The 72,089-nt window shown below is 41.5% G+C and overlaps 2 protein-coding genes across 3 annotated transcripts; both read left to right on the top strand.

Moving 5' to 3' along the window:
- Positions 1-47,290: 47,290 nt before the first annotated feature.
- On the top strand, positions 47,291-49,260 carry LOC121984172 (myb family transcription factor IPN2-like). The gene is made up of 6 exons (XM_042536990.1): positions 47,291-47,752; positions 47,835-47,911; positions 47,981-48,038; positions 48,119-48,179; positions 48,260-48,329; positions 48,409-49,260. The coding sequence occupies exons 1-6, from the start codon at positions 47,563-47,565 to the stop codon at positions 49,018-49,020; spliced, it is 1,068 nt and encodes a 355-aa protein (XP_042392924.1). The 5' UTR covers positions 47,291-47,562; the 3' UTR covers positions 49,021-49,260.
- Positions 49,261-53,807: 4,547 nt separating this feature from the next.
- On the top strand, positions 53,808-58,364 carry LOC121984171 (probable indole-3-acetic acid-amido synthetase GH3.6). Of its 2 annotated transcripts, none has more exons than XM_042536988.1 (3): positions 53,808-54,259; positions 56,467-56,574; positions 56,657-58,364. In XM_042536988.1, the coding sequence occupies exons 1-3, from the start codon at positions 53,949-53,951 to the stop codon at positions 58,005-58,007; spliced, it is 1,770 nt and encodes a 589-aa protein (XP_042392922.1). In that variant the 5' UTR covers positions 53,808-53,948; the 3' UTR covers positions 58,008-58,364. The 2 variants fall into 2 exon arrangements, with proteins under 2 accessions (XP_042392922.1, XP_042392923.1); XM_042536989.1 differs by having other exon boundaries at positions 53,812-54,259; positions 56,660-58,364.
- The last annotated feature ends 13,725 nt before the right edge of the window (positions 58,365-72,089 follow it).

Here is a 72,089-nt window from a genome sequence, read left to right as displayed (position 1 = left end):
GGCAGACCGATCCATCGTCTGATTTCCTGATACGAAATCAGAAATGTTGATCTCGACACCTTGTCGTGCCAAAACCACCTGCAACCACTCTAACATATACTAATAACTATTCTACCATACATTGGCAACATTCAAGACATAATATAATGCATGTTCACTAGTTCATACCATTAACCATACTAGAATGCGAAGCATAAGGGAAAAGAGAACAAGACTTTAATAACTAGGCTTGCTACAAGTTCTAATGCGTAGTAAAATAAAACTAGATCCCTAGGATCTTTATTCCAGTTCCTGCCACACACATCCTCATCTGCACTGACCTCGAGCCTCCACTGCTAGTCCATTTTATTGGTGCAGGAAGCATCCGACGATCGAACCTAAGTTTTGATAATGGCAAAGGGATTCAAAGTTAAGATTCTCTGTTATCTAATATGTTGAATGAGTGTTTCAGGAAAGTCCTAACTGCGGTTAGGCATGTGAAAACCCTAGGGGGTGGTAACCCTAGGTCCTAGGGGGTGGTAACCCTAGGTCCTAGGGGGTGGTAACCCTAGGTGGAGAAAAGTCCTAGCTGCGGTTAGGCAAAGGGAAAACCCTAGGGGGCGGTAACCCTAGGTCATAGGGGGTGGTAACCCTATGCGGAAAGTCTTGGTAGGTCGATGGCTTCAGGCAAAAGTCCTAGGGGGTGATAACCCTAGGTGAAAAGTCCTGGTGTCGCGAACCAGGTGAAAGACTGGACTAGCCGGGGAAGCGGATGTCCAGCAGAAAGTCCGGAAGCATCGAGTGCTGAGCAAAAGTCCAGTCGATCTGGAGGATCGACTGGCAACAGGTAAATCTCCTGAGTGGAGTAGGTGAGGACGCGTTCCTCGCAGAGGGAACAGTAGGCGTCGGGTCGACCTAGGGCTTCCGGCTGGAAATTCAAAGTCAGACTCGGACAGTCCGAAGACTGTCAATTATTACTTACTGTGTTTTATCAGATTCTAACACTATCTTGCAGGGTATTTTGCTCGGACTAACCTTTGTTTGCAGGTGAGGAGCCTGCTGGAAAAAGGCTGTCCGGGCGCCCGGGATGGATCCGGGCGCCCGGAGGTCCGGGCGCCCAAGACCAAACTTTATCCCTGCCGCGACTTCGCCACTTGGAGCATCCTGGTTGGTTGGCCACGTCACACTCCAGGCACCCGGAAGGGATCTAGGCGCCCGGAACCGCATATAAAAGGAGGGTTGAGGTGCAGCTTCAAAGGACAACAATCATCTAAGCAATCTCCTTGCGACAAGCTGCTAACGACTCAATCCAGAAGTGCTGCAACAACACCCCGACAACCCGGAGCTTCGGATTTAATCTTTTTGTTGTCGGTATAATCTTTTTACAGCTTTGAATTGTAATTAGTTTGTAATACTCTTAACAAACTTATAGTTGTTGCCCACCGAAAACGATCAAGGATCGCGGGCCTTCGAGTAGGAGTCGTCACAGGCTCCGAACGAAGTAAATCCACTGTGTTCATCTGCTTGTGTTTCTTTCATTTCCGCTGCGTTTTTACTCGAGTGTTTTACGATTTCGATAATCGAACGAAATAGCCACGAGCGCTATTCACCCCCCCCCCCCTCTAGCGCTTCTCGATCCAACAATTGGTATCAGAGCGGGGTCGCTTCGAATAGGTGAAACCACCATTCAAGCATTTCTTTTGTGGCTTTTTCGTCTTTATAGGGTAAAAATAAAACCTTACGCCTTTCGTTTTTTCCCTCCAAAATTATTTTTGAAAAATTCATTTTCATCCTTTCACGGTTTATTAGTATTGATAAAATATTGAATTTAGCAAAATTTGAAATAATATTTTTTAAAATATTTTTTTAATAATATTTTAATAATATTTTATTATTTTTTCTCGAAACTGGTGAACTTCTATTTCTATCCTTCCATACCGCACTACTAATCCAGGATCAAGTCCTGGTACATTTTTTTTGCTATTTTTTTTGTGTGCAAGGATCTTTTAAAATGGCATACCAAGAAGGATTCTGCACCGTCCGACCGCCGCTCTTTTCTGGCGAGGACTTTGGATACTGGAAGAACCGGATGGAATACCACCTCAAGACGCAAGTCGAGATGTGGATCATCATCCAGACCGGACTCGAACTTCCACGTGATGACACCGGAGAACTTATCTCATGCATCAACTGGGATTCTAGCACAATGAAAAAAGTTGAAGCCGATGCCAAAGCAACCTGCATGCTACAATGTGGCCTAACCAATGAAGAATTGAACCGCATCGGCCCCTTCGCAAGTGCAAAAGAGTTATGGCAAAAGTTGATGGAACTACACGAGGGCACTTCCGACGCTCAAGTAAGTAAGCATAATTTAATAAATGATTTATTTGAATTAGATGAGCATAATAATACTACTTCGGCCGAGGAAGGTATTACGATGGCTGCAGGTACAAGTAAGACAAGCATATGGCCATCTTGAGATAGAATCCGGCGAAGGGCATAGACCATCTGAGCTTAGATTACTGCTAAGGGCGTAAAGCGAGTGAGTCAAAACCGAGTGAATCGATGAGTGATCGAGCCACGAGTAGCATTCGTTTCCGAAGGACCAAAATCCACTGTAAGTTCACTACTCGCAGAATTTCAATTAGATAAGTTGCATGATTTATTACCTTACTTAATAAAAAAGTTGGCTAAATCCAACGTCAGGGTTAAGTCGCTCCAAAAGGAGGTAACAGCCCTTAAGGAAGCGACTGATTTGAGCTCTTTAACTGAGTCAGTTCAAATTGGAAGTTCAACTCAAGTCCAACAACTTGAGGAAGAAAATTCCAATTTGAAAGCTCAAATTAAAGAACTCAAGGACATGTTGGAGCGGTTCACCTTGGGCTCTAAGAATCTGGATCTGATTCTTGGAAAACAGCGAGCCGTTTACAACAAAACTGGACTTGGATTTAAAACTAAAATAAAATACAAATCATATTTATCGCTAGTTAATAGAAATAATAGAAAAATTGTCCAAGCATGGGTGCCAAAATCCAACTTGGTTAATCAAGTTGGAACTGGTCACTATTGGGTCCCCAAGGATCAAATCTATTACCTTGATACACCATATCGAGGCTATGATCCAGGGGGAGCTAATAGAAAAATAATATTAAGAACATAATTCAAATTAATATTCAAATTAAATTTGAAGTTAAATTCAATATTAAAAATTCAATTAGAAATTCAAAATTAAATTCAATATTCAAAATTCAATTAAAAATTTGAAATTAAAAGTAAATTTCAACTTATATTAAATAAAAATAGATGGAGGATCCAGACTCGCCGGCACCCCCAACTGAACTACCCGATAGGGTAACTGAACTTAATCTACCCGAAATGGGTAAAACAAGAGTAGATTACCCGGCAGGGTAATTAAGGTTAGATCAAAACGGGTTAGGTTTAACTTGACCCACAGTACTAGTGAAGTTTTTGGATGATAGTACGTTAGGGAAGCTTGGGCATCGCATGTCTAGGAAGATATGGCTTCGACCTGGTGCATTTGGCCAAGTGGAACTGACCGAAGCTACCCTTAAATGAATCCTAACTAGTTAGACCAAGGTTTAGTATTAAGCTCAATGGGTAGGACTATTTGGGAAACCTCTAAGGCATGGTTACTTTAATGAGTACCTTGTGACTCACCATAGCCCAGAAGTTTATCCAAAGAATGCTTACTTGTTGAACCCAAAGCTAAACCTGAATCTAACACAAAGTTAAATCAAACCCTTAAAGTGAACCTCAATTCATCTCACAACAAATATAGGGTTCCCTGATTGACAATTTTAGATCGAGTGAGATGACTAGGAAATTAAATTATTAAAATTGACTTAACTTAAATCAAGTTAATTAACAATTAAATTATTTTAACTTGAATTATTTTCAAATCTAAATTATTTTAAAACTCAGTTTCTAAATCATTCAAAATTGTCTAAAATTATTTTTCAAATTTAATTAACTTTAAAATTATTTTTCAAAATTATTTTAAACTCAATCCTTTGAAAAATCTTTTAAAAATCATTTTAAAATCTTTTTAAACTTCATTTCAAAATTATTTGAAAAATCTTTTTAAACTTCATTTCAAAATTATTTGAAAAAACTTTTAAAAAACATTTTAAAATCTTTTTAAACTTCATTTCAAAATTATTTGAAAAATCTTTTTAAACTTCATTTCAAAATAATTTGAAAAATCTTTTAAAACCTTAATTTCAAAATTATTTGAAAAAAACTTTTAAAAAAAACATTTTAAAATCTTTTTAAATTTCATTTCAAAATTATTTGAAAAATCTTTTAAAACCTTAATTTCAAAATTATTTGAAAAAACTTTTAAAAATCATTTTAAAATCTTTTTAAACTTAATTTCAAAATTATTTGAAAAATCTTTTAAAACCTTAATTTCAAAATTATTTGAAAAATCTTTTTAAACCTTAATTTCAAAATTATTTGAAAAATCTTTTAAAACCTTAATTTCAAAAATCTTTGAAAAATCTTTCAAAATCATTTTAAAAATCTTTCAAAATCATTTTAAAAATCTTTCAAAATCATTTTAAAATCTTTTTAAACGTAATTTCAAAATTATTTGAAAAATCTTTTAAAACCTTCATTTCAAAATTATTTGAAAAATCTTTTAAAACCTTAATTTCAAAAATCTTTGAAAAATCTTTCAAAATTATTTTAAAAATCTTTCAAAATCATTTTAAAAATCTTTCAAAATCATTTTAAAATCTTTTTAAACTTAATTTCAAAATTATTTGAAAAATCTTTTAAAACCTTAATTTCAAAATTATTTGAAAAATCTTTTTAAACCTTCATTTCAAAATTATTTGAAAAATCTTTTAAAACTTTAATTTCAAAAATCTTTGAAAAATCTTTCAAAATCATTTAAAAATCTTTCAAAATCATTTTAAAATCTTTTTAAACTTAATTTCAAAATTATTTGAAAAATATTTTAAAAAACATTTTAAAATCTTTTTAAACTTCATTTCAAAATTATATGAAAAATCTTTTAAAACCTTAATTTCAAAATTATTTGAAAAATCTTTTAAAAAACATTTTAAAATCTTTTTAAACTTCATTTCAAAATTATTTGAAAAATCTTTTAAAACCTTAATTTCAAAAATCTTTGAAAAATCTTTCAAAATCATTTTAAAAATCTTTTAAAACTTCATTTCAAAATTATTTGAAAAATCTTTTAAAACCTTAATTTCAAAATTATTTGAAAAATCTTTTTAAACCTTCATTTAAAAATTATTTGAAAAATCTTTTAAAACCTTAATTTCAAAATTATTTGAAAAATCTTTTTAAACTTTATTTCAAAATCCTTTGAAAAATACTTGAAAAACTTATTTCAAAATCCTTTGAAAAATACTTGAAAAACTAGTTTCAAAATCCTTTAAAAAAAACTTGAAAAACTTGTTTCAAAATCCTTTAAAAAAAACTTGAAAAACTTATTTCAAAATCCTTTGAAAAATACTTGAAAAACTAGTTTCAAAATCCTTTGAAAAATACTTGATAAACTTATTTCAAAATCCTTTGAAAAATACTTGTTTCAAAATCCTTTGAAAAATACTTGTTTCAAAATCCTTTGAAAAATACTTGAAAAACTAACTTGAAAATCTTGCTCCCCTAAATTTACTAGACTTACAAGAATATGGAATTAGCCCTGAAGGAAATGGAGATTTGAAGTTTGAGCATGCTCATACTTTAGGGCTCTGATACCTAAACAAAACAATCTGGATAACTTAAAATCTATTTAACATCATGCTTGGAATTAAAGACCAACTAAAATAAATAACCTAAATTAAACATTTAGTCACTCCCTCTTTATCAAAAAAAAAAAAATCTAGCTAAGTTTTTCTAACTTTAGTTAAGTATGTCTGTCTAAAAACAACCAAGTCTCAAAAGTGGCTAAAGGCATCACTCGAAATCATCCATATATTAGCCTTCTTCTACCTTCTCTCAAAAAGATTGTTTTCTTAAAATCTTAAAACTTGCTTTCAACTGATTTTTGATATATGGCAAAGGGGGAGAGTAGAAGAAAATTCAAAGAATTAAAGAATTAAGGAATTCAAAGAATTCAAAGAATTAAAGAAAATTGAAAGAAATTCAAATTTTAAAAAGTGAATTTTTATTAAGGGGGAGTCTTTATATTAAGGGGGAGCTCTGCACTTAATTTAGCTCTGCACTTAACTGTCATTACGCTTGTATTTTCATGCTTATCTTTTAATGGCATTATTTTCTTAACTTTGAATTTTTGTTGCCATAATCAAAAAGGGGGAGATTGTTGGTGCAGGAAGCATCCGACGATCGAACCTAAGTTTTGATAATGGCAAAGGGATTCAAAGTTAAGATTCTCTGTTATCTAATATGTTGAATGAGTGTTTCAGGAAAGTCCTAACTGCGGTTAGGCATGTGAAAACCCTAGGGGGTGGTAACCCTAGGTCCTAGGGGGTGGTAACCCTAGGTGGAGAAAAGTCCTAGCTGCGGTTAGGCAAAGGGAAAACCCTAGGGGGTGGTAACCCTAGGTCATAGGGGGTGGTAACCCTATGCGGAAAGTCTTGGCAGATCGATGGCTTCAGGCAAAAGTCCTAGGGGGTGGCAACCCTAGGTGAAAAGTCCTGGTGTAACCAGGTGAAAGACGCACTAGCGGGGAAGCGGATGTCCAGCAGAAAGTCGGAAGCATCGAGTCTTGAGCAAAAGTCGGTCGATCTGGAGGATCGGCTAGCAATAAATCTCCGAGTGGAGTAGGTGAGGCGCTTCCTCGCAGAGGGAACAGATGGCGTCGGGTCGACCTAGGGCTTCCATTTGAAAATCCAAAGTCAGACTCGAGTCAGAAGACATCAATTATTACTTACTGTGTTTTATCATATTCTAACATTGTTGCAGGGTATTTTGCTCGGACTAACCTTTGTTTGCGGTGAGGGCTCTGGAAAAACTGTCGGGCGCCGAGATGGATCGGGCGCCGGAGGTCGGCGCCGGGACCAAACTTTATCCCTACCGCGACTTCGCCACGTGGAACATCCTGGTTGGTTGGCCACGTCACACTCCAGGCGCCCGGAAGGGATCCAGGCGCCCGGAACCGCATATAAAAGGAGGGTTGAGGTGCAGCTTCAAAGGACAACAATCATCTAAGCAATCTCCTTGCGACAAGCTGCTAACGACTCAATCCAGAAGTGCTGCAACGACACCCCGACAACCCGGAGCTTCGGATTTAATCTTTTTGTTGTCGGTATAATCTTTTTACAGCTTTGAATTGTAATTAGTTTGTAATACTCTTAACGAACTTATAGTTGTTGCCCACCGAAAGCGATCGAGGATCGCGGGCCTTCGAGTAGGAGTCGTCACAGGCTCCGAACGAAGTAAATCCACTGTGTTCATCTGCTTGTGTTTCTTTCATTTCCGCTGCGTTTTTACTCGAGTGTTTTATGATTTCGATAATCGAACGAAATAGCCACGAGCGCTATTCACCCCCCCCCCCCCTCTAGCGCTTCTCGATCCAACACATTTTCCTTTTACCTGTATCTGCAGTATAAGGAAAATAGTATCTGTAAGCTAAAAAGCTTAGTAAGAAACCATCTACCTCACTAAATCATGCATACGATGCAAATATGCTTTTGAATCATGCTGTTTGAAAAACATACTGAATATGCAAGCATGGCATGGCATGGTATCATACAAGGCATGGCATAACATAAGCTGAACATAAAATAAAACTGATCATAACATGTCTATAACTGTATATGAAGCTATCGTATTTAACAACTGAAATAAGCTGAGTTGATACAAAAGTGAGCTAAGCTGAGACTGAGCTAATACTGAATTCCATTATGTTTTAAAACTGATTTGGAAAACTATTATAAATAATAGATGAAAATACTAAACATGCTGCTGTAGGGCCCTGGCAACTGTACTTGTTGTGCGCGCATCCCTAACTAAACCCGGGATTGCAAGTTCCGAATCTAGTAGGGTTTACTAGGTTAGCTAAACCTAGGGACGACTATGGGAGTCCAGCCCAGTGGATATCTAATCCAGTACAGTGCCGCTGCTGAAAGTAAAATACTGAAATGCTAATTAGATGAATCCAGGTTTTCTGAACCCAAAACTAGGTTGTCTGAACCTAGAGGCGACTGTGGGAGCCCACCCATTGGACATCTAGTCCCATAAAGCTGGAATAAAACTGATATGCTGTTTTAAATATTTCTATACATTTAACTATACTGTTAAAACTGTCTAATGTTGCGCTAAACATTTTTTTATCGAACACCTAGTGTGCTCCAACTCTCCTCTCTAATAGGGAGACCACCTCTAGGCACCCGACGACGTCTAGAACCTCTATCTGAAGAGGAAGAACGCGTCCGGCCCATCCAGAGGTACTCAACTAACCCCTAAATCTGCGAAGAGAATTAAATACACTCTAGATGTCGATAAAAATCTACATATAACTAAATTATAAGCATGTAATCAAACGAGAGCTACTTATACTACAGGTGAGGGGTTTCTTACCTTGTGTGCTAGATTTCTTACAAACTAATCGCTAGGAATTCCGGTGGAGACGACTTCTCGACGATCCGCTCGCGTCCACGTGCTCTACTCGCGGAGGGGAACGTCCTCGTGCTGAAATCGTCGCCGGAAAGTGACCTTGGGACCCTAGGGAGAGAACCCTAGGTTGTTTGGGTGTTGGCACCGAGAGAAGGAGAGGAAGGAGGGGTTGGCGTCGGTGAGGGTTTGGAGAAAAAAATTGGCGTGAGGTTTTGTGAGGAGAGGGCTGCCGAACCAAATTAAAACCAAACCCACACTTAAGTTTTTCCTATTTATATTAAGCGGATAACTATGCCCAACTTAAATATAAATATATTTGATTCTCCTTTCCTTTCAGCACGGCCCTACTGGGTTCACTGGTTACTAAGGCTAACTAAAGGTTTAGCGGACCCGAGAGGTCCCGGGTTCGATTCCCGCTTAAGCCTTTTTATTCTTCTAATTATTTTTACTACTTCCGCTACTCAGAAAATTCTGGAAAAATATCTAAAAATTCCAGAAAAATCATAGAATAATTCTAATGCAAGTTTGAGAATTTTCGGGTGTTACAATCCCCCATACCTTATAAAAAGTTCATCCTCGAACTTAGAACAATTCTGGGTACTTCTGTCTCACGCTGGCTTCTGTCTCCCAAGTTGCCTCTTCTGCTATGTGACTGTGCCAAATAACTTTGACTAATGGTACTTCCTTGTTCCGCAATTTCTTAACTGCTCGGTCTATTATCTGAATAGGCCGACTATCATAGCTGAGGTCTTCGCGGATCTGTACCAACTGGGGCTCAATCACCTGGGTGGCATCTGGGGTATGCTTCTTCAGCATAGAGACATGAAATACCTTGTGGACAGCTGACATTTCCTGGGGTAGCTCTAACTCATATGCTACCTTGCCCACTCTTCTGCTAATAAGGTATGGTCCCACATATCTGGGACTTAGCTTGCCCTTCTTCCCAAAACGCATTACTCCCTTCATGGGAGCTACTCTGAGGAACACTGAATCCCCAGAAAACTCTAAGGGTCTGTGGTGTATCGGCATAGCTCTTGGAGGCTCGGTGTCTTTATCCTCTGGCGGATCTGCTATATAGGCTGCTGTGGTATACGCTACTAGATCATCTGAAGCTCTAGTTCTTCATTCACCACTCATACCGTGAGTTGGAGATCTACCTCCGCCCATAGAGAGCCTCGTAAGGTGTCATACCGATAGTGGCACGATAGGTTGTTGTATGCAAATTCTGCTAAACTCGGATATTTGCACCAACTTCCTTGAAGTCTAGGGCACGCTCGGAGCATATCTTGAGTACACGATTTACTCGCTCCGTCGACCATCATGCGAGGATGGAATCTTGTCTTGAACTTTAACTTAGTGCCCAGCTGATTGTACACACTCCCGGAAGTGTGATGTGTCTTTGTCTGAAATGATGGTTCGTGGGACTCCATGAAGTCGACAATCTCCGGAGATATAACTGAGCTAGCTTCTCCATGGAATAGGATATCTTGATAGCTAAGAAGTGGGCTGATTTAGTCAACCTGTCGACTATTACCCGGATGGTGTCAAAACCACTCGTGGTTCAGGGATCCACTATGAAATCCATAGAGATATCCTCCACTTCCATTCGGAATCTGTATATTGCAGAACTCCTGCTGGTCGTGATGTTGCCTTGACCCGTGGCGGTGAGGCGGATGCTAACATATCTGGCGATGTCCCTCATCCCGGGCCACCAAAATGGTTCTTCGGTCTTGGTACATTTTGGTGGATGCATCGCGTAGGGGTCTTGTGAGCCTCCTCTAAAATCTGTCTCCGTAGCTCCTCCCGATGCGGGACACAGTCTGTCACCAAAATACAACACCCGCTATCGGACACTCTGAATTCTCTACTTTCTGATTCTGCTAGCCCTTGCTTGATTTTCTGAATTTCAGGGTCCTGCTCCTGAGCTGACTGAATATCACCAAGCAAGGTAGACTCTAAGGTCATAGTAGAGAGCTGTCCAACGATGAGTTCGAGACCGAAATCTATGATCTCCTTCTGTAGAGGCGGTGATATGGCTGTAAGAGATAATAAGGTAGCACTGGATTTTCTGCTGAGTGCGTCGGCTACCTTATTGGCTTTCCCTGGATGGTAGAGGATATCTATATCGTAGTCTTTGACCAGCTCAAGCCATCTGCGCTGTCGCATGTTCAGATCCTTCTGAGTGAAGAAGTACTTCAGACTCTGATGATCTGTATACACTCTGCACTGAGCTCCATATAAGTAATGTCTCCAAATTTTGAGAGCGAACACTACTGCTGCAAGCTCAAGGTCATGAGTAGGGTAATTCTTCTCATAATCCTTGAGTTGTCTGGAGGCATAGGCGATCACCTTGCCGTTTTGCATCAGTACTGCTCCTAGGCCCAACTTAGAGGCATCACTATTGATGTCAAAGCTGCTGGTGTTGTCTGGTAGAGCCAAAATGGGAGCACTGGTCAATCTTCCTTTTAGCTCGCTGAAGCTGTTCTCACAGTCCTCTGTCCACTGAAATTTTCTGTTCTTTCTGGTAAGAGCTGTCAGTAGGGAGGCTATCCTGGAGAAGTCCTCTACAAACTTTCTGTAATAACCTGCTAATCCCAGAAAGCTTCTGATTTAACTGGCGTTCCTCGATCTTTTCCAGTTACTTACTGCTTCTATTTTGCTGGGGTGTAACAACCCAACTCCTGGGTACTAAGCTGTGAGCCGGATCGCTACATTAACTACTGAAACTACTGTGCTGTACTGTGCGGAAACTGGGTAAAATAAAATTTTACTAAACTATTGTAGTTGCCTCTGTTAACTCTGTGAGAGTGAGATTTCATATCCAACTACCTTCTAGATATTCATAGCTATACTGAGGAGGTGAAACTGGAGCTTTGGATCGGTCCGTGGAACGATCCACTGGCACCCACGCGAACACTGGCTGGATCGGTCTGCCGACCGATCCAGCTGCTCACTGATCGGTCGATGAGACCGATCAGTGGCTCACTGATCGGTCGGTGAGACCGATCAGTGGCTCACTGATCGGTCGGCCGACCGATCAGTGACTGCTGAATTCGTCCCGAACTCTCTGTTCACGGAGGGATCGATCGGCTGACCGATCTTGGGAGACACAGTAAGCTACTGTATCCATCTGGATCGGTCGGTTGACCGATCCAGGAGAAGGAAAAGCACTGGATCGGTCTGCTGACCGATCCAGGTTCTGATAGTCTGATACGAAATCAGAATCTCTAATTTCCAACACTGATTCGTGCCAAAAATCGCATACAAAAGTTCTAGATACATGAAAAACACTCTAGCATGTAAATACTAACATTCTAAACATGATAAACTAAACAAGACATAGTTTACTAAGCTGTAACACCTAGTAACAAGACTAAGTCATAAAACTAGGCATGTTAAGTACTAAAACTGAAATAAAAGCGTATAGATCCCAAGGATCTTTATTCCAAACCCCTTGCACACACACATCATCGTAGCATCGCCCTCCAACCTCCGCTAATCCACTTTTCTTTTACCGGTATCTGCAGTATAAGAAAAGTAGCATCTGTAAGCTAAGAAGCTTAGTAAGAAACCATCTACCTCACAAAAACATGCAACGATGCGATTAAGTTTTTAAAACATGCTGTTTGAAAACTGAACTGAGCATGGCAACATGGCATGGCATATAAAAGCATAAACTGGAACTGAAACATGGCATAGCATATAAATTAAACATGCTTTAAACTGAACATGGCATACTTATAAACTGAGCATGAAACTGAACTAGTCATGCATATATCTAATCTGTACATGAACTCAAATCATGTAAAATGAACCTGAACTGAACTGAAAGCTAAATTAGTGTTCTCATCACTGGTTTCAAATTTGAAAACTATACATATAATAGATGAAAATACTAAACATGCTGTTGGGGCCCTGGCAATTGTACTTACTGTGCGCGCATCCCTACAAGACCCTGGATTGCAAGTTCCGAATCCAGCAGGGTTACTAGGTTATCTGAACCTAGGGACGACTGTGGGAGTCCAGCCCATGGATATCTGATCCAAGTACATTGCCAACTGAATAAAAGTAAAATACTGAATACTGTTTTATTTTACTTCGCTGTTCTAGGTTATCTGAACCTAGAGGCTACTGTGGGAGCCCACCCAATGGATATCTGATCCATATAGCTGTAATAACTGATAATAAACTGAATAAAATGTTTCTATTACATTTTTACATGCTGATAGGATGCCTACTGGTGCATCCTTCTGAACTGGGCATTCTACCGAATGCTTGGTGTGCACTGAGAGCAACTGTAAAACTACTAAACTAACGCCAAAACTAACAAGCGAGAGCAATTATACTGCAGGTGAGGGGTTTCTTACCTCAATCGCAAGGTTTTCTTACGTTTCTATCCGCTAGGTTTTCTGGAAAACTGCTCCGTTCGACGAACCGCTTACGTCCTCGCGTTCCTCTCGCGGAGAAGAACTTCCTTGTGTTGAAATCGTTGCCGGATGGCAACCTTGGGACCCTAGGAAGAAAGCCCTAGCCTTTCCTTGATGTGGCGCCGAGAGAAGGAGGAAGAAAAGGAGGGGGCGGCGTGAATGGTCTCGGTGAAGAGGGATTTGCCGAACCAAAATAAAATAACCCAACTCCATCTTAAGTTTATTATTTATATTAAGTGGTTTAATGAACCCAACTCTAATATAAATATATTTGGTTCTCCTTTCTTTCAGCACGGCCCTGCTGGGTTCACCGGTTACTAAACTTATCCGTAAACCATAGGTCTCGGGTTCGATTCCCGCCTAAGCTATTTTACGGTTCCAATTATTTTTTCCACTTCCGCTACTCGGAAATTCCGGAAAAATATCTAAAAATTCCACAAAAATCATAGAATAATTATAAAATAAATTCGGGAATTTTTCGGGCTTTACAATCCCCCATACCTTATAAAAAGTTCATCCCCGAACTTAAAACAATTCTGGGTACTTCTGTCTCATGCTGGCCTCTGTCTCCCAAGTCGCCTCTGCTGCTGTGTGATTTTGCCAACTGACTTTGACTAATGGCACTTCCTTGTTCCGTAATTTCTTTACTGCTCGGTCTATTATCTGAATAGGCCGACTGTCATAGCTGAGATCATCACGGACCTGTACCAACTGGGGCTCAATCACCTGGGTGGCGTCTGGAATATGCTTCTTCAGCATGGAGACATGAAATACGTTGTGGACAGCTGACATCTCCTGAGGTAGCTCTAGCTCATATGCTACCTTGCCCACTCTCTTCGTGATAAGGTATGGTCCCACATATCTGGGAGCTAGCTTGCCCTTCTTCCCAAAACGCATGACTCCCTTCATGGGAGCTACCCTGAGGAAAACTGTATCCCCAACTGAAAACTCTAGGGGTCTGCGTCGTGTATCAGCATAGCTCTTCTGACGGCTCTGTGCTGTCTCTATCCTCTGGCGAATCTGCTGTATGGCTGCTGTGGTATCTGCCTTCTGTTCACCACTCTCATACCAGCAGATTGGTGATCTGCACCTCCGCCCATAGAGTGCCTCATAAGGTGTCATGCCGATAGTGGCCTGATAACTGTTGTTGTATGCAAATTCTGCTAGACTCAGATATTTGCACCAACTTCCCTTGAAATCTAGGGCACAAGCCCGGAGCATATCTTCGAGTACCTGATTTACTCGCTCCGTCTGACCATCTGTCTGAGGATGGAAGGCTGTGCTGAATTTTAACTGGGTGCCCATAGCTGTCTGTACACACTTCCAGAAGTGTGATGTAAATCTGCTGTCTCTGTCTGATATAATGGTTCGTGGGACTCCATGCAGCCTGACAATCTCCTTGAGATACAATTGAGCTAGCTGCTCCATGGAATAGGATATTCTGATAGCTAAGAAGTGGGTTGATTTAGTCAACCTGTCGACTATTACCCAGATGGCATCAAAACCATTCGTGGTTCTGGGTAATCCCACTATGAAGTCCATAGAGATATCCTCCCACTTCCATTCTGGAATCTGGATCGGCTGCAGAACTCCTCCTGGTCGCTGATGTTCTGCCTTAACCCTCTGACAGGTTAGACAGATGCTGACGTATCTGGCGATATCTCGCTTTATCCCAGGCCACCAAAATCGTTTCTTTAGATCCTGATACATTTTGGTGGAACCAGGATGCATCGCATAGGGAGTCCTGTGAGCCTCGTCTAGAATCTATTTTCGTAGTTCCTCTTGATCTGGAACACAAAGTCTGTCACCACAGTACACTACCCCACTGGCGGACACTCTGAACTCTCCACTTTCTGCCTCTGCTAACCCTTGCTTGATTTTCTGGATTTCAGGATCCTGCTCCTGAGCTGTCTGGATATCATCAAGCAAGGTAGATGCTAAGGACATAGCGGAAAGCTGCCCAACTATAAGCTCGAGACTAAAAGTTGTAATCTCCTTCCTTAGGGGTGGTGACATAGCTGCTAAAGATAATAAGGTAGCACTGGACTTCCTGCTGAGTGCGTCTGCTACCTTATTAGCTTTCCCTGGATGGTAGAGGATATCTATGTCATAATCCTTGACCAGCTCTAACCATCTGCGCTGTCGCATATTCAGATCCTTCTGAGTAAAGAAATACTTCAGACTTTGATGATCTGTATACACTCTGCACTGAGCTCCGTACAAATAATGTCTCCAAATCTTGAGAGCGAACACCACTGCTGCGAGCTCAAGGTCGTGAGTATGATAGTTCCTCTCATAATCCTTGAGTTGTCTGGAGGCATAGGCGATCACCTTGCCCTGCTGCATCAGTACTGCTCCTAATCCCAATTTAGAGGCGTCACTGTAGATGTCGAAGCTGTCTATGTTTTCTGGTATAGCTAAAATAGGAGCACTGGTCAATCTCCGTTTTAGTTATTTGTTCTCATGATCCTCATCCTTGAAATTTCTTGTTCTTCTGGTGAGAGCATCGGTGGGGAGGCTATCTGGAGAAGTCCTCTCAATTTCATGTAGTAGCACTGCTAATCCCGAAGCTTCGATTTCCATGGCGTTCTTGGGTCTCTTCCAGTTACTACGCTTCTATCTTGTTGGGATCTACCATAACACCATCCTTGGAGATGATGTGACCTAGAAAGGCTACTGGTCTAGCCAAAATTCACATTTCGTGAATTTGGTGGCTGGTTCTGCTGAAGGATCTGCAAAACTTTCTCAGATGCTCTGCATGGTCCTCCTGAGTTGCTGAATAGATAAGAATGTCATCGATGAACACGATGACAAACTTGCCTAAGTATTCTCTGAATACTCTGTTCATGAGGTCCATGAAAGTAGTTGGAGCATTTGTCACGCCAAAGGCATGACTACGAACTCATAATGTCCGTATCTGGTCCTGAAAGCTGTTTTAGGTATATCACCTTTCTTGACTCTAACCTGGTGATATCCTGATCTGAGGTCAATTTTGAGAACACTGTGGCTCCTTTAGCTGATCAAACGGTCATCTATCCCGGGAGAGGGTACTGTTTTTAATTGTGACCTGGTTCAAGGCACGGTAGTCTATGCATAGGCGCATGCTTCCATCCTTCTTCTTCACGAACAACACAGGTGCTCCCCATGGTGAGTGACTAGGGCGTATGAAACCCTTGTCTAGAAGCTCCCGTAATTGCTCCTGAAGTTCCTTCAGTTCAGCTGGAGCCATGCGGTACGGTGCCTTGGAAATTGGATTTGTGCCGGGAATGAGCTCTATCTCAAATTCAATCTCCCTGTCTGGTGCTAAGCCTGGTAGCTCTTCCGGGAAGACTGCTGGGTAGTCACAAACGACTCGAACCTCTGATAGTTGTTGGTTCTTGTCCTGGCTGGTGTTGACTACATTTGCTAAAAATCTCATGCATCCTGAATCCAATAGCTGCTGGGCTTTCAATGTTGAGAGAAACTTCCTGGCTGTTCTCTTTGGTTTTCCTATGAACTCAAACTGTACTCCTGCTTCAGGTTGGAATATGACCTTCTGTTTATGGCACTCTATAGACGCGCCGTATCTGATCAGAAAATCCATTCCAAAGATGACATCGTAGTCAGTCATTTCTAGCACTATCAGATCACCAAAAGTTCCTAATGACTGATACTGCTCTGAGCCAATGCGTAGATGCCATAATGTCTCCGAGGGTAGTGTTGTCGAACTGACCACTAACTATCTGGAGGTGTTGCTATTTTCGGCAAATGCCCTGGATACATAAGAGTGGGTTGCCCCAGTATCGAATAAGACAGTTGCATTATGCTGTAAAATACTGATCTGACCTGTGACAACTGTCGAGGCATTTGCTACGTCCTCTCTGGTCAGTGAGAAAATCCTGGCATTCGAGATAGTTGTGGGGGCTTCTAATCTGCCCTGACTGATCTGTGGACCATCTAAGGCAGCATACATCTGATGTAGCTGCGCTGGCTGAGCTCCATATTGTATCGGCTGAGGCTGAGGAAGGATGTTCTTGTTCGGGCACTATTTAGCCATGTGCCCTTCCTGTCCACATTCAAAACAACCTCGCGTACCCTTGCGGCAAACTCCTGGATGATGTTTCCCACAAGTAGCACACTTGGGATGTCTGGAATGTTTTCCAGCTGGTCCTCCTTTTAGGTCACTGCTTGCCTTACGTTTCCCCTTCCAGTTGGAGCTATGTCCCTGTTGTTTCTGCTGAGTACCTGAGCCAGCTTGTCCCTTGGGCTCTGTGGAAACCTGCTTCTGCTGGGTGATGCTGTGCTGATAGTGCTCGGTGATCAGAGCACTACTCACTAGCTCCTCTGTGGTTTGTGGCCTATGAACGCCACCAGCCACATTCATTGCGATCTCTGGTCTGAGCATCTTCAGCATCAAGCGTACTCGTTCCTTCTCTGAGATGACTAGTTCTGGACACAGACGGGCCAACCTGTTGAATTTCTTCACGGCCTCCTGAACTGATAGGTTGCCCTGACGAAATTCTGTAAACTCGTCATAGTGTCGGTTCGTGACTTGCATGTGAAAGAATTCCTCGAAGAATTCTTTCTCGAAGTTGGCCCATGTCATCTGGTTTACTGGCCACTTCGGTTTAATCCGCTCCCACCACATGCGTGCATCTCCTGTTAAACAGAAGGAGGCACACTTCACCTTTTCGTGCTCTAGCCAGTCTAGAAGCTCCATCGTGCTTTCCAGTATTTTAAACCATGCCTGAGCATCCCATGGTTCGCTGGTGCCTAAGAAGTTCTCGGGCTTAATTCTCTGCCACTGGATAAGGTAAGCTTCTCTCTTAGCCCCTGCTACTGGGGCCACTGGGACTGGTACTGCAGGCTGAGCTGGTACTACCTCTGTGATTACTGGAGTCGTGAGGTTCGGTACTGGAGTGACTGGGGGAGTAGTCTGCTGGTTAGCCTTTAAGGAGGCTATCTCCTATTGCTGATCAGCTAACTGCTACTATAGCTGGGCCACTAGTGCTGTAAGGTCTGGGGGAGGCACTGAACTGCCTGCCTCATGCTGGGGCTCAGTCGCTGATGCTTTCTTAGCTGGACGTCCTCGTACCATTTTCTAAATAGCAGAGAACACATATATATAACAAGGCTATCATGTTATAGTTAACTACTGGTAACATGTTAAATACTATCACTGTAAACATGAATTAATTAACTGCCAACATGAGAGCAAACATGAAAGCACATATAACTGATATGAAATCTGAAAACAAAATTGAGTGAGAGATGTTCTTACTTGGAAGCTGTAGGCACAATGCTGATGTGTGTGTAGGAAGTATGGAACACTGCTCTGATACCACTCTGTAACGACCCAACTCCTGGGTACTAAGCTGTGAGCCGGATCGCTACATTAACTACTGAAACTACTGTGCTGTACTGTGCGGAAACTGGGTAAAATAAAATTTTACTAAACTATTGTAGTTGCCTCTGTTAACTCTGTGAGAGTGAGATTTCATATCCAACTACCTTCTAGATATTCATAGCTATACTGAGGAGGTGAAACTGGAGCTTTGGATCGGTCCGTGGAACGATCCACTGGCACCCACGCGAACACTGGCTGGATCGGTCGGTGAGACCGATCAGTGGCTCACTGATAGGTCGGCCGACCGATCAGTGACTGCTGAATTCATCCTGAACTCTCTGTTCGCGGAGGGATCGATCGGCTGACCGATCCTGGGAGATACAGTAAGCTACTGTATCCATCTGGATCGGTCGGCTGACCGATCCAGGAGAAGGAAAAGCACTGGATCGGTCTGCTGACCGATCCAGGTTCTGATAGTCTGATACGAAATCAGAATTTCTGATTTCCAGCACTGATTCGTGCCAAAAATCGCATACAAAAGTTCTAGATACATGAAAAACACTCTAGCATGTAAATACTAACATTCTAAACATAATAAACTAAACAAGACATAGTTTACTAAGCTGTAACACCTAGTAACAAGACTAAGTCATAAAACTAGGCATGTTAAGTACTAAAACTGAAATAAAAGCGTATAGATCCCAAGGATCTTTATTCCAAACCCCTTGCACACACACATCATCGTAGCATCGCCCTCCAGCCTCCGCTAATCCACTTTTCTTTTACCGGTATCTGCAGTATAAGAAAAGTAGCATCTGTAAGCTAAGAAGCTTAGTAAGAAACCATCTACCTCACAAAAATATGCAACGATGCGATTATGTTTTTAAAACATGCTGTTTGAAAACTGAACTGAGTATGGCAACATGGCATGGCATATAAAAGCATAAACTGGAACTGAAACATGGCATAGCATATAAATTAAACATGCTTTAAACTGAACATGGCATACTTATAAACTGAGCATGAAACTGAACTAGTCATGCATATATCTAATCTGTACATGAACTCAAATCATGTAAACTGAACCTGAACTGAACTGAAAGCTAAATTAGTGTTCTCATCACTGGTTTCAAATTTGAAAACTATACATATAATAGATGAAAATACTAAACATGCTGTTGGGGCCCTGGCAATTGTACTTACTGTGCGCGCATCCCTACGAGACCCGGGATTGCAAGTTCCGAATCCAGCAGGGTTACTAGGTTATCTGAACCTAGGGACGACTGTGGGAGTCCAGCCCATGGATATCTGATCCAAGTACATTGCCAACTGAATAAAAGTAAAATACTGAATACTGTTTTATTTTACTTCGCTGTTCTAGGTTATCTGAACCTAGAGGCTACTGTGGGAGCCCACCCAATGGATATCTGATCCATATAGCTGTAATAACTGATAATAAACTGAATAAAATGTTTCTATTACATTTTTACATGCTGATAGGATGCCTACTGGTGCATCCTTCTGAACTGGGCATTCTACCGAATGCTTGGTGTGCACTGAGAGCACACCTTATAACTGAAAACTGTAAAACTACTGAACTAACGCCGAAACTAACAAGCGAAAGCAATTATACTGCAGGTGAGGGGTTTCTTACCTCAATCGCAAGGTTTTCTTACGATTCCTTTCGCTAGAAATTCCGGTGAAGACAAATTTCTCGACGATTCGCTCGCGTCCAAGTGCTCTACTCGCGGAGGGAACTTCCTTGTGTTGAAATCGTTGCCGGATGATAACCTTGGGACCCTAGGAAGAAAGCCCTAGCCTTTCCTTGATGTGGCGCCGAGAGAAGGAGGAAGAAAAGGAGGGGGCGGCGTGAATGGTCTCGGTGAAGAGGTATTTGCCGAACCAAAATAAAATAACCCAACTCCATCTTAAGTTTATTATTTATATTAAGTGGTTTAATGAACCCAACTCTAATATAAATATATTTGGTTCTCCTTTCTTTCAGCACGGCCCTGCTAGGTTCACCGGTTACTAAACTTATCCGTAAACCATAGGTCTCGGGTTCGATTCCCGCCTAAGCTATTTTACGGTTCCAATTATTTTTGCCACTTCCGCTACTCGGAAATTCCGAAAAAATATCTAAAAATTCCACAAAAATCATAGAATAATTCTAAAATAAATTCGGGAATTTTTCGGGCTTTCCATGGGGTCTACCATGACACCATCCTTTGAGATGATGTGACCTAGGAAAGACACCTGATCAAGCCAGAATTCGCATTTCGTGAACTTGGCATATAGCTGATTCTGCTGAAGTGTCTGTAGTACTGTCTTCAGGTGCTCTGTATGTTCTTCCTGAGTTCCTGAGTAGATAAGAATGTCATCGATAAACACAATAACAAACTTATCTAAATACTCCCTGAATACTCTGTTCATGAGATCCATGAATGTAGCTGGAGCATTGGTCACGCCAAAGGGCATGACTACGAACTCGTAATGTCCGTATCTGGTCCTAAATGCTGTCTTCGGTATATCACCCTCCTTGACTCTGACTTGGTGATATCCTGATCTGAGGTCAATCTTAGAGAACACTGCTGCTCCCTTTAACTGGTCGAACAGGTCATCTATTCTGGGAAGAGGATACCTGTTCTTGATCGTGACCTGATTCAGTGCTCTGTAGTCTATGCATAGCCGCATGCTTCCATCCTTCTTCTTCACGAACAGTACAGGCGCTCCCCATGGTGAGTGACTAGGGCGTATGAAGCCCTTGTCAAGCAGCTCCTGTAGTTGCTCCTGAAGTTCCTTCAGTTCTGCTGGAGCCATGCGATATGGCGCTTTGGAAATAGGATTGGTGCCGGGGAAGAGCTCTATCTCAAATTCAATCTCCCTGACTGGTGCTAGGCCTGGTAACTCCTCAGGGAAGACTGCTGGGTAGTCACATACAACTCGGACCCCTGCTAGCTGTTGGTCCTTGTCCTGGCTGGTATTGACTACATGTGCTAGGTACCCCGTACAACCCGAATCCATCAACTTCTGTGCCTTCATAGCTGAGAGAAATTTTCTGGCTTTTCTCTTTGGTTCTCCGATGTACTCGAACTGTGTTTCTGCTTCGGGTTGGAATACGACTTTCTGTTTACGACACTCTATGGAAGCACCGTATCTGATCAGGAAGTCCATTCCAAGGATGACGTCGTAGTCAGTCATTTCCAGCAGGATCAGATCACAAAAGAGTTCCCTGTCTGCTATAATGACTGGCACTGCTCTGAGCCAGTGCGTGGATGTCATGATCTCTCCTGAAGGTAGTGCCGTCAAAAACTGACCACTGAGTACCTCTGAGGGTGTTTCTAATTTTTCGGAGAACACCCTGGCTATATATGAATGGGTTGCCCCAGTATCAAATAGAACAGTAGCACTATACTGAAAAATGCTAATCTGACCTGTGACAACTATCGAGGCATTGGCTACGTCCTCTCTGGTGAGTGAGTAGATCCTCGCATTCGCCGTAGCTGGAGGGGCTTCTAATCTGCCCTGGCTGATAAGTGGACCTTCTAGAGCGGCCTGCATCTGATATAACTGAGCTGGCTGGCCTGCATACTGAATCTGCTGTGGATGAAGAAGACTGGTCTTGTTCGGGCACTGCTTGGCCATGTGCCCTTCTTGTCCACATTCAAAGCATCCTCGTGTGCCCTTGCGACAAACCCCTGGGTGGAATTTCCCACAAGTAGCACACTTTGGATAACTGGGTCGCTTGCTAGATGGTACTCCTTTTGGGTCACTCCCTGATTTGCGCTTGCTGTTGGAGTTCCCTTTCCAGTTAGAGCTGTGGCCTTGCTATTTTTGAGTGTGGGGGTTTCCTTGGCCTTTGGACTCTGAGGAGACCTGCTTCTGTTGCTTTATGCTGTTCTGGTAATGATCTGTGGTCAAGGCACTGCTCACTAACTCCTCTGTGGTTTGTGGCCTATGTATGCCACCAGCCACGTTCACCGCTATCTCTGGCCTCAGCATCTTGAGCATCAACCGGATTCGTTCCTTCTCTGTGCTGACTAGCTCTGGGCATAGACGAGCCAACCTGTTGAATTTCTTCACGGCTTCCTCAACTGAAAGGTTGCCCTGACGAAACTCAGTGAACTCATCGTAGTGGCGGTTTGTGACCCGTATGTGAAAGAACTCCTCAAAGAACTCCTTCTCGAAGTCAGCCCATAACATCTGGTTTACTGGGCGCTTCGTTCTGATTCTTTCCCACCACATGCGTGCCTCTCCTGTCGAAGGAGGCACACTTCACCTTCTCGTGTTACGGCCTTCGAAGCTCCATCGTGCTCTCCAGTGTTTTGAACCAGGCTTGTGCATCCCATGGTTCACTAGTGCGAGAAGTTCTCTGGCTGACTCACGCCACTGGATCGGATAGGCTTCCTTTCTTGGCTCAGCTGTGGAACTGCTGGTGTTGGTACTGGTGCTGGAGATTCGGTTCCGGGGTGACTGTGGGGGTGTTCTGCTGATTAGCCTTTAAGGTGGCTATTTCGCTGTTCAGCTCAGAATCGAGCCACTATTGTCAGAAGGTCCGGAGGAGGCACCGAACTACCCGCCTTTGGGCTCGGAGCTAGTGCCCTTCTAGCTGGGCGTCCTCGTGCCATTTCTAAGGACATAGAGAACATAACATAACTAATGTAATCACAGTTATATAACTACTGATATCATATTTAAAAACTATCACATACTAACAAGCAGTAGCCATATAAACATAAACTGTAATAACAAAACAAGGAGCATAAATTAAGTAGAGGTATTCTTACTTGGAAGCTGCAGGTTCAATGCTGATGTGTGTGTAGGAAGTATGGAACACTGCTCTGATACCACTCTGTAACGACCCACCTTCTGGGTACTGGCTGTAAGGCCGGTCGCTACAATTATGCTAAACTATACTGTGTGGAAAGCTGGGCTAATTAAAATTTTAGTCTACTAATGACGGATACAACTGCTAAGAAAGGTCTAAAGACCTTCTTTGCTGGTGTACATATGCTAAGGAGGGGAAACTGAACATCCCAACCAACTACAGTCCTGCCGATCGATCCGCAAATCGATCGAAGCTATGGGGCATTCGGTTCCCAACTGGATCGGTCGGGCAGACCGATCCATGTGTGGCTGGATCGGTCGGCAGACCAATCCAGGCACCCGAAACCCCTGGAACGCTACTGTATCGTGCTGGATCGGTCGACTGACCGATCCAGGAGGATACAGTAGCATACTGTATTTGTCTGGATCGGTCGGCTGACCGATCCAGAAGCCTGGCACACTACTGGATCGGTCGGCAGACCGATCCAGCGTCTGATTTTCTGATACGAAATCAGAAATGCTGATCTCGACACCTTGTCGTGCCAAAACCACCTGCAACCACTCTAACATATACTAATAACTATTCTACCATACATTGGTAACATTCAAGACATAATATAATGCATGTTCACTAGTTCATACCATTAACCATACTAGAATGCGAAGCATAAGGGAAAAGAGAACAAGACTTTAATAACTAGGCTTGCTACAAGTTCTAATGCGTAGTAAAATAAAACTAGATCCCTAGGATCTTTATTCCAGTTCCTGCCACACACATCCTCATCTGCACTGACCTCCAGCCTCCACTGCTAGTCCATTTTCCTTTTACCTGTATCTGCAGTATAAGGAAAATAGTATCTGTAAGCTAAAAAGCTTAGTAAGAAACCATCTACCTCACTAAATCATGCATATGATGCAAATATGCTTTTGAATCATGCTATTTGAAAAACATACTGAATATGCAAGCATGGCATGGCATGGTATCATACAAGGCATGGCATAACATAAGCTGAACATAAAATAAAACTGATCATAACATGTCTATAACTGTATATGAAGCTATCGTATTTAACAACTGAAATAAGCTGAGTTGATACAAAAGTGAGCTAAGCTGAGACTGAGCTAATACTGAATTCCATTATGTTTTAAAACTGATTTGGAAAACTATTATAAATAATAGATGAAAATACTAAACATGCTGCTGTAGGGCCCTGGCAACTGTACTTGTTGTGCGCGCATCCCTAACTAAACCCGGGATTGCAAGTTCCGAATCTAGTAGGGTTTACTAGGTTAGCTAAACCTAGGGACGACTATGGGAGTCCAGCCCAGCTGATATCTAATCCAGTACAGTGCCGCTGCTGAAAGTAAAATACTGAAATGCTAATTAGCTGAATCCAGGTTTTCTGAACCCAAAACTAGGTTGTCTGAACCTAGAGGCGACTGTGGGAGCCCACCCATTGGACATCTAGTCCCATAAAGCTGGAATAAAACTGATATGCTGTTTAAATGTTTCTATACATTTAACTATACTGTTAAAACTGTCTAATGTTGCGCTAAACATTTTTTTATCGAACACCTAGTGTGCTCCAACTCTCCTCTCTAATAGGGAGACCACCTCTAGGCACCCGACGACATCTAGAACCTCTATCTGAAGAGGAAGAACGCGTCCGGCCCATCCAGAGGTACTCAACTAACCCCTAAATCTGCGAAGAGAATTAAATACACTCTAGATGTCGATAAAAATCTACATATAACTAAATTATAAGCATGCAATCAAACGAGAGCTACTTATACTGTAGGTGAGGGGTTTCTTACCTTGTGTGCTAGATTTCTTACAAATCTAATCGCTAGGAATTCTGGTGGAGACGACTTCTCGACGATCCGCTCGCGTCCACGTGCTCTACTCGCGGAGGGGAACGTCCTCGTGCTGAAATCGTCGCCGGAAAGTGACCTTGGGACCCTAGGGAGAGAACCCTAGGTTGTTTGGGTGTTGGCGCCGAGAGAAGGAGAGGAAGGAGGGGTTGGCGTCGATGAGGGTTTGGAGAAAAGAATTGGCGTGAGGTTTTGTGAGGAGAGGGCTGCCGAACCAAATTAAAACCAAACCCACACTTAAGTTTTTCCTATTTATATTAAGCAGATAACTATGCCCAACTTAAATATAAATATATTTGATTCTCCTTTCCTTTCAGCACGGCCCTGCTGGATTCACCGGTTACTAAGGCTAACTAAAGGTTTAGCGGATCCGAGAGGTCCCGGGTTCGATTCCCGCTTAAGCCTTTTTATTTTTCTAATTATTTTTACTACTTCCGCTACTCGGAAAATTCCGGAAAAATATCTAAAAATTCCAGAAAAATCATAGAATAATTCTAATGCAAGTTTGAGAATTTTCGGGTGTTACAGATCAAACGCAAATAAAGTATGTAAATGTGCAATATGTATAAAAGTGTATATAATCTACACACATCACCACTCCAGTTGGGTGATGGATCAGGCGATCCAGACTCGGGTTTCAAGCTATGATTGTTCCTTTATTTATATGGTATTTTTTTCTCAATTTCACATCGATTTGCTATTTTTTTTATTAACATAGGTAAGTCCAAATTTTGGACTTTTAGCTTTGTCAAATATAGAAAGATTACTAATCTTTGACAAAAGATTTACGTACATAAGCTCTTAATCCTTTAATACACTATAAATTGAAAGTGAAACAACAACCTCTTCTTGTCTACGAACACCATAGAATTACCAAATCTAGCGTTGTGACTTCTTTATGCATCAGGCATTATCAGGGTTTTCAACTTAGGTACCTTGATTCATCCTCCAATATGGTTGGCAAATATGAACAGATAAGAATATCAGTAGCCAAAATGTTTCCCTCTCTCCTAGATGGCCATTCCTGAACAAGAGTAACTGTTATCACTTGGCTTGCATATCTTGTATGCCATCTTGGATTTAAAAGGTTGTAAAATATTTGCTGGGAGATGATTTGACATTCGTGTACCTAATCAGATGTACATCCTAAGATTTTGCATTAGCATACCTGAATTTTAGGCATGCACTACCAAATTGTTTTTTGGTTATGTATTTTGGAGATTTGATGGCTTATTAAATGTCAAGAACTGGGTAAAAAGATCAATTCTAATAATCTCATTTAAAATCCTAGTTAACAACTATTAGAGTCAAGATTAAAGTTTATAATTTTAATTCAATGGATTACTCATGTGTTTGTTATTAACTTTCTGTTCAAAGTTGTCGACGTGTACTTTCAATCCTCCATCATCCAATTTGTTTTCCAAAAGGTAGCAGAAATTTTCTTGCATGTACATTGACTCCAATTTTTTTCATGTCTACACTTGGATTAGTTTCCTTTGTTAAATTTTGGTATTTGATCGCTTACTTGTTTCCTGGTTTTAAGTTTGTTGAGAGCTCTATTCTTCGGCATCATGAAAGATAAAAAATTTTAAATCCTTAATTGATCCCAGAGACCATTCCAAATGCTATTTTAAAAATGTTTATAAAATGTAATGTGTATATATATGTCTCAATGTATCGTAACTTTTCATCTTAACATTATTCTCATGCATATCAAAGTTCTTTGATAGATATTTTTCTAGCATTTGTTTATTGGAATTATTTTTGGCATGAATAGAATGTTTACAGAATATATCATCAATCATTGCTGGCCGGTGCCATTCAAGGTCTTAATGCTACTCTATTTGTATGTCTTCATAGGAAGGTATTTATGTTTTGATATGGATTTCACCATATTTTTAATTATTATCCAACTACAATAAAAATGATTTCTAGTTATGTAATCATTGCAGTTCTAAGTCTTTATGAAAAACAGAATCAAGAGCTATATTATTTGTTTTTGTTGGAAGGGGAAGACTAAAACTCATCCCTCTACTTATGCTAATAAGTAGGGTAAATTATAGAGATAAGCTAGAACAAACATCAAGTAGAAGAGCTACAATTTCTCATGATATATCTAGAGAGAAAATAATTTCTCCTTTATGTATATTCCTACAATTACAAATACAATCCAATTCTAGTCCTCTCTTTAAATGCACCTCGTGGCAAATGAAATTCTCCTGGACTATTGTTTCATTTGCAAATGGTACACCTATTTGAATTCGGAATGCAAAAAAGGTAGGTGGTTAGCGGAAGAGGCATGCTCTTATGTGAGGTAAGGAATTAAATCACTGGTGATCCTTTATAGATGTTGAATCAAAGAGATAACTTTGTTATATTCAGATAACATGCGGTAATTCGCTCGTCCTTAGTGCCCCCGTCAATTCATCCCTAGGCCAACACGAAGGAGGTAAATCACGGGTGGTTACTAGCCATTAGTGCAAATGGTCAAGACATGGGGGAGGTTATGTTCGGTCATGCCGAGTTTCGACCCCAAGATCTCATGTGATAACACCCCATGTCTTAACTATCGCACCGCCCCGAGGAGACATTATATTCAGATAACATGAGTTTGACAACTCCCTATTCAATTTCTAGCTATTCATGTTTTCTACATTCTGCTACATGAGATTCTTATCTAAATTAAATCATTGTAAACCTCTTGATGTGGAGTACATAAGAAGGTTGGCAAATGCATGAGATTCTGATCTAGTTCGATTGGAGGTTTTGGTCCTTGAGTGGGCTTTTTGATAAGCAACTCAAGGTAACTTCTTTAGGCAAGGTCTACAGTTACCTATTGACCTTGCCTAAATAGGAAGTTCTTCATCGGGAGGACCTGATAATTGATCTAGAAGTTTAGATAGGTCAACAAGTGACATGATAACTAGCAGAGCACAATATTTCAATTGGAGGTTTCGGACCATAGGTAACTATGCTTCCTATTTAGGCAAGGTCAATAATTTTAGTGGGTACATCGACCATGGATCACCTATGGACCAAACTGAAGTGTTGGATTTACAAGAATTGGAATTTAGTGAAATGACGTCAATCTGCGCTTCCTATTGTGGCTAACCAAACATATTCAATAGGATTTTAAATTATATAGGTTAGTGTAATGAGATATTTGTAATCTATTCTGTACAATCACTAAGTTAATGAGTAATACCTTGTTTTCATTATTATTATCGAATGGTTATATTCTTATTGCCTTTTCATGAGTAATTCTAAGTTCAAGCTTGTATTCTTATTGTTTTATATTAAAGTTCAAGTATATCGAAGGTGTCTAATTTAGTGACGAGATGAATTATGATGCTTTCTAAATTTAAAATTTAGATTATATATTTTAACTAAATATTAATGATAATTGTATGATATTTTAATTGCAGCAGACATCTCACACTGTGAATGTTGTTAATTGTGGCGTGAGGTGCGCACTATGAATGTTGTTAACCACAACATGCATTGCGTATGATGAATGCTCTTAATCGTAGCGTGTGGTGAGCGCTACAAATGCTCTTAACCTCAGCGTGTGTCATACGCTACCAATGCTCTTAACCGTAGTATGCATTGCAGCTTGCGCTGTTAATGTCTTATGACTTTCAATAGCTTGCAATCGTGCATCGTGCAGAAGATATTTCTTGTAGTGTACATGACATGTTAAAGACTAGTGAAAGAGAAGTATGAAAAGACATTTCTTCTGGTCATTCCCAACTATCAATTGTTATAAGAATATTGAACATTAGGCAGAACATCATTTTTCATAATGATGTTACGATCACATTTTTCAATTGATGTCAGAGTTGCTCTCTCCTGATAACATAATGACTGATAGTTTCTATAGTACAAAGAAATTGGTAAAGGGTTTAGGTTTACTTGTAGAAAAGATTGATTATTGTATAAATAACTATATGATCTTTTGGAATAAAGATAGTCAACTTATTGAATGCAGAATGGTTGAAGCCTCCCTCAATCATAGAAATGTCAAACTCCATCATGATTCAAAACCATGATGCATTTTAAAATGAGAAAGTGAAGATACATTCAGTTGATTCACAAATTCAATCCACAACTCAATTATTTATAGATATAAATATCACTTACAAGGAAATAAATGATGGAGAGATTTCTAGTAGTGAGAAGCTTGATGTAATAATAGAGTCTAGAGATGAAGACCTAGAAACTGTTAATGTTAATTATTCATATTGTAATTATGATTAAATTTTAGGATATGCTTGCTTTTACATGTAAATTGTTAGTGCGGGAGGCATCCGACGATCGAACCGGTGTTTTGATTATGTCAAAGGGTTCAAGTTAAGGTGTTTTGTTTACTAATATGTTGAATGAGCTTTGTAGGAAAAGTCCTAAGTGTACTTAGGCAAAAGTCCTAGCTGCGGTTAGGCATGTGGAAAACCCTAAGGGGTGGTAACCCTAGGTCATAGGAGGTGGTAACCTTATGCGGAAAGTCTTGGCAGGTCGAGGGTTTTAGGCAAAAGTCCTAGGGGTGGTAACCCTAGGTGGAAAGTCCTGGTGTCGCAAACCAGGTGGAAGACTGGACGGGTCGGGGAGCGGGCGTCCAGCAGAAAGTCTGGAAGCATCGAGCACTGAGCAAAAGTCTAGTCGATCTAGAGGATCGCACTGGCAACAGGTAACTCTCCTGAGAGGAGTAGGTGAGGGCGCGTTCCCTGCAGAGGGAACAGTAGGCGTCAGGTCGACCTAGGGTTTCCGGTCGGAAATCCGAAGTCAGACCCGGACAGTCCAGAGACTATCAATATTTTAGTTATGACTATTATGTGCTAACTTTGTTTTGCAGGGTATGTGTTTGGGACTAACACATTTTGCAAGAACAAAGGAGCAAGTCACACCTCGGATGAACAGTGTCCGAGGCGCCTCCATAGAGCTTGGAGGCGCCTCGGGTGCAGAGTGTGAGCTGGCTGCGAAGAGGAGCTGGAGGCGCCTCGGACGGAGCTTGGAGACGCCTTGGACCAGGGCTTGGAGGCGCCTTGGACCAGGGCTTGGAGGCGCCTTGACCAGGGCTTAGAGGCGCCTTGGAGTGGCCATGGAGGCGCCTCAAACATGATAAGAGACAAACTTTTTAGCACTGATCCTCACGGCTGACTCAGCGTGTTGGAGGCGCCTCGGAAGGGTTTTGAGGCGCCTCCAATAGTGTATAAAAGGGGGTCTCGAGGCAGCAGCAAGATAACGAATCCAAAAGCTTTCTTTTGATTGTTGGCTGCTCAAAAGACGACCCTGAAGTGCTGTAGCTACGCCCTGACAACCAGAAGCTGCTATTATACTATTCCTCTATTGTCGATATAAGATTGGTATTGTTTTACTTGTATTGTATTTCTGTAAAACTTTTCACTATTATAGTTGTTTCCCAAAGGAAACGCTCAACGAGCGTGGGCCTTGGAGTAGGAGTCGCCCTAGGTTCCGAACCAAGTAAATTCTTGGGTCGTGTGTTTGTGATTGTCTTCCTTTTTATTATTTCCGCTGCTTAAACTCTCGATACGTTTTAAATTGAACGAAAATAGTCACGAGCGTTATTCACCCCCCTCCTTTAGCGCTTCTCGATCCAACATAAATCTCACTAGTTCTACCATATAAGGCATTATTGATCTAATTTAATTATTATTTAGAATATGTATGTATTATAATATTATTTTACGGATATAATCATATCAGATATTATAGCAGTACACGGCGGTAAGATTATGTTGAGGATTATTGGGGATTGAAGGGGGTTACTGATCTTATTGTATACTCCTACTCTTTGCCTCCAAGCTTCCAAGTCTTCTCTTCCTCTCTAAACCTAAGTTTTATCTTGTAAAGAGGAACTAACCATTGTGAGAGGTTTGCTCCACCGAGAAGGAGAAAGCTCTGGCCGAAGATTGCCAGGGACTAATCCACCGAAGGATTAAGGGATCGTTCACCTCAAGGACAAGCTATGAAATAAGAGCAAACAATCTATGAACCACATTACATGGAACATGTTAGCGGTTTTGTGTTCTTTACTTATTACTTTCATTGATTTAGTTTGTATTTCCGCTTGCGCACTAACCTTGTAGAGAAGTAATCGAGTTGGGAGTGACCTAGCCTATTCAACCCCCCTTCTAGTCAGTCACCGATCACTTATCAGTCAACTGGGGGTGACCAGTCGACTGACACTTCCATCAGCCGACTGGTGCAACCATTGGACACGGTCAATGGCTACTTGGCAGAATCAGGGTTTTTGCCAACGGTCACTTATCAATCGATTGGTAAAAGTACCAGTCAACTGGTCATTGTTGGTTGACCGAATAGAATGCTTTTGTTCGCTCCCAGTCGACTGGACTAGTCGAATACCACTTCCATCAGTCGACTGGTCCTGGTTACACACTCACACTCATCCTTTCCGGAGTCTCCCTTTGAATCCCTCTTTCTCGGCCTTTGTCCCTCATATGCACCCGAGCCTGCGGCTCCTCTTTGTGACATCCTTTACGTTACCTTGAAGTTCGCTTCCTTGGGCTCCACTCCATTGCTCCTCATCCGGCAGTCCCTCGGATGTCTTCCACACTATCCTTCGCCGACTCAAGGATCCGAGCCCTTGGATGAGCTTTCCAAATTTGGCCTCACTAAGTTCCTCATGTGTTTCACCAAGTCCTGCAAGACTCAAACACATATCAAACTAATATGAAAGCCTAACTTAAATATTTTGACACACACATCAAAGTCATGATCATATCGATCAAATCTAGGTCGATTACACCAACAATCTCCCCCCTTTTTGATGTGTGGCAATATGTTTAAGTTAGGCACAGATAACAGCTTGAAAATTACAAGCATAGTATAAACATGAAGCATAAAACTCAAGCTCCCCCTTAACATATGCTTTAACACTTAATTTCAAGTTTTGCACACTAATATGGAGAATTAAGTTTCTAACTTAAACTTTCCCATTTCTCTCCATTTGACACCATCAAAAAGATTGTACCAAACAATTACATAACCATGACATCAAATTTTGGCCTAAGTTATCAAAGACCAGCTTTTGAAAGTGTTGGAAAACAGCTACCAGTCGACTAATAACTGTTGCACTCGACTGGCACAAAGTCATTCCGAATTTCAGCCTTCTGAAGTCATCTTCAGAAATGCATAAAAAATTTCAAAAAATTAAAAAAAAACATTAGATTTTGAAAACATATTTCTTGCAATGTCCTCTAATTAGGAAAAATATGTATTCATGAAAAATTCAAAGTATTTTGAAGTTTTGACCAAAACTCAAAAACCTTGAAAACATGCAATTGATGTCCATTAATTAAACATTTGCTTTCCCCATAATTGGCCTATGATCACTAAACATTGATACATTTCATAACTCATCAAAATACCATAAGCATAAGTGAATTATTAGTATCATCCTAGCATCTCACATCTATGTTTAAAATGATAAAGTAAGTCATTGTGAGATGAAATGAAGGTAACCTATCATGAGGTTATATTCAAGGCTAAGTTCTTCCCCATAAGGTCTCAAGTCAACCATATAGAAAAAAAAAAATTATGACTTCCATGGTTGACTTATCCCAAAATCCTTTAACCCTTGAGGATTGATTTTGGTACCTAATAGAAGTTCATTCTAATTAGATTGACCAAATACTCCTTGAGGATCCATTTCATATCTATGGTCTTTATTTTTTATTGGCCCTTAGCAATTAAGCAATGATAGGATTTTTTTATTGTTGGATTCCTTAAACCCTAAATCTTTTTTGTTGAAACTTATTTTCTTCTTCAAAACATGATGTATTTGAAATAGTAGAATAAGCATACATATTATTATCCTTAGAGGACATGGATTCTAATTTTTCTTTAAGCATACAAATATCATGCCTTAATGATTTATTTTTCCTTTTAGCCTTAAACAAATCTTTATTTGTATTTGAAATAATTTTAATTAAAACATGGGGAGGAAAATTGTATACCTCGCTTACTGAGACGTCCGAATCCGATGTTTGACCTCCCCCTTCACTTGAGCTCCCTTTTTCTTCACTTGAACTCCTTTCTTCTTCTCTTTCGGATGAAGTAGAGGCAACATCATCAATTCCCATTAGAGCAAAATTGGAGACAAGGTGTTCTTCTTCCTTCGATAATGATGATGGATCATTCCATGTTGCAAATAAACTTTTGACCTTCATCCCTTTTTCTTTTGTCTTCTTCTCTTCTTCCTTCTTCGTTTCTTCCTTCTTCTTCAAGAGGGGGCATTCATCTCTTATATGTCATTCTCCTTGGCAATTGTAGCACTTTACCTTCCTTCTTCTACTCTTGCCCTTAAACTTCTCCTAGTATATGATTTGTTAGAATTAAAATTCTTAAATGCTTTTCTCATTTTTCTTACCATACACGCTTCTTGATTGCTATCCATTGAGGTGCTTGATTCTTCAAAGTCAGAGGATGATGGGGATGAAGACTTCTTCTTCTTACCATTTCCCTTGTTTGCCACAAGGGCTACTCCTCTTGATCTATGGGCTTCTCTATCTAGCCCTTCAACTCTAGTTTCGTGGAGCTCCATTGTTTAGAAGAATTCATCTAGAGAAGATTTCTCTAGATCCTTTGAAATGTAGAACGAGTCTACAATTGAGCTCCATGTCGAGGTTCTTGGGAAAGCATTGATGGCTTTCATCATAATGTCCCGGTTGGAGAGTTTCTCACCTACACTTGTTAGTCCACTTAAAATTTCTTTAATTTTATCATGAAGTGAAGATACCTTTTCTCCTTTTCCAAGTTTGATGTTGTTGAGTTGAGTTCGAAGAAGGTCTCTTCTTGCTAACTTCGCGTCCGATGTGCCTTCATGAAGCTCTATGAGTGATCCGGCGGTAAGAATGGGGGACCCACCACTTCCTGAAGGGTCTCAGCTTGAGGAACGATGAAGGGCTGACTAAGTGGTTAATGGCCGCGCCGAGCGGCTTAGTAGGTCCGAGCGGAGCTAAAGATAACCCAGCCATGGGCTTGGGTTTCCGACGCCAAGGTAGGAAGATCGAAGGGCCGAGCGGGAGTCCGCTCGGCTGGAGCCGAAGGGCCGAGCGGGTTGTCCGTTCGGCCCAGATAAGGGCGAGGGTACAAAGGTGGCCGAGCGGCCTATGCGCTCGGCTCGGAATATGGGACATCAGCAGAAGCATGTCTGATGATTAGGCCGTACACAAGATCGCACGATGGAGGATCTTGCCGTCACATCATGGAAAGGTTGATACAGTAGCAGTATGGCCTCATGGACGTCCTTCTGACAGACCCATACCTGGGCATGGTCAAAGGCAGGTGGTTGCTTTGACTGGCGCGCCCAGGCTTCTTCGAGGGGTCTATATAAGGCCTCCATTCCTTCACCGGAGGTATGAAAAATCTTCATCTTGAGGCCACCTTTTCTTTGTCATTCCTCACCTGACTTGAGCGTCGGAGGGCCGTCGCCGGGACACCCCTCCCGGCTCGGCTCTGTTGCAGGTTCACCGGAGCACTTGAGGATTCAGCAGGGAGCGCCACGTGCCCAGCGTCCGTTGACTCCTGGTTCGGACAGGATCAAATTGGCGCCGTCTGTGGGAACGCTCCTGCATCCGAACGGGAACAATGGACGAGGCTGGACGACAACACACGAGAACGCTCTCCATAAAGAAGCCCGACGCTCTAATCAAGGCAAGAGCAGCTAAGCTCATGAAGCAACAGAAAGAGAATGTGCAAGCCGAGCGGCTGAGCAGCAAGCGGCATCAGCCTCCAAGGGCTGAGCGGAAGCATCGACTGCCACAGCCCCATTTCCCTCAAAAGAAGATACTTCGTCTCCCGAATTCAACTTATAGCAAACCCCTCTTCTGGAACCTCAAAAGCGGGAGTTTGATGTCAAGCGATGAATTGACCACATAGGAGGAAGATGGGTAGACAGGCCGTCAAGCGGATAAAGAGGGAATGGGACTTGGATCAACCAGGAAGCGCACATTATCTCCCGCCTTTCCAGGGCAGGGTGAAAGGTGCGCCAATATAATATATGCTGTATATTTTCTGTTTGGCTGTATGTTCGAAATGTAGGAAGCAAAATGTTAAAGAACGCAATTGGCATTATCGGCCGAGCGGCCTATCTTCATGGTGTATAATATCCGAGCCAAGCGCTCGACGAAGTAGACTCCGAGCCGATCGGCCAGGAGTACGTTATCCGAGCTAGGTGAAAGGTGAGAAGCAAAAAGATGAACACATTGAGCATTCTCCGCCGAACGGCTTATTGCGTGAAGACCCCTTGCCGTTCGGCCAGGGCATATAAATTATCCGAGCTAAGCGCTCGAAGAACGAAGGCCCCGCGCCGTTCGGCCGGAGGTAAATTGGTCGAGCCAAGCGCTCGGAGAACGAAGGCCCCGAGCCGCTCGGCCGGAGGTAAATGGGTCGGGCCAAGCGCTCTAAAATTGAAGGCCCCATACCATTCTGACGGAGGTATATTATCCTAGCCCAAATGCTCGACGAAGCAGACCCTGAGCCATTCGGCCGAGAGTACGTTATCCGAGCTGGGTGAAAGGAACCAAAAGTGATAAAAAGGAGGGCAAAAAGCTTCGCCGAACGGAAGCGTCAAAATTAGCCAAAGTCGTCTAGCCCAGACGTTAAACCGTAGAGCCGCACCGACCGGCTATAAAAACCGAGCGGAAAACCGACGAGCACCGTCGTTAAAAATCGAGAGCCGCGCCGATCGGCTATCAACATCCGCGCCGACGAGCACCGTCGTTAAAAATCGAGAGCCGCGCCGATCGGCTATAACATCCGCGCCGACGAGCACCGTCGTTAAAAATCGAGAGCCGCGCCGATCGGCTATAAACATCCGCGCCGACGAGCACCGTCGTTAAAAATCGAGAGCCGCGCCGATCGGCTATAAACATCCGCGCCGACGAGCACCGTCGTTAAAAATCGAGAGCCGCGCCGATCGGCTATAAACATCCGCGCCGACGAGCACCGTCGTTAAAAATCGAGAGTCGCGCCGATCGGCTATAAACATCCGTGCCGACGAGCACCGTCGTTAAAAATCGAGAGCCGCGCCGATCGGCTATAAACATCCACGCCGACGAGCACCGTCGTTAAAAATCGAGAGCCGCGCCGATCGGCTATAAACATCCGCACCGACGAGCACCGTCGTTAAAAATCGAGAGCCGCGCCGACGAGCACCGTCGTTAAAAATCGAGAGCCGCGCCGATCGGCTATAAACATCCGCGCCGACGAACACCGTCGTTAAAAATCGAGAGCCGCGCCGATCGGCTATAAACATCCGCGCCGACGAGCACCGTCTTTAAAAATCGAGAGCCACGCCGATCGGCTATAAACATCCGCGCCGACGAGCACCGTCGTTAAAAATCGAGAGCCGCGCCGATCGGCTATAAACATCCGCGCCGACGAGCACCGCCGTTAAAAATCGAGAGCCGCGCCGATCGGCTATAAACATCCGCGCCGACGAGCACCGTCGTTAAAAATCGAGAGCCGCGCCGATCGGCTATAAACATCCGCGCCGACGAGCACCGTCGTTAAAAATCGAGAGCCGCGCCAATCGGCTATAAACATCCGCGCCGACGAGCACCGTCGTTAAAAATCGAGTGCCGCGCCGATCGGCTATAAATATACCGAGCGGAAGAACGAATATCAGAGTAAGAAACCGCGGAAACTACAAATATTAAAACATTCAGGCCCGATTCGGGGTTGGTCCTTTGATGCTCGGCATTTGTTGACTTCACGCAGGCAGGATACGTGCAGAGCGAGTAGGCCTCCTCGCTCGGACTTTATGCAATGAGCCAAGCCGATCGGACGCGTGAGGGAGAATGCTTAAGAACATGGCTGACGCTAAGCATCAACGTTAAGCAAACAGAAGAATATTGTGGACAATGAGTAGGAAGACAAGCAAAGGGACATCGTTTCATTATAAGAAAAATTATGCCGAACGGCACGTACAAAAATTTTACATCCGCCGAGCGGATGAAACACAGAAAGCACTCAAAAAACTCGCCTCACTCGGGGTCTTCAAAGTTAAAGAAGGTGTCCGGGATGTCGTCAATCATGGCCGCCAGTTCGGGAGGGGGAATGCTCAGGTCAGCAGGAAGATGCCCCCCCTTCTTGAAGTACGCCGTGGTGACCTTGACCGCCTCGAGGAAGGTTGAGGAGACGTTGCCACCAAACTTTTCGCCAAAGCGCTCCGAGCGGAGGTATTCCTGGCGCGCTGCTGCTAGCCGACTTGGCTCGCCCTCCTTATATTTTTTGAGTGCCGCTCGGGAAGCGGTTAAGGTATCTCGGACAGCCTTCAAGTCCATCTCAGCTTTTGTGCGTTCGGCCGAACGGATCTCCCGCTCGGCATCCAGCTCGGCCCCTAGCTTCTTAGACTGCTGATCTAGGGCCCGGACTTCGACTTTCATTTTATCTAGATCAGCAATTGCCCGCCTCTTCCGACCATTGGCGCGCTTCACGTCCCCGTCCCGCTTCTTCACCAAGTCATCGAGTCGGACCACCTCTGCAGCCAGATCGGCAGCCTTCTTCTGTTCGGCCTCAAGAGCTTGTTTCTCCCGCTCGGCCGTGGGACCTCCCGACACTTGGAGTTTTTCTAGGAGATCCTCCAACTCGGCTAGCCGATGGCTCGTGGCAATTTGCTCAGCCCAGCGCTGTAAGGGAAATAATAATATCAGGAATCAAACAACAGCATGACACGGGAATGAAGATGGGTTTACCTGAGTGGCCTGCTGCATATTGTTATCGCCGAGCTGCTTGGGAGTCATAAGGGCCACCTGAATCTTGGCGTCATCGAAGAGCTTGGCGAGCGGACCAGTCAGGATTATTTCGTGAACGGGGCTCGATGACCGATCGGCAGACAGTAAATATTCCTCTGACGGGAATCGGAGGGTAGTCTTAATGGTAGGGTGGCCGGACGGCGCTTCTTCAGTCGCGGCCGCCTGATGCGAAGACTCCCCTATGGTGGAAGTTTCGCCCAACCGACGTAAGCGGCGGCGAGTTCGGGGAGGAGAGCCGGAGGGCTGTGCCATAGGCGAAGCCACAGGGGTCTCGATCTGCGGGGGCGTGCGGTCAGGCGAAGTTACGCTGATCGGCGCCTGTGGTTCCCCCTCTTGGGTCGGCGGAAGGCTGAGGTTTCTTCGACGTTTCCGCCGAACCTCCAATGGTGGATCTCCAACCTGGGGAACGCCCAGCTCGGCGGGGGCCGAGGAAACAGGATCCGCCTCAACCTCCGTTGAAGCGGATGGGGCAGTTTCTGTTTCAGGGGCGGACTGCGCCCCCCCTCTCCTGCATCCGCCGGGCGGCTGGGGATGAGTCCCCGCTCGGCGAGCTCTTTTTTCGTAGCCGCTTCAATCTCCACGGACTTCAATTTCAGGTTAGCGGTAGCCTTGGAGCGCCACATGACTTCAGCTGCAACAAAAGAAATTAAAATCAATTAGACAAAAAAAGACCAAGGGAGTAAAGGGTCCTTACTCATGCGGAAGGGGAGATTTGCCCGAACGGGAGACAATCCGAAAATATACAACACCCCTTTGAGCAGCAACTGGTCGATCTTGTATCGCTGACCGGACAACCAGTTCGCCGCATGAAGATAGGCTGGGTTGCTTCTGAACTTGCCAAGCTCCGGCTGAGTCGGCACAGCGGTCTGCCATCTGGTTCGGAATGCTGGCCGCTCGGGCAGTCGGATGTAAAAGAAAAACTCCTTCCAGTGTTTGTTGGAGGTCGGCATATTATCGAAAAATTTAAAGCCTATTCTACTTTGGAAAATAAAAGTGCCCGGCTCGGATTGTTTGGGGTAGAAGAAGAAGTGGAATATTTTAGGGTCAAGAGGAATACTGTGCAACTTAAAGAGGACGACCACTCCGCTCAGCAGCCTAAAGGAATTCGGCACAAGTTGGCCGAGCGGGATGCGGAAATAGTTACAAACCTCCAAAATAAAGGGATGGGTAGGAAATCTGAGGCCGCCCTGGAATTGATCTAAAAAGAAACAAATTGTGTCGATCGGCGGGTCATGTGGCCGTCCGGTCGGGTCGGCTATAATTATTTCGTGGTCATCAGGAATCCCATACGTCCGAACCAGGCGCCGAGCACCCTCCTCATCAAATCGGCTCTCCATGGTCAGGTACCAAGGGCCCTGAACGCCAACAGCGGGTTCGGAGGAGCTTGTCATCTCGGAGAGGCGAAAGAATAGCAAGAAATCGAAGGAAGGGAAACGAAAAGGGCGAAATGAGCAGGGAAGACTTAGTAAGTGAAGGAAGAAGACTCATTGAGGAGGAAATGGGCGGAAAAGATCACCGGGGAAAAGGTAGCAGCCGGAAAGTGGGACTGGATCGCCGGAGGCTACAGCGGCAGAGGAGGCAGAAGGAGGAAGCACGAGCGAGCGTGCGGCAGAGGAGGGGAACTGAGACTTTATACAACCGGGGCCTGTCGGCCTCCGCCGTCCGATCCAGGTCACGAAGGGCAAGGACGCCATCGGGCCGTCCATTTTAAACGAGGGCGTCCCATCGTAAGTGACGTCGCCGCCACACAATGGTCGACACGTGGCGCTCTGTCGCCAGGCACAATTAATGCGCCCATACCACGCATGCTTCGACTTAATGGAGAGGATTTGTGTGATTTTCGAGAAGATCTAGACAAGCAAATATCCACATTAAGCGACAAGACAACCGAAATGAAGAGTCGAACGGCTGAATTTGGCAGAAGGGCCGAACGGCCCCAAGAATATTATGAGCCACGGAAAGGCGACGACCGCCCGCTCGGGCACGTATAGTCCAGTCAGTCGGACTCACTGCCTCCTTCGACTAGACTTGAAGGGAAGGCAAGTGATCCGGCGGTAAGAATGGGAGACCCACCACTTCTTGAAGGGTCTCAGCTTGAGGAACGATGAAGGGCTGACTAAGTGGTTAATGGCCGCGCCGAGCGGCTTAGTAGGTCCGAGCGGAGCTAAAGATAACCCAGCCATGGGCTTGGGTTTCCGACGCCAAGGTAGGAAGATCGAAGGGCCGAGCGGGAGTCCGCTCGGCTGGAGCCGAAGGGCCGAGCGGGTTGTCCGTTCGGCCCAGATAAGGGCGAGGGTACAAAGGTGGCCGAGCGGCCTATGCGCTCGGCTCGGAATATGGGACATCAGCAGAAGCATGTCTGATGATTAGGCCGTACACAAGATCGCACGATGGAGGATCTTGCCGTCACATCATGGAAAGGTTGATACAGTAGCAGTATGGCCTCATGGACGTCCTTCTGACAGACCCATACCTGGGCATGGTCAAAGGCAGGTGGTTGCTTTGACTGGCGCGCCCAGGCTTCTTCGAGGGGTCTATATAAGGCCTCCATTCCTTCACCGGAGGTATGAAAAATCTTCATCTTGAGGCCACCTTTTCTTTGTCATTCCTCGCCTGACTTGAGCGTCGGAGGGCCGTCGCCGGGACACCCCTCCCAGCTCGGCTCTGTTGCAGGTTCACTGGAGCACTTGAGGATTCAGCAGGGAGCGCCACGTGCCCAGCGTCCGTTGACTCCTGGTTCGGACAGGATCAATGAGCTTTTCCCACAAATCCTTGGCACTTGTGTAGTTCCCAATCCGAGTTACTTCTTGTTGGGGAAGAACACTTAAGAGATGATGCATTGCTCTTGAGTTTGGTACGTACTCTTCCCTTTGCTTCTTGCTCCATCTTATTTTCTCGATTAACTCATTATTTTGATCCCTAGGCATCTCAAAACTATTTTCTATGATTAGTATAATATCAAAATCGATTTCGAAGAATACCTCCATTCTCTTCTTCCACCAAGAAAAATCTCCTTTAAATTTTGGTGGTTAAATGTGTGAGCCAGTCATTTTGATGAAGTGCTCTTCTTGGTGGTTAGTCCGTTGAAGGGTATCCTTCCTCTAATACCACTTGTAGGTGATCGGTGATCGGCTAGAAGGGGGGTTGAATAGGCTAGGTAACCGATCACCTACACTAATGTGTCCAGCCAGTGAGAAAACAGCCGCTTGGCTAAGCCAAGGAGTATAATATGTGCTAGTCTTATAGAATTAATGGTGTATGAATACATCTATTCAACGACTAGGAAAATTTTAATATATTCATAATTGCACATGTAGAGATAATCACTAGTTGCGATCTAATCACAAATTCTCTCATGCTATGAATTATATTACGGGCATTCAGTAAATGAGTTTAAGACAATCAAATATATAATATACACTCAAATAGTGAATCTATACTTGTCAAATAAATAAAAAAAATCGCAAGGCGATTGTCATAGGACATCCCTCAAATTCTAACAGATTCCAATTGAGGAAGTCAAGCACCATAGGTGCATTGTTCAGGATACAATGATGATTGAGGATTTATGGAGGTAAGTTATAGAGTTAACCCAGCAAATGGAAGAAATGGTGGCAGCACAAAATATTGAAGGTTGGGAGATTTTAGATCGAGGATCTGAGTCTACCTTTGAGAATCCTTACTATCATCAGACTGTAAGCCAGGAACATTGTGTTTAGGAGGATCCTTATGAAGACCTTAGTTTTTGAGTTAAACTGTCTATATTTTCTAGTATGTTACAAGCATAGAGTTTTGTTAATTAGCTAAACGAAGTGGAGCAAATCTTTGAATATAAGCAGGTTCTAGATCTAATGAAGTTGAAGTTGATTACCATCAGACTCAAGGGACAAACATCAGCATGGTTGGAATAGATGTGGCATTCACGAGACAGACAGGGAAAGTCAAAAATAGATGACTGGGAGAAGATGAAGAAGAAGTTGAAGGGTCACTTTTTACTTTTTAGCTACACCCAAACTATGTTTCAGAAAATTCACTTATTGAGACAGGGTGCAAGATCGGTCGACGATTATACGAATGATTTCACTAGCTGATCACTTGAAATGACATATTCGAGACGGAGGAACAGATAATCGCATGATACTTAGGGGGATTACGTCAACCCCTACAAGATTCCCTCAGCCTTCATTCATTTTTAACGGTGTCTGAAACCTACCAATGTGCACTAGTTGTTGAAAAACAACATTACTAGAAACTAATGGTGAGGGGCGACCAAAACAATCAATCAATTCACCCTTAAGGCTCACGTTTTATACCGCAGCAGCCTTCCCAAGTTAATCCTAATGGTCTTGTCACATGTTATCATTGTAATTACTAGGGAGAAGGCTAACCAATGTAGAAAATCTGCTCCTACTAATCCCAAAGGCAAAAATATGTTGATGAAGAAAGATATAGAAAATGATACCGAAGCAATTGATGACTTAGAGTATGATGCGTCTGACAAAGTGATTTATGATGATGGCTAAGAGATATTAGTCATTTGTAAGATTCTGCTAACTCCCAAGGATGATTCAAAGGAAAATTGGTTAAAAACTAATATTTTTCATATTGCATGCACCGTCACCGATAAAGTATGCAAGATGATCATTGACAACAATAGTTGTGAGAACATAGTCTCCACTGAGGCTATCTAGAAATTATAGTTGAGAATTGATCGTCATCCTAAATCATACAAGTTATCCTGGCTAAATAAAGACAGTGAGGTAACTATAGTCTGATGATGTCTCGTGTCTTTTCAATTAGTAAATATTTTATTAGTGTTTGATGTGATGTGATAGACATGAACACATATCATGTATTATTAGGGTGATGTTGGGAGTATGATCTCAATGTTATTCATCATGGATGGAAGAATATATATATACCCTTCAGGTCAAGGGAAAAAAGATTGTATTGACACCACTGCGAGAATGAACCACTCCAATTCCGATAGCCAAGAATACTAATTTGCTTATATATAGGTGTTTAGATGAGATGAAGCATGGAGGCATTGTTTATGCTTTTCTACTGTGCCATAGTGATGCCATAGCCACGGACGTTGAGTTACCTGCCGAAGTACAATAGCTACTAGTAGATTATAATGAGCTAATACCAGAAGATCTTCCTTTTGGAATACCACCCATACGAGGTATCCAGCATCAGATTGACCTTGTTCTAGGGTCGAGCCTGCCTAACCAACCAGCATATTACCTCTATCCCAAGGAGGCTGAAGAATTGTAGCGACAAGTGGTGGAATTACTAGAGAAGGGCTACATCCATGAGAGCATGAGCCCATGTGTAATTCCAGCCCCAATAGTATTAAAGAAAGATGGTTTGTGGCGTATGTGTATTGACAGTCGAGTCATCAACAAGATTACGATAAAGTACAAATTCCCAATTCTTTGCTTGGATGACATGTTGAATTAGTTATCTTATTCTAAGGTCTTCTCAAAAATTGACCTTAAAAGTGAATACCACAATATCATAATAAAGCCCAGAGATAAATAGAAAACTGCATTCAAGATGTAACATGGGCTATATGAGTGGATGGTAATGCCTTTTAGATTGACCAATACACCCAGCACATTCATGAGGTTTATGCATCAAATTCTGTGATGTTTCATGGGAGAGCTTGTGGTTGTCTACTTTGATGACATTCTCATCTACAGTCCAACATGGACATCCTACTTTAATCACCTCTATGCTATTTTTGAAAAACTAAAAATAGAATGCTTATTTATCAACATGAAGAAGTGTTCTTTCTTTCTACATTGGTATTTTCTTGGCTTTATTATGTCTATGATAGTGTGCACGTAGATCAAGCAAAGATAGATGTGGTCTTGGAGTGGCCGCACCCGAGGACCTTGCATAACGTTAGAAGTTTCCATGGCTTAACTTCTTTCTATCATCGATTCATCAAAAATTTTAGCACTCTGATTGCTCCCATCACTGAGTGTCTCAAGATATGAGATTTCAAGTGGTTTGTAGAAGCAGAGGATAGTTTTTAACTGGTCATGCAGAAGATGATCCAGGCAACAGTTCTAGCACTTCTTGATTTTGACTAAGTGTTCGAGGTCAACTATGATGAATCTGGCATTGGTATAGGAGGTGTTATGAGTCAGTCGGGGCGTCAAATTTCTTTCTTTAGTGAGAAGTTGTTCGGGTCCAAGAAGAATTATTCTACCTATGACTCAAAGTTCTATGCCTTTATTCAATCCTTAAAGTATTGGTGTCACTACCTACTATGGAAGGAATTCATCATGTTTACTTATCACGAAGCATTGAAGTACATCAATTGTCATACAAGCTGAGCAGGTGGCATGCCAAGTTGGTGGCTTATATACAGGAGTTTACCTTCACACTAAGACACCAAGCTGGAAGTCTGAATCATGTTGTAGATGTCTTAAGTCGTCGTTCTTTATTACTCACCACCATGAGTACCAATGTTGCAACCTTTGAGATTTTTCTAGATATGTACATTATTGACCCATCATTCGGAAGGATATTCTAGGAAGTACATGATGGACACCGACATTGATTTATTTTGCATAATGGTTATCAATTTTGTTGGTTGCAGTTATGCATTCCAAATTGTTCTCTAAGGTAGCATATCATGACATGTTAGCCCTCATCTCTGTCAATTTTTATTGGCCCAAGTTAACTGACAATATGGCACACTTTGTAGACCGATGTTATGTGTGCTAGCAATCTAAGGGGGTGCTCACCAAATGCAGGCTTATATACTCTCTTAACCATCCGTGGAGCTCCATGGTTCGATGTCAATATGAATTTTATATTGGGATTACCCCACACCCAATAAACCTCATATTATGTTCTTGTTGTGGTTGATAGGTTTTCAAAAATGGCACACTTTATAGCTTGTAGAAAGACTATGGATGTTGTCTGCATTGTCCATCTTTACTTCAAAGAGATCATGTGTTTACATGGCATACTTCAATCCATGACTTCAGACCGTGATATCAAGTTTATTAGTAATTTCTAGAAAAGCTTATAGAGAAAATTAGAAACATAATTGAACTTTACCAGTGCCAATCACCCCCAGACAGATGGTCAAACTAAGGTAGTGAATCAGAGTTTCAGCAATCTTCTGAGGTGTCTGATAGGAACTAAGCCAAAGCAATGGGATTTGGCGTTTCTTCAAAGAGAGTCTACCTACAACAAATCAAAAAACAGAACCATAGCTTTGAGTTCTTTCAAGATTGTCTATGGGCGGAACCCATTAGGGGTTCTGGACTTAGCCCTTGTTCCACGTATGGGATGATTTAATCTTATAGCAAATGAGATGGGAGAACATCTTCGAAACATTCAACAGTAGGTGAAATTGATAATTCTGGATAGTAATATAAAGTACAAAACTCGGGTTGACAGTCATCGTCGTCAGATACTTTTTGAGGTCAGTGATTTTGTTTGGGTTGTTTTAACTCATGATCGTTTCCCTATTGGTGAGTACAATAAACTAAAGGATCAAAAAATTGGACCGTGTGGGATACTGCAAAAGATCAACGACAATGTCTATAGGTTGCGCCTTCCTAGTCATCTGAAAACATCTGATGTCTTCAATGTGAAGTACTTGACTCCTTATTCGGTCAATGTTGATGAGATTGTTATGAACTTGAGGGAGAATTTTTTTCAACCTAGATAGACTGATGTAGGATCAATCCAACATAACCCCTTGAACTTCAAATAGTCATAACTTTTAATTCGAGACTCAGAATCAGGTTCTATCAGCGATCACATGTGCAGAATTTGAAAATCTACATTTGTTAAAGGGTACTCATAACCGTCAATTTTTTAGCCCAAATTTCACCGTTTAGGCCCTTATTAGAGCCTCCAAAGATTTTATTACTATTTTTAATAATTTTTATTTTTATTATATTTAAGGTATTTTTGATATTCCTTATAATTGTGTGTCATAGTTAGTCTAAAATAACGTGTTATTTTATAAATTTTAATTTCTACCAAAAGATTTTTTTTGAAAGACCTCTTTTCTTTTTCTACAAGATTATAATTGATGTCCATATATTGAGATTTTTTTTCCTTTCTTTATTTTTAAAGTTTAGAGTGTATATAAACACTTATCTAGTTACATGAGGATTAATCTCTCTTTTATTAATAAAATTTCCTTTTGTAACAAGTCTTATTAATTTTTCTTATTTTTTTTGGTATTCTCTCCTTTTGAGTTTCACCAATAATCTCCCCTCTCATAAAATTACTATCTCATCGCAAGGGATGATGTTTTCCCAAGATGCGTCTAACTATGTATCTAAGGGACGCACCTCACAAAACGGCACACCCCTTTGTAAATGTTTGTTACCACAAGTCTCAATATGCAAAAAGATCCACGTGTACACGGGTTCGAAGTCCTGAGTCCACAGTTTCTGGGTGGCCTAGAGATGGGGCACTCGGACTAAAGATCCACACGTACTCGAGCTCGAGCTCCCTAGTCTTTAGCTTCCAGGTGGTCGAGAAACGGGGCACTTAGAGTTGGGTTATTTGGGTGCTTTTGGGTCATCAGATTCTCTGGAGCTTAAGCAGTTCGGCATATCAGCAGGTCGGCAACTCGCTCGACTTAGCTCGATTTGCTCAACTGAGCGTAAATCAGGTAATAGTGATTCAGTAAGGTGATTGGGCTAGCGCCTTATGGGACCATATAGGCGTGTCCTATTAACCTGGAGTAGGTCGGATACTATCCGTATCACGTATGTATGATCTCTAGAAGATAATTACGCACTGATATATCTCAAGAAAAAGATTAATTTAATCAAAATATCATGCGTGCATGTTTCAGAAGACTTGAGAAGAATCTTTGATGAACTGACAAACAAGAAAGCATCTAATTCCCCTGATGGAATATTAGAACAAATCGTATAGATTTCCCTCCACGAAGAGAGCTTTATATTGTTCTTGCTCATCTTGTCTTCTTTCCTCCCCTTTATCTGGGCCCCTCTTGCTGTCAAAGTAATCATTTGACTTATTAAATTTCATCTCGAATTTGAATGGTTCACAGAGGAATGTTTTAATATATGCATGTTTTATTCCCTTTTATATATATATATATATATATATATATAATTTTCTTTTTATGTTCAGTCTTTTCTCTTATATTTTAAACAATAGTGTTTAAGATTAAAAACTTTAAATTGTCGGTATATAGATACAGTGTTTGTCTTTCAAGAAAATTTTGATTTATATATATATATTTGCATTGACTGTCCGGGAAAAATGATAAATTAAAAGTCGTTTTCACAATAAGAAGATTAGGGTTTGCATGTAACACTCAGGCTCTCACTAAACTTTTATTTTTCTGGCATAAGGAAAATCAAATTTCAGTTATTCAAAATAACATGCATATGCATATAGAACACAATATAGTACTTATTAAATAAAGCATAGTTATTTACCAAAAGTTGTTTGAGAGTAGCTAAGAAGAATAAGAACTTCATCAATCTCTCAGAGACACACAAGGGTTATTGGAAAAAGAGAAGGGAGAGAGAAAGATATATAGAGATAGAGAGCTGATCCATGGCTTTTAATCATGAGGCAACCATACATGGCTTTCCATGAGAGAGCTCTTTGATCTCCTTAGAAATCGAACCCTATTCCTACTTTTGATTTGTTCTTGAATCTCTTCCAAGAATTCCTCAGCGGCGGTTGAGGGAGGAGAGCCAGCTGAGAGATCTAAAGAACTAAAGAGAGGTACTAAAGAATGTTCCCTGCAGCTTCCAGGAAGCCGCCATCTACTTCTATGAATTCTGCTTCGCATGAGAGGTCTCCCATGTGTGTTCAAGGCGACTCCGGTCTCGTCCTCACCACCGACCCCAAGCCGCGCCTCCGATGGACGGCCGAGCTCCATGACCGCTTCGTCGATGCCGTCAACCAACTCGGTGGCCCAGACAGTATACTCATCTTCTCCGACTCGTCCCTTTTCTTCTAACCTGGAAGCGTTATGATTAATTAATTATCTTTAATTGTTTACAGAGGCCACGCCCAAGACGATCATGAGGGTAATGGGGGTCAAAGGTCTTACTCTCTATCATCTTAAGAGTCACCTTCAGGTAGCTAAATATCATCATAAATCATTAACTATTTAAACAGGGATTTAATTAATTTTTATTTTGATGTAGAAATTCAGACTCGGGAAGCAGCCGCATAGAGAATTCAACGATCCTTCACTCAAGGAAGGTAAATAAAACTACTACACACATACTTAAAATCTTTTTCTTCTTATAAATTCACTATAAATATATGCAATATTGAAGCAGCAATGGATCTACATAGAAACACAGCCTCTTCATCCCGAATAATGGGTCGAAGCATGAATGAGTGAGTTGTAAATTTATTTTATTATATATAGAAGTTGAGGGAGATTGTTAATATAATCGGATATTTTTCATGTATATCAGGAGTTTGCATGGCACAGAAGCCCTCAGAATGCAGATGGAAGTGCATAGAAGATTGCATGAGCAATTAGAGGTATATATTTTTCGTTTTTGTACAGCTAGAGAAAATTAAGGAGAGGGAGATTATTAATTTAATTTTGATGAGTTTGTAGGTTCAGAAACATCTGCAAATAAGGATCGAAGCCCAAGGGAAGTACATGCAAAGCATATTGGAGAAAGCATATCAAACACTCGCAGCAGATCAGGGCTTGGGCTACAACAAAGATCAGGTAGGAGGGGATCAAGTAGGGTTTGTTCAAGACACCATGGGCTTCCACGATCTGCAACTTTTCGGTGGCGGAGACCTGCATCTTGATAACCTGCACCAAGTGCACTTGAATCAACCTCTTGATCACGGCCTCTACTTGACTCCCAACGACCACCCTAGCTCAGCCCTGATCGGTAAGAAAATTATGGCTACGTCTCATGATCCCTACATTACTAACCCTTGGGATGACGAGGACGACGACGATGATAACCTTCACGTCGGGAAACAAGAAGAGCTTCATCAGAACATTGGCAATATTGCACCGGGGTTGATCGATGCTGCCGCCGCCAACGGCCGGCGCATGGTCGTCGATGTCTATGAGGCAAAACCAATGATCTCGAATGCGGGCGGCTCGGAGGGATCCACAAAAATGGATAGACCATCTCCATTGCGAGATCACCCTCTTTCCATGGAAGGTATCAACGCCATGTTAATAGGAGGCAGCTTTGCCCAGTGAAAGAAGCTCGTCTAATATAATTATGCATGCTTCGACGTTAATAAGGACATATAGTGATTTCCGGGGTATTCTTTTAAACCACAAACTAGCTAGCTAGCTAATTAATTCAGTTTCAGAAAATTTCTGATCTTGAGTATCGTACGACGGTACAAGGACATTAACTACTTGGTGTTTGTTTGGGAGCGAGTAATTAAGAGCTTAATTAGTTAATTAATGTATGAATCTTCTTTGCTTTCATTAGAATTGAAAAGCATGCATGAGTGTTCTTGAGTGCCACAAAAAGAAGCGAAGCTTCCTTGCATTTCTTCTCTGGGTCTACTGCGCGCGGTTGCAGTATCCGAGGTGCATTTATGCTCGTTGCTTTTGTTCTCCGGCACATCCTCCGGTCCACTAGCTAGTGTTCGAATTAAAGTGGCTGCTGCAACGAAGAGAAGCTTCCTCGAGAGACTCAACGATAGCTTCTTCTGTCTAACCTTTATATATATCATCTTTATTTATTCTGCTTTCTAATTGTATTTTGATGTGTTGGGTTGGGTGGAGAGCTTTTTGTATCCCTACTTGCTCCCTCTCATGTTTCTTCATTTACCTGCAGTCAGTCAATGGAGGTTTCAGAACAGTCATCGCTTTTAATTGCCAAGAGTTTTAGGATGGTTGGGAAATGCCTTTTCAGTGTTTTTTTTTTTGTTTTGTTTTACCCCAAATCAAAGCACTTTTAATATTAAATAAGATGTTTTATAGATTTATAAAATAACTCTTTTTTTTCCAATAGATAAATTAAATATGAGGCGGTGCGTAGAGTTTTACTAAGATGTCAAAAGAGTGATCATATTGAGAATTTTTGCTTTCTTGTAGATCGACTTTGTTCAAATCTTCTCCCTTACAACTCACCTTTTTCTTACCTCTAGCTAGGTAACTAGTGAACTTCTATTTATCTAGTCATACCAATTCATCCATTTCGACTGACATGTCCAATCCAAATTGTTGGTCTTCTAAAGGGCGTTTGATCCTTATTATATCCTATTATTATTTGAAAGTTAATAATAAAGTGGAGAAGATGATAAATTAAAAATGTGGCTGAAAATTTAATAGGACGAAGGTTCCATGTGATCTTGCAATACAAAAGTGTTAGTGTCGAATCGAGAAAGGATTCTCGACATTGATCCTCCGACGCTTAAGTCAACTTCCGATGATGTGGAAAATAGCAAAAATGTTGTAGCACAGAGTGTGTAGAATAACAAAGTTAGCATATCTCTTAGCTTCCCGTAGTTGGGAACCCCTTTTATAGTGTCACTGTAGCATCTATGCACGTATATCAAAGTGTGCACATATTTTTCCAAACGTCCTCTGAAAAGATATGTCAAAAAGTGTTCCTAATACTTTTCCTTAGCGAATATGTATATGTCTGATGTGATAGGCTGAAAGCTTTCAAAGTACAATTTACTTGCGGAACATGCTCTATTGTCAGTGACACAAACCTCTCTAAAAGAGTACGAGGAGATACATAGGTGAGCCCCGTTGTAGGTCGACCGGTGTCCGCTTTGCCGAGACACTTTCGCTCGATCGTGCTGAACAACACAATCTTCCTTAATTCACTTATCTTTTTCGTAGTCGGAGGATTGCATCTCTCACAAACGGACATGTCATCTGCTCGGCTGAGACGATAGCCGATGATGTAGTATCCATCCGTCTCTTAACTTTATGCTGTCTGCTTGGCCTTGCTTGCCCATTCGGACATGCCGTCAGTCCAACCATAACTGGCCCGTTCGACCGATCTATGGCTAGCTAGCATCTCTTTTCCTTCCTTGACTTTGACCTATCATTAGTGAAGCCCCTCTTCATCACAGTATCAAATCCCATTAGCTAGTTCATCTTGAACTATAGGTTTGACCATTCCCCATCAAGCCCATTTGGCTAGATAACCTCATCTACCCAACTGACCCACTCGGTATGACAAGGCCATCTAATCCGATTGACCTATTTGACTAGTTTAGTTCTTCAGGATCCTCCAACCTACTATATAAGTGACTAACCTAACCAACTAAACTCAGTATTTTGTTAAGTTTGATGATGTTGTTCAATGCTTAGAGCATCTCCGATGGGAGTTGGAGCTCCCACTAGTGACATGGCTTGTGGGGCGAACCTCCCTCCCATAGTGGGAGGGAGGTTCGTCCCTCAAACAATGGAGTGGCTCCACAAACGCGGAGACGCTCCGTTGACAGTATTTTTTTAATTATTTTTTTAATATTTTTTTAATATTTTTTATTAAAAAACGCATTATGTATAGGTTGTGTAGATTAAAGGTGAAATTGAACGTTGAACGACTAATTTGATAATCGTTGTTCAACTGTCAATTTTTTAATTAAAAAAAATCTATAAATATATCATGAACTCTCATCTTTTTCATTCATTTTTTCATTCTATATTTCTTTCATCCTTTCATTCTCTATTTGTATTCAAGATGGATAAAAATTTCAGTACTTCTTTTACAAATTTTTTGAATTTTTCAAATATAGAAAAAAAATACATCTTCTCAAAATACTCACATTCCTTCAAATCATGATGCCCAATATCCTCAATTTTTCTCTCACACGTAATACTGTCAAAATTTTCAAAATATTTCATATATTCCACAAGGTTTTCCAAATTTTCTAAAGTTCTCAAAATTTTTCCCTTCCCCTTTAGAGTAACACCGTCCCAGCTCCATTTGGTATGTATTCACGCTAAGATTGGTCAGCCATGAGCAACCAATTTGGGATGCCTTCTCTGCCTTTCGTATTTTCACCTCCTAAACCACTAGCCATATTTTTTATTGAAGCAAGAATGGCTACTATCGACCCATCTATTAGCGACAAAGAGCCTCTAACGTCATCGTCTATTCCAACATCTCAGTGGCCACCACACTCATCACAAGAAGAGTGTGAAGTTGAATAGGAAAAATATGATTCGAAACGAAGATTTTGGTACCTTGATGAAGACATGATCCTTGCGAAGTCATGAGTGTTGGAGGATCGGTGGCCGGCTTGAAGGGGGGTTGGATAGGCGGCACCCCCAAATCGCTCGCTTTCTACGTATTTGTTAGTTGCGCAGCGGAATACAAATAATACAAACACAAATACGAAAGCTAAATACAAATACAAAGAACAAGAAAGAGCAAGCAAACCAACATGCGCCTATTTACGTGGTTCGGAGATAAAGCTCCTACTCCACGGCGTGTCTGTAAGGTGGACGATCCCTATCCGTCGGTGGATTACTCCCCGGAAGACCTCCGGCTAGCTCAAACCTGCTTGTGGGTGGAGAAACCTCACCACAAACTCACCAAGACCTCTTGGATACAAGGGAGACTCTTGAGCACTTGTAGACTACTAATTAGACCTTAACCAAGTCTAATTTCGTCACCTTGGCCGACCATACCAAGCTCCTTCTTATAGAGCTTGGAACAAATCAGAACCTGATTTGCCCATTACCAGTCGACTGGTCCTTGCACCAGTCGACTGATGTCAGCCCAACGGCTCTTTCAACGGCTATCTGCTACAGTGCATCAGTCGACTGGTCCATACACCAGTCAACTGCTACAGTGCCGCTACAGTAACTGCTACAGTGCCGCTGCAGTAACTGCTACAATGCCGCTACAGTAAACCCCTAAAACTAGGATTTTACTCCGAGTACAATCTCTCATGCACTCGTACCCTCACGACTCATTTGACTCTTCTTTGCAGCCTTGACCTCTTGCCTTCAAGCCTACTTCCTTTGGCTCTCGTCCCTCGGATGCATCCAAGCCCGCGGCTTGTCTCCAATGCCATCCTTCGCGTATGCCTTGAAGTCGCTTCCCTCGGCCATTGTCCTTGCTGCCTTGTCCACGGTCCCTCGGATGCTCCATCCTTCACCGGACCCGAAGCCGTCAACCTGAGTCACATGTGTATCCTGCAGTTCTGCACAACTCAAGTACACATATCAAATAACAAGGGTAAACCTAACTTAAACCGTTTGCCCAAACACCAAAACACATGGTCCCGCGGACCATTGAGATTGCTCCAACAATGAGCAACTATCATCACTGATGCAGTCATTGATAATGACTAGAAGGATCAAACTTTTTAGAAATGCGCTGATTACTACAACATGCATCGGGCCATTGGAACTATGAAGAGAAGCTATCAGGTGCTAAAATCACATTATTGTAAGTTTACGTCGATAATAAATGAATTTTCTGTAACTTATGATAATTTGTATACTTATCATCAAAACGGATGGAGTGATGAGAGAATGCATTGAATATGTGGAAAACCAACAATAAAACAAAGATTTTAAGTATATGAATGTGTGGAGGGTTCTCAAAGAATATGATAAATATGTTCCATAATTAGTTGCGCATTCCTCTAATAAGAAGGTAAGGACATTCGAATAAGGGGAGAACACTTCAGTATCAAATCCAAATCCAGATACTAGTGTTGATGTGGATGACTTTGAAGTTCGTATTCGTCCGATAAGACAAAAGGCAACGAAGAGGAAAGATAAATTCAAAATCAGAGAGTACGACACAATGAAACAAATCCTCGACTAAGAATGATAAGATATTAAAAAATATCAAATGAAAAAAATAATTTTATGATAAAGTTAAGATATTTTATAAGGATGATGAAATTATATATATATATATAATTCAACCTTTTAATTTTTCATTCCAAGTAATTAAACAAAATCTAAACCTTTCGAATGCATAAATCCAGTAAGCAAAACAACAGCTGAAAGAAACTAAAGACAGAACAACGGTAGGTAGCTGTCGGTGGATCTTTGCTTGGTAGTGAAGGTTTTGCGGCAAACCCCCGTGTCGTTTGCGATGTTAGTTACCAAATTGCGGCGCAAAAGTGTTGGTAAAACACGGAATTAAGAAGGCGAATCTCAATACGCAACTCTAGAAGCGGGCGGCGATGGCAGCGTCGTCAGGGGCGGTGGAGGTGTTTGAGGGGTCCACCCGCGACGCCCACCGGATTCAGATGCAGACTCTCCGCTCGATCCTTGAGCGGAACGCCGCCGTTGGCTATCTCCGCCGTTTCCTCTGCGGAGACGCCGGCTTCCCTGATCCCGCCCAGGCTGATCCAGCTCACACCGCCGCAGCTTTCCGCCGCCTAGTCCCGCTCTCCTCCTACGACGACTACGCCGATCTGATCGATCGGGTTGCTGACGGCGCCGAGCCGCCCACCGCTCTATCGGTCGATCCCCTTCTCTGCTTCTTCAACAGGTCTCTCTTGCTATCTTGCTCCCTTTAAATTTCTCTCTTCTGATGGGCCATCGTTCAAATTTTGAGGCTTTGTGAACAGAGTTGATTTCAAAAATGGTAATCGTATTCGATTGTTTCGATGGATACAATTCTACCTTTTTTACTGGAAAAGAGAGAGGATAAAGCAATCTGTATTAACGTCTTGAATCGATCGAATGTCAACAGATGAAACACGAGAATGATCTTGGTTTTTCCCAGATCATACCACCACCCCTCAGCAATTTTTTTTCTTCTTTAAGTTTTATTTAAATCTTCGAGCTCAGCATCATTTTTCTCTAAATCGACTTATTTACAAAAGTATTCATTTTGAAGTTTCACATATCCCTTGGAGTATAACTATAAGCGAATGTCTATTACCGTTTATCCAGTCTAATTGGCACAACATTTTTCAAGAGTTGATTTGTTTGGTATCCTCAAAATCCACTTGCCTAGGTTCTTTTGCACTAAAATGGTTATTTGGAGGTTCTCATAGTTCACAAATATAGGTAAATACTCATATATGAGCGTACTCTGTGCAAAATGGATTTGCAGCATAATTTTTATTTGAGTGTATTTACATCTAAAATGATCATTTTTATCTCATGATTCAGGAATGCAAAAGACTACCAAAAGGTGGATATATGCTGAGAATTGATGTAGCATTCTTATAAGCAATATAGATAGACTTCACAGTGAACTGAACTTCTGTTTCCCATCTCTATTCAATCTGATCAGACTGACCCTGATTGCAAATATGAAACTCAGCACTCTTTCTTTCAGCTTCAATACTTCTCTTACTGATACTTCCCCCATTTGAGAGCCCAAATCCTCAAGTCCAGGAATAGATTAAGAAACTGATGCTAATTTATTCTGACATGTAAAAGATTGTTCAAAATCATGCTTCATGAGAGAATCTCCACTCCATCTGTCTAGCCAAAATATTGTTTTGCTACCATCTCCAAGTTTCTTTCTAATATTGCTATTGAAAAAATCCAGCACCTTGCTATAGTCTTTCAGAAAAGACCATTTCCTATCTATTACTAATTGATAGGTATTCAGCATTTTCAATTCTATGTTGGCTGATATTACCAGAGTAGTTCTTTTTTAGTTTCATCTTGTTTGTCAGGTGATACAAAAGAGGAATGAAAGAAAAGTAATAAATGTAGATTTTAAATTTATAATTAATATTCATTAACTATCTTAAGGTGTTGATATTTTTAATTTTGTAATAATTTAATTGGTATCTTTTAATTTGATAAGAGTTTATTGGATTATTGTGCTTCACACCAATGGCATTTCTTTCCTTATTTAATTATAATTATGGGTTTTCAATGAATAAATTTCTTATTAATTTCTCTGTTTGTGATTTCTCCAAATTTTTTCTTTAAGTCATTTCTTTTATTTCATCAATTTTGTCCCAACAACATCAAGTTCCACCACCAATCCCATATCAAGCCCAAACCACCTAAGTTGTTTAATACAAGTATCCCAGGCTAATAAATGTGTTGCCCTGTTATCAACAGATTGGCTTTTTACCATATAAAATTTTCTTTTGAGCTTGTCTATTGACTTCATAACCCATTTAGGCACTACGCAGTAGGTGAATTATATCATAATTTTTTTTCTTCCAATGGTGCAAATCTGCAGCTACACATACTGAATTATTCATTGTCTGTAACTTCTGCTAGGCTTTTTAATCCCAACTGATACCCCAGGTAAATGATTGGTAGCTCTTCAGCTTTTCAGCTTTGCAACCAAAACTTGCTGCCAGTCTTTCACCAATATAACTCATAAATGACTTGTTGGAATTGATATTTAAGCCACTGACCAAACTGAAGCAAGCCAATACTGTGCTGAGATTTTTTTTATTTCTAGTTCATCTACCCTCATGAATATTCAAGTATCACCTGCGTACTATAAAATTATCGAATAGTCTCTGACAGAAATTTGTATGATTTTGTATAGCATCCCTTATAACAGCATTTTAGCAAAATCCTTATGGCTCATTTAAAAAAAATACATAACAAACTTCAAATGGGCATTTTGAAGTTTTCTGCTTCTGAAGTAATTTGCTTGTTTTTTTTCTCTCCCTCATCTTGTACTTTTCAGACTGGAGCAATTAAATTGATCAGACAAATTAAATGGCACGACGAGAAGTGTAGCTCTCAAAATGTCTACTTCTTTTTCAGTTCAGGAACAAGCACATCGAAGCCAAAGCTGATTCCTTACTTTGATTCAAGCCTAGCAAAATCTGCTTCCAGTGTAGCACATCAAACCAGCTCGGCCCTTCTCCAAAGGTCATCTTTCGATCAAACAATTTGCACTTCATTCAACTTTGTGTACCCTTCTTTCTCATCAATTCAGTTTTTTTTGCTACAGCAGGTTATTTCCCCCAACAAGATCTGCCAACAAAGTTCTATGGTTCCTCTATGCAGGAAATGTAACTGCAACCAAAGCAGGGTACAAGGTGATGGCTGCTTCTGCATTCCCTTTTCACAACAACACCCCAACACCTTCACCACTGCTCTCAATGTGCGTCAGCCCCCGTGAGGTCATCGTAGGAGCAGACACCCTTCAACAGATGTATTGTCATCTTCTTTGCGGCCTCAGCCTCTCTGCTTCCGTAGACTGCATTCGTGCACCTTATGCAGCTGGCCTCATCAGGGCAATTCGAATGCTGGAATCCAAATGGATGCAGCTTTGTGATGACATCGAATATGGATCACTGAGCTCAGAGATCACAGAGCCTTCCATGAGAGTTGCAGTTCAAGAATTGCTTGGAGCTCCACAGCCAGAGTTGGCTACAAGGATACGAGAAATTTGCATGAGAAATAATTGGCGGGGTATTCTTTGCCGCTTGTGGCCAAAACTTTGTTACATTGCGTGCGTCAGCACAGGAAGCATGGAACAATATTTTTCACTCATAAAGCATTATGCTGGTGATAATTTGCCATTGTTGGGTGGAAACTACTTTGCTTCAGAGTGCCCTATTGGCATCAACATGGATAGAAGTCGCCCACCTGCTACCACAAGCTTTGTGATCATTCCCTCAGCGGCTTACTTTGAGTTCCTCCCTTTCGAGCTTGGAGGTTCACCTAATGTTCAAGAAACAGTAGACATATCTGGTGTAGAGGTAGGAAAGATGTATGAGGTGGTGGTGACTACTTACAGAGGACTTTACCGCTACCGCTTGAACGATGTCGTCAAGGTTGTTGGCTTTTATAACTCCTTACCAAGAGTGGAATTCATCACAAGAGCACCAAAAGGAGATTCAGAGGTCTTCACGGAGAGAGATTTGATCTCTGCAATGACTACTTTGGGGCTTATGATCGGGGATGGAAAGGGAGGAGAAATAGTGGAGTTTGCTGGGTATTTGGACCCCAACTCAGACCAGGGACATGTAATCATCTTTGTGGAGTTGGACAAGGATTGCTTGTTTCTGCAAAGGGAGAATGTGGACAAATCCATTGGACAACTGAGCAGGTGTTGTCAGTCACTTGAAGCTTGTTTGGGGAGTGTTTATAAGGTGAAGAGGGCAAAGGGAAATCTTGGTCTTCTTGAGTTGTCGATAGTGAAACCAGGTAGCTTTGAAGGGTTAGCAAGAATGGCCATCAAGAGTGGAGCACCTGCCAACCAATATAAACCTGCAAAGATACTTCGGACCTGCAAATTTGTAAATTTATTGAAAGAAAATGTCATATTGAGCAGTGCCAGTGAGCTCAGCTTCTGAATTGTAGCAGACATGAAGATATAGAACAAGGCATCGCTCGCAATACATTCAAAAAACTCAATAGACCTACTTGCTGAACCAACTATAAGCGAATGTCTATTACAAGTTTATCCAGTCTAATTGGCACAACATTTTTCAAGAGTTGATTTGTTTGGTACAATATTTCCTCAAAATTCATTTGCCTAGGTTCTTTTGCACTAAAATGGTTATTTGGAGGTTCTCATAGTTCATAAATATAGTTATACTCAGTGCAAAATGGATTTGCAGCATACTTTTTATTTGAGTGTATTTACATGTAAAATGATCATTTTTATCTCATAATTAAGGAATCAATGGAATGCATCATTCAATAGTTTAGATCGTGTAAGTTGGAGAGAGACGTGTTTTTATAAGTGCACTAGCTTTAGGAAATCTTAAAATGCCCATGAATTGTTGTGAAGAAATCGACGGTAGACAAAACATATAGCAGTCAAATAATGTTGGAATAACACCCAAATTTAACGTGGAAAAATCCTCTTCAGAGGAAAAAAAATCACAGAAAAAGAGAGAGTTCACTATGTTAAAATGGAGAGTACAAGATGATCACTTCTGCGAAACTCTAATTGATCCCCATACACATAGCACCTCACAACTATATATATATATACCGTATATATATATATATATATCCTTAGAAAACAGGAAAAAAGATAAGGAGTACAGGATAGAGAGCAATCCGATAAGGAAGGAAGAAAAAGTCTTGATAAAACTTCATATGGCCAGATGGCGAGAATTGCTCTGTTCATAAAAGATGACTTTCCTTCTTGAACTAATTAATTTACCAACTCAATGCTCCAGCAAATTTGACACATACTCAACAAATCTCCGCCTTGCGTCAAATTTCAAAAAAATGAACTCTCCCCCAATCCAAAAACCCTGAAAGGCAATCAACAGTGCTGAACACCAACCAAGTCCAAACAATGTTGGAGCTTGGCAATGGGAAGTGATTTGGTTAACATGTCAGTTGGGTTGCCATCAGTGTGGATCTTCTTCACAACCACTTCACCATTTGCAATAGTATCACGAACAAAATGTTGCCTGACACTAATATGCTTGGTTTTACTATGGTACATGCTATTCTTCATCATGTGTATAGCGCTTTGGCTATCACAAAATATAGTAAGAACATCTTGATTTAGTCCAAGCTCAGTAACCAAACCATGAAGCCAGATAGCTTCCTAAACACCTTCTGTCGCTGCAACATATTCGGCTTCAATGGTTGACAAGGCTGCAATTGACTGAAGAGAAGCACACCAACTGATGGCCGAACCACATAAAGAAAATATATATCCAGATAGTGATCTTCTCCGGTCTAAATCACCAGCATAATCAACATCAACATAGCCGACTACTTGATTTGAATGAGGATGCAACTTCTTATCAAACACCAAACCAACATCAACAGTATTTTTCAAATAGCGGAGAATCCACTTCACTGCATTCCAATGTTCTTTCCCAGGACAGTGCATGAACCTGCTGACAAGACTAACAGCGTGTGCTAAATCCGGCCTAGTGCAAACCATGGCATACATAAGGCTTCCAATAGCACTAGAGTAAGGGACACTAGTCATTTGCCTTTTTTCTTCCTCAGTTTGAGGACACTGAACCACAGACAGCTTGAAGTGAGCAGCCATAGGAGTACTAACAGGTTTGGAACTTTGCATGTTAAACCTTTCAATAACTTTCTTGATGTATTTCCCTTGAGATAACCGCAATACACTAGCCTGACGATCTCTCCTAATCTCCATACCAAGAATTGACTTGGCTGCACCTAAGTCTTTCATATCAAACTCACTGCTTAACTGAGCCTTCAACTTGTTAACCAAGAGAATGTTAGGTGCAGCAACAAGCATGTCGTCAACATATAGCAACAAATAAATAAAAGATCCATCTGGGAATTTTTGAAAATAAACACAATTGTCATGTAGGCTCCTGGAATAACCAGATTTCAACATAAATGAATCAAACCTCTTATACCACTGCCTGGGCGACTGTTTAAGGCCATAAAGTGATTTCTTCAAGCAACAAACATGGTCCTCCTTTCCTTGAACCACAAAACCCTCGGGTTGTTGAATATAAATTTCTTCTTCCAGCTCTCCATGCAGAAAAGCTGTCTTAACATCGAGTTGTTCAAGTTCGAGGTCATAGAGGGCAACCAAAGCAAACAACACCCGAATTGAGGTATGACGAACAACAGGAGAGAAGACTTCATTAAAATCAATAGCTTCTCGTTGATCAAAACCTCTAACAACATACCGTGCTTTATATCTTGCATTTTCAACTCCGGAAATGCCATCCTTCAGTTTATAAATCCACTTGCAACTGATAACACGTTTGTCTTTTGGAAGTTTAACAAGATCCCAAGTATTATTTTTGTGGAGGCTATCCACTTCTTCCTGCATTGCAGATAACCATTTTTCCGATTCGCCACAAGATATAGCTTCCGCGTAGTTACGAGGTTCTAAATCCCTATCAATCTCTTGTGCAACAGTCAGAGCATAAGCTACAAAATGACTTTCATCATCAAACCGAATAGGCTTTCTAATTTCTCTCCTTGGACGATCACGTGCTATGGTATAATCATGTTGTTGAGGATCAGTAATGACATCAGTAGAGACTGGCACACAGCTAGACTGTGTGTCTACAGAAGAAGTTTGTGCTGGCTTAGGAATGTCTGATTGAATTTCTAAATCTACTTTCTTGCTTGCATCGACATGATTGCCTGCGTCAGTAGAAGAAACAATAGATTCTCTTCCAGAAGATAAAAATGCATTTTCATTAAAAGTGACATCTCTACTAATGATGATCCTTTTAGAGTTTGGATCAGGGCACCACAAGCGATAACCCTTCACCCCAGATGGATAACCAATGAAGATACATTTCTTAGCACGTGGATCTAACTTTCCATCAGTAACATGAGCATATGCTAGACAACCGAAAACTTTCAAATTTGAATATTCAACTTGGTTACCTGACCATACTTCTTATGGAATCTTTCCATCAAGGGATGAGTGTGGAGAGCGATTAACAAGATAACAAACGGTAGATGCTGCTTCAGCCCAAAAATTTTTTCCCAACCCAGAATGAGAGAGAATGCACCACACTCTCTCAATAAGTGTTCTATTCATCCATTCTGCAACCCCATTCTGTTGAGGTGTCCTTACCACAGTGTGATGTCTAGTAATCCCTTCATCTTCACAGAACTTATTAAAGTCCTCTTCACAAAACTCAAGACCATTATCAGTTCTCAACCGTTTTACCTTTTTTCCAGTTTGGTTCTCGACCAAACTTTTCCACCTTTTAAAATTAAGAAAAACCTCATTTTTATGGCGAAGAAAATAAGCCCAAACCTTTCTGGAGTAATCATCGATAATGATCAACATGTAACGTCTGCCTCCATGAGATGGAACACGAGAAGGACCCCATAAGTCAGCATGTATATAATCCAAAGTGCCTTTAGTTCGATGGATCCCTTTGGTAAAACTCACTCGTTTTTGTTTGCCAAAAACACAATGTTCACATAAGTCAATTTTATAGGTGGTGTGTCTTCCAACAAGACCTCTCTTGCATAGTATATTCATGCCTTTCTCACTCACGTGGTCCAGTCGCATATGCCACAACTTTGTTTCATCTTGGTGAGTCGGAGGTGTAGCAACGTCAGCAATACCTGCAACGAAAACCGCTTTTCGGCGTCACGAAAACCCCGAAACACCCTAGCCATTGGATCCGTGCGAAGATAAATTTCGGAAAATACTAATACGAGTTTCAAACAATGATCTACAGTAGATCTACTAAGGAAAAATATTTTATACCTTCGATGCGTGCCCTCACAAATCCCGCTCGTCCAACGGTACGCCGGATCTCGAAGTTGTCAACGTAGACAACTCGCTAGTGATATCCACACGAACAAGAAGTGTTCTCTAACACTCAAGGATGGAGAAGAAGAGCACCACAAGTGTGCTAGCACTTTCTAGGGCTCTCGGATGGGGTTGGAAAGAAAAATAGAGAAGATGAAAACAAGAACACTCTTCTTCTTCTTCTATGTGACAATCACTCTATTTTCTTTCATGAAACTCAAAAACTCTCACCTTGTTTCTTCCTTGAAACTCACGGCCAAGAAAGAGGAGAGGGAGAGGAGAATAGCTAGAGGAAGGAGATGAAATGAATGACACTAATGAATGAAAATTCATTCCCCTTCATTCACTTGTGTGGCCGGCCACATGAGTAACTCCCACTCATTTAATGTGGTCGGCCACATTAATGGGAATAGAGGCTTGTAACCTCCATGATGTGGCATACCATGATGATGTGGAGCATCATCATTGGTCCACATCTTGCCATCTCACTAATGATGTGGCAATTAGTCAAGTCAAACTTGACTCTTCCCCTTCCTCTCAAGTCAAGTCAAACTTGACCAAATCTCTTCCATGGTTGATCTAATCTAACCATTTGATTCAAGCCAACTTAATATAATGAATCTAATTCATTAAATTAAGTTGATTTAATGAGTCATAATCTAAATTAGACTCATTGAATACATGAATCAACTTAAGTCCAACTCAATTATCCCAATTAGGATTACTCTTAATCCAATTTGATTCATCAAATAAATCTAATCCTATTGGTTCATCCTATGAACCTAATCTCCATCCACTTGTTCTTTGTGTGTGACCCAATAGGTTCTTGTAACGTTGGCAATGTTTCTAAACTCCTTTAGAAATATAAGCAATGAGCGGCATCAGCAATACATCATTGCTACCCAAGTTACAAGAAATGTTGAGATCCAACATCACCTTGTGACTACTAATTGTGACTCCTCACAATATATGACATTGTCCTTCTATCCTAGACATCTAGATTGATCAATGTGAGGCATAGACCGTGTCATCCTCTAATCAATCTAAATCTTGAACTCCAAGTAGACTCACTCGATCAAATGAGCTCAACATCTCATGTTGACTCATTTGGGCATGACCATGCACTTCGTGGTCTAACTCTATCAAGAATACCTATGTCACTCCCATCATATGGGAGGGATAGATCCCATCTACATCACTCACATCCCTCTGCATAATTCGTTATATACCCAGTAATCGCCTTTATAGTCCACCCAGTTACAGGTGACGTTTGACGAAACCAAAGTACATAACTCCTTATGTAGGGAACCATGGTGACTTCAGGTCTAAGGACTAGTAGTCATACTAATAGCCACATGAGAAAGTATATGACACTCATATAACGATCCATGATATTTTCTCATGGCGGGTCATTCAGTATACATTCTCTAATGTATACCCATGTGTCAATTTGATATCTCTATATCCATGACTTGTGAGATCAAGTCATCGAGTTGACCTACATGCTAGTCTTATTGCATTAACATTGTCCCTGAATGTTAATACTCGACTAGGAATGATTAAGAGTAGTGTTCCCTATATCATCTCACTATCGGTTCAACTAACCGATTGATATAGGTGAGAACCGCCTACTCAAGGACGTTATTATACTTAGTTTATTTGGCACCAATACAAGTAAGCATAATAACCAAAAACCAAATGTCTTTATTTATATAGAATATGATACAACAAGTCCAAAATACAATCATCAAATGATTGGCTCTAGGGCTCTAGCTAACAATCTCCCACTAGCACTAGTGCCAATCAGTGTAGGCTTTAAGCCCCAATGACCTAGTGTGACCATCATGCTTCCTCTGTGCCAAATCCTTGGTTAAGGGGTCTGCGATGTTAGCCTCTGTAGGTACTCTGCAAATCTTCACATCTCCTCTCTCGATGATCTCTCGAATGAGATGGAAGCGCCGTAGTATGTGTTTGGTCCGCTGGTGTGAGCGAGGTTCCTTCGCCTGTGCTATAGCTCCATTGTTGTCACAATAGAGCTCAATGGGGTCAGCAATGCTATGAACCACCCCAAGTTCAGTGATGAACTTGCGGATCTAAACTGCCTCCTTTGCTACCTCTGATGCAGCAATGTACTCGGCTTCTATTGTAGAATCAGCTACTGTATCCAGCTTCGAACTCTTCCAGCTGACAGCACCACCATTAATGCAAAATACGAACCCCGACTGTGATCTATAGTCATCCTGGTCGGTCTGGAAGCTAGCATCACTGTAACCCTTTACAGCTAGCTCATCATCGCCTCCATATATCAAGAAATATTCTTTAGTCCTTCTTAAGTACTTAAGAATATTCTTGACCGCTATCTAGTGACTTTCACCTGGATCTAACTGGTATCTGCTCGTCATGCTCAAAGCATACGAGACATCAGGTCGAGTACATAGCATGACGTACATGATCGATCCTATGGCTGAGGCATAAGGGATCTGATCCATGCGGTGTCTCTCCTCTCTAGAAGAGGGACCTTGAGTCTTCGAAAGACTCACGCCATGTGACATCGACAGAAATCCCTTTTTGGAGTTCTGCATGGCAAACCGTAGGAGTACCTTGTCAATGTATGTACTCTAACTTAGGTCAAGCAATCTCTTAGATCTATCTCTATAGATCTGTATCCCTAGAATGCGGGATGCCTCACCTAAGTCCTTCATTGAGAAGCAACTCCCTAGCTATGTCTTGACAGACTGAAGCATAGGGATGTCCTTCCCAATGAGCAGTATGTCATCCACATACAATATGAGGAAGACAACTATGTCCCCTACAACCTTCTTGTAGACACAAGGTTCATCTTCGTTCTTGATGAAACCAAACTGTTTGATTGCATCATCGAATCGAAGATTCCAGCTCCGAGAAGCTTGCTTTAGTCCATAAATGGACATATGCAGCTTGCATACTCTGCTAGTATGCTGTGGATCTACAAAATCCTCAGGTTGTGTCATGTACACATCCTCGAGCAGGTTTCCATTCAGAAACGCGGTTTTGACATCCATTTGCCATATCTTATAGTCATGGTAGGCTACAATAGCAAGCATGATCCAAATGGACTTAAACATCGCTACTGGAGAAAAAGTTTCATCATAGTCAATACCATGAATCTGCTTGAAACCTTTAGCTACCAAGTGACCCTTATAGATAAGTCCATCCATGTCAGTCTTTCTCTTAAAGACTCACTTACACCCAATGGGTTTTACCCCTTCAAGTGGATCAACCAAAGTCCATACTTGGTTGGTGTACATGGATTCCATCTCGGATCTCATGGCCTCTAGCCATTTCTCGGAATTTGGTCTCATCACAGCTTCCTGATAGGTGATAGGCTCATCCTCTATGAGTACAACGTCATCATAGTTAGACAAGAGAAATGGGTATCTCTCAGGCTGACGACGTACCCTATCAGATCAGCGAAGAGGTATGTCTACTTGAACTGGTTGTTGTTCCTCAACTCCTTGTGGAACAACATCATCCACAACACTTTGTGGTTCCAGTCAACTTCCATCGAGGCTTCAGTGCTATTGTTCGTATCTTGAACTTCTTCAAGATCGAACGCGCTCCCACTAGTCTTTCTAGAAACAAAGTCCCTTTCTAGAAAGACCCCAGTCTTTGCCACAACTACCTTGTGCTGACTGGGAATATAGAAGTAATATCCCTTAGTTTCCTTGGGATATCCAATAAAGTAGCACTTGTCGGATTTGGGTCCTAACTTGTTTGAGACTTGATGTCTAACGTAAGCCTCACAACCCCAAATCCTCATGAAAGACACCTGGGCATCTCTCCCAGTCTATATCCTATATGGTGTCTTTATCACGGCCTTGGATGGAACTCAGTTGAGTATAAAAGCTGCCGTGTCTAGAGCATAACCCCAAAGGTATGTCAGAAGATCTGTGTGACTCATCATAGATCGCATCATATCTAATAGGGTACGATTCCTCCTTTCGGATACACCATTCCACTATGGTGTTCCAGGAGGAGTGAGTTGGGATAGAATCCCACACTCAGCTAGGTAGTCACGGAACTCATGGCTAAGGTATTCTCCACCTCGATCTGATCAAAGTATCTTAATACTCTTGCCAAGCTGGTTCTGTACTTCATTCTTGAATTCTTTGAACTTTTCAAAGGATTCTGACTTGTGTGTCATCAAGTACACATAACCATATCTATTGAAGCCATCAGTAAACGTGATGAAGTACCTATAACCGCCTCTAGCAGCGACATTGAAAGGGCCACATACATCACTATGTTTGAGTCCTAATAAATCAGTCGCTCTTTCGCTGTGCCCACTAAAGGGAGTTTTGGTCATCTTGCCTCGTAGGCATGACTCTCATATCTCATATGATTCTAAATCAAATGAGTCCAGCAAACCATCCTTATGGAGCTGGGATAAGCGCTTGTCATTTATATGACCTAAGCGACAGTGCCAGAAATAGGTTTGGTTCAGGTCATTTGACTTGAACCTCTTGGTATTTATGTTATAGATAGGGCTCTCAAGGTCTAGAATATAGAGTCCGTTCATCAGAGGTGCACTACAATAAAATATATCGTTTAAATAGACGGAACAACATTTGTTCTTTATTATAAACGAAAATCCTTTCTTGTCCAAACAAGAAACTGAAATTATGTTCTTAGTCAAGGCAGGCACATAACAACAATCATCTAATTCTAGTACAAGCCCAGAGGGCAGAGATAAATGGTAAGTTCCTACCGCAATAGCAGCAACCCGTGCTCCATTACCTACTCGTAGGTCTATCTCACCCTTCGTCAATGACTTGCTATTTCTCAGCGCTTGTACATTAGTACAAATGTGCGAAGCACATCCGGTATCTAATACCCACGATGAAGAAATAGAGAGGTTGACTTCTATAACATGTATACCTGAAGTAGAAATCTTATTTCTCTTCTTCTTAAGATCTTCCAGGTATTCTTTGGAGTTCCTCTTCCAGTGCCTTGCTTGTCCTTGATATAGGTGACAAAGATGTTCAATCATATCGTAAGCGCCCATCAACTCATGTTGCTTCTGAAGCTCAGAGTTCATGGTCGCGAGCATAAGACAGGACACATCTAATACGTCATCTTGATGCTTCTTGTAAGCATCTCGGTCTGCTCGCGTGGCAGTGGCAGGAGGAGCCTCCGGAATGGGCTGCTTCAGAACGTACAGTTTACATTCTTGGGTGAGAACTATTCTCAGATTCCTGTACCAGTCCAGGAAATTTGCTCCGTTGAGCTTGTCCTTCTTAAGGACAGAACGCAGAGAGAAGATGTTCGTGTTTGACGTCATGACAATTCTACAACAGAAATAAATGCAGAAATAAGTATCATATTCTTAATCATTTAATTAGTCCTTTAACTAAATGATGCTCCCACTGAATTCTATAATTCATGTGGGACAAGATCCACATCATACTAACCCTTGAGTTAGCTTTGGCTAATACGCCCAAGACTTAGTATGATCGGTAGGTAACGATTACCAATTACATCTCTATGCAACTCTTGTTTATAGGATAAACTCCGCATTTATATTAAAACTCAAGTTAGCTTTGGCTAATACGCCCAAGAGTTAATATAAACGTGATTTTGACCTACCTTTCCAACCGTTGGAAGAATGCATATAGTTGTACTCGATCCAACCGAGTAAACTAGGAATACTCAATCTAATTGAGTTGTACTCACCCATGCGTTGATAGGCGAGACCAAGATTGTCCCTCCGTACCCTACCAAGATAGTATGTGTTGCTCTGCTTTGGCAGATTCAACAATAACATGCGATCGAGGTAGTGGTAGGTATCACGGCATGGTAGGCATTACGAGTTGACGCGTTTTAGATCTAATCTAAACGATGATGCGTATCATATACTCGATAGATCTAATCTAACCAAAGAGTGCATCATGTGCACGATTTAGATCTAATCTAATCGCTAGGGACTAATTAATTACTTAAACATGCATCATATATACACAAGCAATTAATTAAATTTTGTGATTATGTCATGGCCCTACTACGATCTTCTCAAGCCAATGAGAAGATCGGATGGTCAACCTAAAGTCAATAGCTTCTCAAGCTCCTTCCTTTTGACCACCTTGTGTTGCTCGCGCCTTCCTCGTAACTCCGTCTCGAGTGGATCTTCCACCGCTCCAATTTTGTACATTACAATTTTAGAAACTCGAGTTACATTCAAGTCTAAATCTAATTTACAACAAGAATAAAATAGAAGGCACGACGCGCAGGTCGCGAATCAAAATACAGCACACACATCACATGACGGCACGCAGGCCGTATTATGAATTACAACACAAATCCAATCACATTGGGTCTTTTTGGGCCATGACTATCACAAAATTAATATATAATTCAAAATTATATATTTTTCTGTAATTTAATTATTTTTTTTTATAATTTTTACAATTTTATGAGTAAATTTCTCCCTGCGGTCCCGTTTAGCGTTTTCGGGCGCAATCGCGGAACGAATCCCCTTGTGGGGCCAGGGGCAGCGCCCCTACCCGCGATCTAACCATCGCGAGGGTTCCTTTGCGATCTAACAGCACCTAAGCCTGCTGTCCCAAAAAATTTTGGGGCGAAACTTTGCCGTTTTGGAAAATTCTTCTCAGTAGTCGAAGCCTACAAGTGCCGAAGCACTTGTGCTTCGCTTCTACGAGAAAAATACCCATAAAAACTCTAAAAACCATAAAATTACAGATTATCACAGAACTGAATTTTTTTCATAAAAACAAAAACTAAACTCGTACAAGCTTCGCACGTGGCTCTGATACCACTGTTGGGTTTTTCGAGCTGCGAAAACCGCTTTTCCGCGTCACGGAAATCCCGAAACCCCCTAGCCATTGGATCCGTGCAAAGATAAATTTCAGAAAATACGAATACGAGTTTCAAACGATGATCTACAGTAGATCTACTAAGGAAAAACATTTTATACCTTCGATGCGTGCCCTCACAAATCCCGCTCGTCCAACGGTACGCCGGATCTCGAAGTTGTCAACGTAGACAACTCGCTAGTGATATCCACACGAACAAGAAGTATTCTCTAACACTCAAGGATGGAGAAGAAGAGCACCACAAGTGTGCTAGCACTTTCTAGGGCTCTCGGATGGGATTGGAAAGAAAAATAGAGAAGATGAAAACAAGAACACTCTTCTTCTTCTTCTATGTGACAATCACTCTATTTTCTTTCATGAAACTCAAAAACTCTCACCTTGTTTCTTCCTTGAAACTCACGGCCAAGAAAGAGGAGAGGGAGAGGAGAATAGCTAGAGGAAGGAGATGAAATGAATGACACTAATGAATGAAAATTCATTCCCCTTCATTCACTTGTGTGACCGGCCACATGAGTAACTCCCACTCATTTAATGTGGTCGGCCACATTAATGGGAATAGAGGCTTGTAACCTCCATGATGTGGCATACCATGATGATGTGGAGCATCATCATTGGTCCACATCTTGCCATCTCACTAATGATGTGGCAATTAGTCAAGTCAAACTTGACTCTTCCTCTCAAGTCAAGTCAAACTTGACCAAATCTCTTCCATGGTTGATCTAATCTAACCATTTGATTCAAGCCAACTTAATATAATGAATCTAATTCATTAAATTAAGTTGATTTAATGAGTCATAATCTAAATTAGACTCATTGAATACATGAATCAACTTAAGTCCAACTCAATTATCCCAATTAGGATTACTCTTAATCCAATTTGATTCATCAAATGAATCTAATCCTATTTGTTCATCCTATGAACCTAATCTTCATCCACTTGTTCTTTGTGTGTGACCCAATATGTTCTTGTAACATTGGCAATATTTCTAAACTCCTTTAGAAACATAAGCAATGAGCGGCATCTAGCAATACATCATTGCTACCCAAGTTACAAGAAATATTGAGATCCAACATCACCTTGTGACTACTAATTGTGACTCCTCACAATATATGACATTGTCCTTCTATCCTAGACATCTAGATTGATCAATGTGAGGCATAGACCGTGTCATCCTCTAACAATCTAAATCTTGAACTCCAAGTAGACTCACTCGATCAAATGAGCTCAACATCTCATGTTGACTCATTTGGGCATGGCCATGCACTTCGTGGTCTAACTCTATCAAGAATACCGATGTCGCTCCCGTCATATGGGAGGGATAGATCCCATCTACATCACTCACATCTCTCTGCATAATTCGTTATATATCCAAGTATCCTTTATAGTCCACCCAGTTACGGGTGACGTTTGACGAAACCAAAGTACATAACTCCTTATGTAGGGAACCATGGTGACTTCAGGTCTAAGGACTAGTAGTCATACTAATAGCCACATGAGAAAGTATATGACACTCATATAACGATCCATGATACTTTTTCATGGCGGGTCATTCAATATACATTCTCTAATGTATACTCATGTGTCAACTTGATATCTCTATATCCATGACTTGTGAGATCAAGTCATCGAGTTGACCTACATGCTAGTCTTATTGCATTAACATTGTCCCTGAATGTTAATACTCGACTAGGAATGATTAAGAGTAGTGTTCCCTATATCATCTCACTATCGGTTCAACTAACCGATTGATATAGGTGAGAACCGCCTACTCAAGGATGTTATTATACTTAGTTTATTTGGCACCAATACAAGTAAGCATAATAACCAAAAACTAAATGCCTTTATTTATATAGAATATGATACAACAAGTCCAAAATATAATAATCAAATGATTGGCTCTAGGGCTCTAGCTAACAAGTCGCATATGCCAAAACTTTGTTTCATCTTGGTGAGTCGGAGGTGTAGCAACGTCAGCAATACTTGCAACGATAGAACCTTGCAACACATATAAACTACCAGAACGGTTAGCTTTCATTAAAACCAAAGCACCTTTTGAAATTTTCAATACTCCGCCTTCAGCTGAATACTTACAACCATGAGCTTCAAGGCTGCCTAAAGAAATCAAATTTCTTTTCAACTCGGGAATGTGTCTAACACCAGTCAAAGTTCTAATCGCACCATCATGTGTTTTAATTCGAATTGTACCTTTACCGACGACCTTGCACGAGGCATTATTTCCCATCAAAACATTTCCACCATTAATGGTTTCATAACTAGAGAAAAAATCCCTATGAGGGCACATGTGATAAGTACAACCAGAATCAAGAATCCATTCATTTTTACCTCTTTGTTCAGTGTCAGTGGCCAGCAAAACATCCCCATCAGAGTCATTTTCAACAACATCAGCCTCAGAGTTTTTTTCAATTTTCTTACCCTTGGCTTTTTCTTCTCTTTCCAACTTATTTTTCAATTTATAACAGTCTGAAATAACATGGTTTGTTTTCTTGCAGTAACGACAATGATTTGTCCTTATCTATTTTTCTGTCTTTTGATTTGGACCTAAACTTAGGTCGATTGCTACTACCTCTTTCAGAGTTCCTTCCCCTAACCATTAAGCCTTCGACAGTTTCACCAGGACTGCTATCAGCATCAATGTAACACCCCTAGAAAGCCTAGATAAGAAAATAAGGGTAATGAGAGTACGAGTGAAAAGAAGATGTAAATATTCTATGTTAAATATTTGGAAGGATTTAGATGATTATGAAAGAAAATAAAGTTGAGAATATAAATCATCTATGCATGATTTATAATGTATGGAATTAATGTAGACAAAAGGAAGAAATATGAATACATGTATGAAATATTTATGCATAGTGCATAATAGGGAAATATACGAATTATTATGTACAAAAGAAAATAAAAATGTTAGAAGAGAGATTGAACCCTGGACCTCTTGTAAGGAACATGTATAGGATACCAAAGGGGATAGGAGAATTATTGATAAGGAGAGAAAGGATTAAGTAGTTAAGAATAAGAAAGGATTCTTTTTACTTAAAAGAAAAAGGAAGTAAAAAGAAATAAAAATATACATAACCAAGTTTTGAACCTTGGTTCTCTTGTGGATGCATGCATGTATTAACCAAGTGGGATAAGAGAGGATATTGTAAGAGGAGAGATAGAAAATTTTATTAAAGGAGAGAAAAGAGAGAGATTAAGAGAGAACTCACAAGGCATATCTCTAGAATATTCCTATCATAAAGAAGAGGAATAAATGGGGAGGATGAATCAAGTCAAATTTCCTCCCCTCATTTTAGTA

The sequence above is a fragment of the Zingiber officinale genome, chromosome 5B, assembly GCF_018446385.1.
Source record: "Zingiber officinale cultivar Zhangliang chromosome 5B, Zo_v1.1, whole genome shotgun sequence".
Taxonomy (NCBI): Eukaryota; Viridiplantae; Streptophyta; class Magnoliopsida; order Zingiberales; family Zingiberaceae; genus Zingiber; species Zingiber officinale.
This window is presented reverse-complemented; position numbering and strand designations above follow the sequence as displayed.

What these genes read in the sequence shown, in the direction of transcription:
- LOC121984172 (XM_042536990.1), top strand. Translation starts at nt 47,563, where the DNA reads ATGTTCCCTGCAGCTTCCAGGAAGCCGCCATCTACTTCTATGAATTCT. An exon ending in ATCTTAAGAGTCACCTTCAG is followed by an intron (nt 47,912 to 47,980) that starts GTAGCTAAATAT and finishes ATTTTGATGTAG; the next exon opens with AAATTCAGACTCGGGAAGCA. An exon ending in ATGGGTCGAAGCATGAATGA is followed by an intron (nt 48,180 to 48,259) that starts GTGAGTTGTAAA and finishes CATGTATATCAG; the next exon opens with GAGTTTGCATGGCACAGAAG.
- LOC121984171 (XM_042536988.1), top strand. Translation starts at nt 53,949, where the DNA reads ATGGCAGCGTCGTCAGGGGCGGTGGAGGTGTTTGAGGGGTCCACCCGC. An exon ending in CTTCTCTGCTTCTTCAACAG is followed by an intron (nt 54,260 to 56,466) that starts GTCTCTCTTGCT and finishes CTTCTTTTTCAG; the next exon opens with TTCAGGAACAAGCACATCGA. An exon ending in AGCTCGGCCCTTCTCCAAAG is followed by an intron (nt 56,575 to 56,656) that starts GTCATCTTTCGA and finishes TTTTTGCTACAG; the next exon opens with CAGGTTATTTCCCCCAACAA.